The 55,904-nt window shown below is 43.3% G+C and overlaps 2 protein-coding genes across 3 annotated transcripts; one reads left to right on the top strand and one right to left on the bottom strand.

Moving 5' to 3' along the window:
• Positions 1-10,180: 10,180 nt before the first annotated feature.
• LOC119653726 lies at positions 10,181-35,590 on the bottom strand. Its single transcript, XM_038058634.1, has 6 exons — positions 34,769-35,590; positions 34,284-34,403; positions 24,552-24,756; positions 24,291-24,483; positions 23,071-24,220; positions 10,181-12,436 (listed from the first exon to the last, which is right to left on the bottom strand). Exons 2-6 carry the CDS (start codon positions 34,399-34,401, stop codon positions 10,686-10,688), a joined length of 3,417 nt encoding a protein of 1,138 aa, XP_037914562.1. The 5' UTR covers positions 34,402-34,403; positions 34,769-35,590; the 3' UTR covers positions 10,181-10,685.
• A 299-nt stretch (positions 35,591-35,889) lies between these two features.
• On the top strand, positions 35,890-55,641 carry LOC119655780 (vacuolar protein sorting-associated protein 11 homolog). 2 transcript variants are annotated; one of them, XM_038061865.1, is made up of 18 exons: positions 35,890-36,046; positions 36,110-36,178; positions 36,234-36,407; positions 36,469-36,589; positions 36,650-36,807; positions 36,875-37,045; positions 52,446-52,579; positions 52,638-52,933; positions 52,988-53,178; positions 53,236-53,409; positions 53,464-53,702; positions 53,760-53,996; positions 54,056-54,228; positions 54,285-54,412; positions 54,527-54,696; positions 54,752-54,977; positions 55,035-55,137; positions 55,199-55,641. In XM_038061865.1, exons 1-18 carry the CDS (start codon positions 36,032-36,034, stop codon positions 55,564-55,566), a joined length of 3,147 nt encoding a protein of 1,048 aa, XP_037917793.1. In that variant the 5' UTR covers positions 35,890-36,031; the 3' UTR covers positions 55,567-55,641. The 2 variants fall into 2 exon arrangements, with proteins under 2 accessions (XP_037917793.1, XP_037917792.1); XM_038061864.1 differs by having other exon boundaries at positions 52,988-53,409.
• Positions 55,642-55,904: the final 263 nt, after the last annotated feature.

The raw sequence follows: 55,904 nt of genomic DNA, 5'->3' as shown, positions 1-55,904 counted from the left end.
TCAACCAGAAAATGAAACCTGTTGTTATCGGCTTTGAAAATATTAACGAAAGGCTATGCATTCTGCGTTTGCGGGGCATATTTAAAAAGATAAGCCTCATAAACGTTCAGCCTTATAGAGGAGACTACAGAGTCGGAGACCTCCTCCTCCTGCCTCCTACGAGGCAGTTGAGCGGACCCTCGAAGCCTGTCCCAAGTATGATATCAAAATTATACTTGGAGATTTCAACAGTCAAGTAGAGACGGAGCTCGTATTCAGGCGATACGTCGGTTCGAATAGCTTACATAGGGATACCAATGAGAACGGAATGTAGATTATCCAGTTAGCATGGTTGTTGGAAGTGCCTGGTTTACGTGGAAAACGGTCCACAAAAAAACGTGGGTCTCTCTAGACGGGACCACTTTCAACCAAATTGACCACGTGTTGAGTGAACGCCGCCACCTCTCAGTCTTGATGAATGTCAGAAAATACGGTTTAGTTGTTTTGGAGAAAAGTACGTGTGACAGACAGACAGACAGACATTGAATCGATTTTAATAAGGTTTTGTTTTACACAAAACCTTAAAAACTACTGAATGAATCGCAATTATCCTAGTTTGTGGACCGTAGAAATATGTTCTAAATAGGTCGTGAAAATTTCAAAGAATTTCGTTGGATAGATTTTGGGCTATGGTGGCAGCCGATTTTCGACATGAGGTTTCGATAAAAACGCATTTGAAAAGTAGAATGCGATTTTAAGCCATCAAATCTTTACTGACCATTAAGGGAGGGGTAGGGTCAGAAAATCGATTTTTTTTACATTTTCTTGTAGATAAACATTTCAAAAATATTGTGTCAAAAGTCAAGTCAAACGGAGCAAAACTCTTAAAGTTATAGCCGTTTTAGTCCCCTCTACTCTAACAGCGTACCTGCCGTAGCTGAGCGCGCGGAGCAGCTGTCGAACAGGTATACTGTGTATAGCTGTTTCGCACCATTTTACTATTGGGATACGGTTCCTTTGGTATTCGAGAGAAGTAATATTATTCAGCATTTATTTAGACATTAAAATGCCGAGATATTATAAAAATTGACTAAGAAGTATGAAAATAAAGATGAGATAACTGCTTCCGGCGACGGAACTTGGCAAAAACAATGATTTAATTCTTTGTATGGTGTAACTTCACTGATTGGTCACTGGACATCTTTATCAGTAGCCTATTTTGTCAACTGTGTGTAATTTGGAGAAAAAAACTGACGCCAATTGAGTTTGAGGAATGGTTTGGAGAATATGAGAGTAGTGGTCAATGTACAGCCAATCACTCAGGAGCATCCGGTAATATGGAGGTAAATGCAGTTATTGAAATGTTCAAACGTTCAGTTGAAAAACATGACGTCAAGATCGGCAACTATGTAGGCGATGGAGATAGCAAAACTTACGGCAATCTAATCAAAGCCAAGAATGCGTGGGACACGTGCAGAAGAGGATGGGCACACGTCTTCGAGATTTAGTTAAAAGTCATGTTGGGGAGGTTCCCATCAAAACAGGTAAAAATGCTGGAAAAAAAAGAAGAGTTAAAACTCTTGGAGGTAAAGGCAAACTTACAGCAATAACCATCGATAATCTTAGTCGATACTACGGTTCAGCTATTAGAAATAACTGTGACTCAGTTCAAAAGATGAAAGATGCCATTTGGTCTACATTTTTTCACCAGCAATCAACTGACGCTCACCCACAACATGAAAAATGTATGAGCGGCGAAAAGTCATGGTGCCCTTATCAGCGAGCGTTAGCTACAACAGGCGTAGAAAACTTTAAACATGATTATTCTCCGCTGCCACAAGATATAATTGATGCAATCGAACCAATCTACAAAGATTTAACAGATGAAAAACTCCTGGAAAGATGCATTGGTGGCTACACGCGAAATGCAAACAAGTCACTGAATCATATGATTTGGCAAATTGCGCCGAAAAAGTTATCTGGCAGCCTTCCAATCGTTGAATTCGCAGCTAATATTGCAGCTGTTACATTCAATGAGGGTTCAGGAGCTCTATTAAATTGTATGCATGATTTGGGAATCGGTCTTGGACCGAGTGCACACGCCTACGTAAAAGAAGTTGACGCAGAACGAATTGGAAGGGCAGAATTCAATGCAACTACGCAGACAAAAGAGGCGAGAATTCAAGAAAGACTTGACAAAAAAATGAAGGAAGATCAGTATATTGCAGAGGGAACTGTCCTTTATGGTGCTGGAATCGATGACTCGGTGTAAGGTAAAGAAAAAAAAAAAAATTTTCCGTCATTATTGTTTAGTTTTTTGTAGTTCAAAACTTTAAACGCGTTTTTCTCGAAATCATTTTTTTTTTTCGTGTTCAATTGCCTGAAAAAACTACTCGACCGAATCTTTTCAAATTTGGCACACGCTTTCTACATATAAAATTACTTCCCCCAACGATGCTTTTTTATTTTTTTCCCCCCTTTAAGGGTGTTTTCCACCCCCAAAATGGCGAAATTTACCGTGTAAAATCGCAAATTACCGAATATAGTTCAAAAAAAAAAAATTACCGAATATAGTTCAAATGTTACTTTATAACATACAAAAGAGTAAAATAAATTTACGTTAACTATATCTTCTAAAAAAATTTGTAAAAAAAGTGTTTTTTTTTTTGCACGCTTGACCCTACCCCTCCCTTAATCTGCTATACCTAGTACATAAACCTTAGCTTTCTTCAAGAAACACATGTACAGCCTGGGCTCCAATTCTTGTCCTTTTAGCGAAGTCATTCGGACCGATAAATACCAGAGCCTTATTACGGCGATCGACATAAATCTGGCATGTGACTTATCACGTGTTTAACACTATAATTTCCGAACGACTCTGAATATCAAAAAATCACTTTACCCATATATTCTACACTATTGTCAAAAACGAGCAATCGCGACCACAACGATGGGTAGCAGGGAGTCGAGTTCGAGACGCCGACCGATATGGACCACAATAGGTTCCGTGTTTAAAAACGTGAAATAAACAATTCTTGTAAATCAGTTAAAGACTTTGCTTTCTGTCTCGGCCCCTTTGACAGATCAGAAGTGGGATCTTCCTTTTCGGTTTCGGTGAATGCAAAATGCCGCGACAAAAATTCGCAATCGCAGATTTATCGTGCCCGGTATTACGGAAGTTGCTGCGCGACCGGGAGTTGAGATCGGCCGGGCGAAAACCGGATTTAGTGAAGCGGTTGATCGACAGTGAAGGTAGCGATGAAATCGAATTGTCCGACAACGAAATCGAGGACAATGACGACGACCTTCGACAGACAGTTTCCGCTTTGGTGGAAAATGTGGCGTCAATAATGGCGGCCATTAAAAATGGCCAAGTCGGTGTACCACCCGTACCACCTGTTCCACCCGTTCCATCAGCTGTCCTACCCCAGGACGACGATGCTATTGCCGAAGCCCATCATCAACGCACACCATTCAATATTACCGCACCGACTCATTCAACGGCTTTCGGCGATATCGAGCCGACACTACGACGGCGCAACGAGACGATGACGTCAACTCGTCAACCGACCGCGGAATACGTATTTCAACCACGAGATGTTATCGGGATTCTACCAACATTTGACCCGCTCGACGATGTGTTCCCATCAGCCGAACAATTCATCGACCGAATTGAAAAATTGGCTCAGGTATATCACTGGGAGGAATACCTCGTTCTGTTTGCCGCTCAGGCTAAGTTGAAAGGCCCGGCTAAACGATGGATTGACGGATTGCAAACGACGTTTGCAACGTGGGAAGAATTCTCCAAAGCGCTAATTGCAGATTTCCCCAGTCGATTTACGACAGAAGATATGCGACAGCGGCTCGATAGCAGCCGTCGCGCACACAACGAAACAACCGAAGAATATTTTTTCCGCGTCTGCGCAATGGGACAACGATCGTGTATTACATACGACGAGGGCTTTGTATGAAACCATTACAAACTGCCATAGCCACGATGCATTTCAACACGCCGAGCGAAATGCTAGTGGCCATACGACGATTTGTAGCGAACGATCCGGGAACGAACGATAGTTCCAATAGCGTTCGGGGTGAACGAACGAATATACTCCGATCGCCGCCGCTGCTGAATGCTGCAAATCAAAACGCGAGGCTATGTTACAATTGTTTCGAAAGAGGGCATTTGTCGTTGAACTGTCCGAAGCCGCAACGAAGACCACGATGCGTGAAATGTAATAGAACTGGCCATGCGCAGAATGACTGCCCGACAGCCGCGCGAACAGAAGCCAACCGCCGAGAGACAATAAATCGTATAGCACAACACACAGACAACAAATTGCTAACGAAGGCAGTGGAAATAGGCGACGATGAATTTGAGTGTATTGTGGACTCAGCAAGTAGCTGTTCTTTGATCAGACAGTCTGAGGCTCAACGAATTGGACAGATTAAACAATTCGAGCCAGCACAACAACTTAAAGGGTTCGGTGGAGCTGTATACCTTTGCAATAAGAAAATAATTGCAACAATCAGAATTGACGACGTGATACTGGAGGGAGTTTTGTATATCGTGGACGACGAGCAGATGGATAAGCCGATACTCATTGGAACCGATATTCTACTGCAAGAAGGTAGGTGCTGCACAATTCGTGGTCGTGAATTTAAAATGAAATCGGAATTCGAGAACATACGAACCGGACCAATATCATCAATCGATAAAGAACAACTGTTTGAAGTATTGGAAAAATGACATAAGTGTTTTTCTACTAATTTATCAACGATCGGTCGTTCAAATTCCACCGAAATGGAAATCCGTGTTACAACCAGCAAACCAGTCAGTCGACAGCCTTACAAGGTTCCGTTCCCGAAGCGATTGAAAGTGGAAGAAATGATCGACGAGCTACTGAAAGCTGGAATAATTCGACCGAGCGAGTCGGAATATTCATCTCCGGTCATACTGGTCGCGAAATCAGATGGTACAGACCGACTTTGTATCGATTATCGAGCATTAAACGCGATTACAGTGAAGGAACCATTCCCAGTTCCCAGTGTGGAAGAGCAAGTGGCACAATTGGCCGGAAATTCCTTCTTTACTACGCTGGATTTCATTTCAGGATATTACCAAATCCCGATTGCCGAATCATCGAAAAAGTATACGGCTTTCGCCACTCATATAGGCCAATATGAATTCAACGTAGCTCCATTTGGATTGACCAACGCTCCATTCAAATTCCAAAGAGAAATCCGAAAAATCACATCGAGAATGAAACGACGAGTAGTATCTTATGTTGACGAAATCATCATACCGAGCAAAAATATCAAAGAAGGCTTAGAAGCGTTGGATGAGTTCTTAGGAATATTAGCGGAAATCGGTATGACATTAAATATAAAGAAATGTACATTTTTAGCGACCGAAGTATCCTTTTTGGGACATCGAATCACTAAGGAAGGTCTTCTACCCGGTGAAGTGAAAACCGATGCAATCCAGAAATTCCCAACACCTAGTAATCGAACCGAGGTTCGACGGTTTCTTGGACTAACTAGTTTCTTTCGACGATTCGTTCAAGGATATGCTCAGATAGCTTTACCGTTAACTCGATTGCTGAAAACGAAGGATGCGGAACCATTTACATGGACATTTCTTGAACAGGAAGCATTCGATACCTTACGAAGAGCTTTTTATCATCCACCGATTTTAGAGATCTACGACGTCAAGCGACAGCACGAAGTCCACACGGACGCGAGTTCGAATGGAATTGCTGGCGTGTTACTTCAAGAGAGCGACAACGGGTTAAAACCTGTCATGTACTTCAGTCGGAAGTGCTCGGAGACCGAAGCGAAATATCACAGTCATGAGCTAGAGGTTCTAGCCATAGTCGACAGCCTGGAACGGTTCAGAATGTTTTTGATCGGAAAGAGGTTTCGTGTCATTACTGATTGTGCTGCAATAACATCTACGAAAAATAAAACGCCGTTACATCCTCACATTGCTAGATGGTGGCTACGTCTTCAGGAATTCGATTGTGAATACATCCATCGAAGTGACCGCATGCGACATGTAGACGCTCTGAGCAGAGCACCCGTAGAGCCTCCAAACCCAACCAAGACAGTCGCCGACCTCGTCCTTAAGGTGGAACTCGATGAACACGATTTCTTGACGACCATCCAGCTGCAGGGTATGAAGTTAGCAAATATTGTCAAAGTTCTTCAAGGAATGAGCTCTGAACAAGCGACACAGATTCGACGCGAATACGTTTACAAAAATAACCGTTTGTACCGCAAAGTTGACGATCAGTTGAGATTCGTTGTACCGACGGCAATGCGATGGAGAGTAGTGCGTACGTACCACGATGACATGGGACACTTTGCTGCGGAGAAAACTTTAGATCGATTGAGGAAAGATTTTTGGTTCCCGAAAATGAGAAAATATGTCAAATCATATATATCAGCATGCATGGAATGCGTGTACAATAAGACGGTGACAGGGAAGGCCGAAGGGCAGCTATACATCGACACTGTGAAACCTATTCCCTTCATGCGATTGCACCTGGATCATGTAGGACCACTGCCGAAGACGTCACGAGGAAATCAATATATCCTGGGAATCACCGATCCTTTTACTAAATTTACAGTCTTAAAAGCCGTCCGTAGCGTAAACACCCAGCCAGTAATACGAGCGTTGAATGAATTGACTTCGTATTTTGGGCTACCAGCTATTGTCGTCACCGATCGAGGCACGGCTTTCACTTCTCACAACTTTACCGAATACTGTAAACTAAACGGGATCCAACACATTCAAACAGCTGTTCGAACACCTCGAGCCAACGGCTCAATTGAAAGAATTAATCAAACGGTTTGCAAATGTCTTCGAGCCAGCTGTGTAAGCGATTCAGATTGGGACACAGCTATCCGCGACATCCAGTGGACTTTGAACAGCAATACAAATGCAACGACCAAATATAGTCCGAACGATCTCATATTCGATTTTCGATTGCGGGACGTTGTTCATAACCGTCTCGTACAAGCCATCCACGATGAAGCGAACGATTCACAAGAAAGTATCGATATCCGACGGGAAAGGGCAACTAAAGCGATTGAAGCCGAGCAGGCAAAATGGAAGCAGCGATTCGATAGGCAGCGCAAGAAGCCTTCTCAATATCAGGAGGGTGATCTGATCGTGATTACCAACGTTGCTCCTTCGACGGGGTTTTCTCGAAAGCTGGAGCCGCGATATCGAGGGCCGTATGTAATTTCGAAAGTCTTAAGGTTCGACCGATACGTCGTTGAAGATATCGAAGGTCTCCAACGTCGACAAAGGCGCTGTAATTCGGTGTTCCACGCCGAACATCTTAAACCGTGGTGCACAGTTGCACCTTTCCTCGACAACGATACCGATGGGAGCGACAACGAAGAAGACCCGGGGAACGTGCCCAGCGAGGAGTCCGATTTGTCAGGAGTGGCCGAACTGTCAAAAACGAGCAATCGCGACCACAACGATGGGTAGCAGGGAGTCGAGTTCGAGACGCCGACCGATATGGACCACAATATGTTCCGTGTTTAAAAACGTGAAATAAACAATTCTTGTAAATCAGTTAAAGACTTTGTTTTCTGTCTCGGCCCCTTTGACACTATATATAGATACAATTGATGCAAAAAAAAATTCGATTCCGCGGATCTGACACACGGGATGACCCCCTTAAAACCTCTCATCGGCTGTTTTTATATACTCCCAAAATGTGTCCCTTCTACCAACAGAAATGATTTTTACTTCACTTACAATTAAAAACACCAGCGCAAACATTTAATCTGTGCACTTGATTAGTGTTGATAGTTATTGTACATTGTGTACGATTTTATGTGTATGGAGCATGCAAAGATATATAAGATGATATTAATTAACACTAAGTTTCTTAATAATACAAAAACACAGTATTCTAAAAAATAAAATGAGAACAAATCAAAATTTTGTAACAAATATCATTTGATTTGTCCATTTTATAGAGTAACGCATATTCAACTAAATAATAATATGAAATAATTTGAATGGAAATATACGAGGGCGGTCCGATAAGTACTTAGCCTCTCCGCCCGATGGCGCTACTATCGCAAGAAGTATTTACTGTCGTGTAGAACATTCTCGTAGACGGCTACTGTCAAAATTTTAGTCGAATAGGACTTGTAGTTTTGTTTTTAGCGCGTGTAGAAGCGGGCGTGCGGGCGAATTTTAGAAAAATGGAAAAAGAACAATATCGGTCGGTGATTCGATTCTTGTTTTTGGAAGGGAAATCGCGCAGCGAAATCAAAGAACGCTTGGATGCTGTGTACGGTGACGCTTCTCCTTCGATGGCGACCGTCAAAAATTGGTTTAATGAATTTCAACGTGATCGCACGTCAGTTTTTGATGAGCCATGCCCCGGTGCCCCGAAAACGGCTACTGCGGAGAAGAACGTTACAAAAATCCATGACCTTGTATTGGCAGACCGCCGATTGAAGGTACGCGAGATAGCCGAGACAGTAGGCATCTCAAAAGATCGCGTGGGTCATATCCTGCACGAAATTTTGGGCATGAGAAAGCTGTCGGCGAGATGGGTGCCGCGTTTGCTCACTCCGGACAACAAGCGCAACCGTGAAACCACTTCAGAGCAGTGTTTGACGCTGTTTAAGCGCAATTCGAAGGAGTTTCTTCGTCGTTTCGTGACCGTCGACGAAACATGGATCCACTGGTACACTCCAGAGACCAAGGAACAGTCGAAACAGTGGACTTTACCCGGCGAACGTGCTCCCAAGAAGGCAAAGACTGTGCAATCGGCAGGAAAGGTGATGGCCGCCGTTTTCTGGGATTCACAAGGTGTGATCTACATCGACTACCTGGAGAAGGACAAAACGATCACAGGGCTGTACTATGCCGAATTATTGAGCCGATTTGACGCCGAATTGCGGAAAAAACGGCCGCATTTGGTGAAGAAAAAAGTGCTCTTCCACCACGATAACGCACCGGCTCACACTTCCGCCGTCGCCACGGCCAAATTGGTCGAATTGGGCTACGAACTGCTGCCCCATCCACCGTATTCCCCAGATTTGGCCCCGTGCGACTATTATTTATTTCCTAACTTGAAAAAGTCACTCGCCGGGCAGAAATTTGAGTCGAATGAGGAGGTTATAGCCGCCACGGAAGCCCACTTTGCAGACCTCGAGAAAACGTATTTTTCAGACGGGTTAAAGAAGTTGAAGCATCGCTGGGAGAAGTGTATCGAGTTAAAAGGAGACTATGTCGAGAAATAAATCGCCACTTTTCAAAAATTTTCGTTTTTTTTTTGGTAGGCTAAGTACTTATCGGACCGCCCTCGTATATGTAAGAATATAGAAAGGATCAACCAACTGATAAAAAAAAAACAATATATGTATACACAAACTACACTTTCCCACCATCTGGGGACGCAAAATAAGCAATATATCCTTCAAAACTATACATTTTAAAACTTTAGACTATGCTATTTTTATATTAAGACCCTTAAACATTGCGAAAAAACATAAACTCACTCACTGGATTCGCTTTAAAATAGTTTAGGCTGTCAAGACTCCAAGTTACTTTGCATCTACCACTCCTCGTCTAATTCAACGGGATAATTCCAAGGCTTTCCAAGAAAAGATCGTCCTGCGACTAATTTCCATGACTATTATTAAATAATTGATCAAACTAACAACTAGTCTTATAGAATTACTAAAACAGAAAAAACAAAAATAAATAGAAAAAAAGATAATAAATACACATAAATAGTTTATGAAACATCTTCAAGTGCAGTCTCAAATCTAGATAATTTCGAAAACTTTCGATTTTTGAAGATTACTGCCAACGCCAAGTCACTAGAGCAATTATTCAATTAATTTTCATTTTTCGTACAGATCCAATCGGTCTTAACAGTACCACTCTCATTGTCATTCATGTAAACCTAACATTTTCATAAAAAAATAATTTTTGGATAGTTCTGAGTAGCAACTGTACGGATATTACCTTCGTATTGCTAATTGATTACATCCTAATGACTACACATAAAATGTAATTACATTGATACATATGTATATATATAATATAGGAAGGCCATATATGTGTCGTTCACGTCCCATACACATTTATATTTATTTGAACTAGATAGAAAGATGAAAGCTCCAGAAAAAAGACAAATATTATTTGAAAGAGAAATAATCTCTTTCTTTTAGGGGAAAAAAATGAAAATTAAAAAACAAAAAACCAAATAGTTTCTCTCCCGTTTTTTTTTTAACTTCTTCCATCGAGCAATTTTCTTCCTCCCTCCCTCCCTCGCTTAAAAACCAAAGAAAAAATATTATCACAAATCTATAAGTTGTATAGCGTTTTTCATATATATATATATATGGTTTGATTTCGAATTCGATTAATCTTTACAACGATTTTTATTTTGTCTCAATCTTGGTGCAAAGTGATTTAAAATTATCGTACAATTACTATTGGGCAAAATCCGTAAATACAGAAAGAATAAAATGTCACGACACTGAACAACATGTGAAATAATGCACACGCGCTCGGGGGAACTAAACTACTCTCTCTAACGCTTCCAAAAATATATCCTCTAAAAATTATAGAAAGTCCACCAATTCCAAACAAGTGTCCTTTAAAAATTACAATAAAGTGTAAAAATTAAGACTATGCCCAAAGTTCTTTGTGATTTAGTTTAAATTTTCGGTAGCTTTTGAGCTACCACTAAAGGATTTTCGCGTGTTAAAATCTTTTTGCCTTCCGACTTGAAATTATAGGAACAATTATGTGCTTCAGCGTAACGATGCTGTGGGCAAAATACTTTCTCACAATGACATTTCATGACCATTATCAAACCCAACTTTTTATTACACTCGGCACAGCGCAATTTCCCTCCGGGGGTAGATTTTTTCGCGGGTGTCGAATCTGTTATCGATACGAATGTCATTGTTGTTGTAGTTGATAATGTCGTATTTGTTGTTGGTAAGGATTGTGATACTGTTATAGCAGAGATAGGAATTTTCGTCGGTTTAACAATCACTGTAGAAGTGTGATGTGACGATTTTTGGGGCGCCATTGGAGCACTATTTCCTGTTGCAGATATCGGAATCTTCGTGGGTTTAATGATCACTGATGTTGAAGGCTTTTTAACCGCTACTGAATTATTATCAATGTCTAATTCCGATAATATTAATGAACTGCGACTTGCATCTCTACTATTGTTTGCACTTGAATTTGACAACCGGTCACTCATGGACAGCAAGTTGAAATCATCGGTGAAGCGGTCCAGATTCATATTGAATATACTTTCATCGGACGGATACCCAATTGGAAGACATTTATTCAATGACCGGGCACTACTATTATCCATACAGCCTCTAATAAGGTCATCATAGGTCAAATTTGAGAAAGGATAAGGTTCATCACAACTACTCTCCTCTTGTAGTCGTTCTCGCGATAGCTGATTCCGTACAGCTGTGCTCTCGCGTTTCTCATTACCACCCGTATTGTCCCAAAACGGTTTCAAATCTGGAAAACAACTCCCAACCGCATTTCTATGACGTTCATTCTTCATTCTTAGAATTTTTGTTCGATCTAAATTCTCATAGCTACGAACGAAATCTAAAGATCCATTTGTGGTCCGATGTCGGGAAAATGATGACGGTAACTCCTGGCTTGCACTTTTTGATGAATTTTTCTTCCTAACACCATTGAATAGCTCTAGATCAGAAGTGCTACTTGAAAGGCAAGCGTCATTCAAATTCGAGTAGCCACGACGATATTGAATAGGTACCGCGTCCAGTCGTGAAGTATGAGTTACAGGATTATAGTTAGTATTAAGTAAAGTCGGGCTACTTCCAAACATCATCCGAAACTCATTCAATTCTATTGATTTTGATTTTGAATCACTGTGCAACGTACAACAGCTTGAGTTGAAAACATCCTCCTCATCGTCACTAGACGTTAAATCACCATTGATGAAATTCAACGACGTCGCTGACGGTTGTGACTGTCGATCATCTAATTCAGCTGTTGTATTCCAATTACTGTTATTTATATCTAAATTTGATGCAATTTTCAAAAATGGACCACCACTAGTCTGTAAACAATTATCAGTCGTTGTCATCGTTGACGTTCGATCAGTCTCCAAATCTGTAAATTCTTCATTCAAAAAATTTAATTCTAAATTATTTAAACTTAAATCTGAATGATGGCGTGGATTCCATGGGGTTTCTATAATTGAATTGCTTGTTTTCGGTTCCCTATCACATGCTGTCGAATCAACAGCCGAGCCGGTTGTTGTTAATTTTGGATAACTCTCTAACACATTTTTCGGTGACTCGCCACGTATTGTAAGAGTTTCTAGTTGTGGATCAGATGAATGAAATGATTCTACTGGTGAATCTTCACGTATTAGAAGCTTAGGCAATTCATATTTACTTTTCACTGTAATGAAAAGTCATACACAGGAATTAGAGTTGCAATGGGATGTTTTCTATTCACAACGCATGTATTTCTATAGTTTATGAAGTAATCAGTTTATATAGTTCTGCAAGTATGACTTCGCCGTTTGATTAACTTTATTTTGTACGTTAAATACGTATCCTAATTCAATTTTTATGAAAGAAGGAAAAACAATTTTTATATTTTTAATGAGGATGCTGGGAGTCCTGAGTCCACACCCACTTGACGACGGACCGGACCACTTGGGAAGCAATTTACTTCCTCTCTTGTGGACCACGGACTCCTTTTTTTTGTGTTAAACACTCTAGTTATTCAAGAACTGACGGTGTCGTCCAGGGTAGAGGTAACTCATCAGACGCTGCCTTACCTCTGCCCTGGGAGAGGATGTGGACTCAGGACTCCCAGCATCCTCAATAAAAAAATTCACTTCGGCCTGATTTAGCTCTGAACTTACGACGGATTTCATTTCAATATAATTCGCACTCATGTCGTGTTTGCGATTATATATAAATGGAGCGATTACCACCTGTCACTACTTTGTCGAAAAATACCTCCACTCGTTGTAGTTGAAACCCCGGATACTTTCAAATCAATTAAACAATCCATATCCCGCGCACTCCCTCACAACTACCTGATCAAGAAATCAGATTATCACCGGAAGATTACTCAACCACGAATCCTTGTGGAGAACACTAAATTCTTCACATACACCCTCCCGTCTGAGAAGATGACCAACCTCATCCTCCGAGGCCTTGATACGACGTTCTCCCCTCAGAAGATCGTCGAAGGATTGAACGCTCAGGGAGTATCAAGTACCCTGCACGCTAAACCCTTTGCGACAACCTAGGCAAAAACAAGTTACGCGAAGTAAAGGCCATACAACACATGATTGTCCGCTTCGAACATATAACAAGTCGGGAAACCGGAAGCTGGACGCTTCAGGTACGAAAGGTTTTGTGTATTTCTTAGTACGTAGCACGTAATATATATATTATGTGAGAGTATCCACTTTCGGATGATATTGAATTTATAGCCTTTAATTTGCAAAGAAGCGACAACTTTGACGTATTATAACTTTGTTAGTAATAGTGCGATTTGCACCAAACTGGTAACATCATGCTCTATGTTACACCCTATATTGTTGCGAAATTTGGTGGTCCTAGCATGAACTTAAGGGGGGTTTTGCAGCGAATTACTAAAAATTATAGTAATATACTATTATTAACTTTATTTGTGCAGATATCAGTGTGGAAGGTATTTCGGAGCCCAGGCACCATATAGTGGCAGCCTCTCGATTTTTTTCAGATTTTTCGGTTGGGTAGTTTCTGAGAATGGCCCCCGTAAAGGAATGGTCACTTTCAATCCCCCGCACTCCCCACATTTCCAACAAATGTCAAAACTAAGACCGTTTTTGAAAAGTACTGACCGAGACCTTTAATTTGATACCCCACATGACTATATTTGATGAAAAAAAAAATTACACCCCCCTTTTGCATGTATGGGGACCCCCCCTTAAATTCGACGTACGAGGATGTAACTCACTGTATGCGTGAGCGTTCACAGTTCCCACCTTTCTACCAAATTTGGTGTTAATCGCTATAACCGTTTCCGAGAAAAATGCGTGTGACGGACAGACAGACAGACAGACAGACAGACAGACAGACAGACAGACAGACAGACAGACAGACAGACAGACAGACAGACAGACAGACAGACAGACAGACAGACAGACAGACAGACAGACAGACAGACAGACAGACAGACAGACAGACAGACAGACAGACAGACAGACAGACAGACAGACAGACAGACAGACAGACAGACAGACAGACAGACAGACAGACAGACAGACAGACAGACAGACAGACAGACAGACAGACAGACAGACAGACAGACAGACAGACAGACAGACAGACAGACAGACAGACAGACAGACAGACAGACAGACAGACAGACAGACAGACAGACAGACAGACAGACAGACAGACAGACAGACAGACAGACAGACAGACAGACAGACAGACAGACAGACAGACAGACAGACAGACAGACAGACAGACAGACAGACAGACAGACAGACAGACAGACAGACAGACAGACAGACAGACAGACAGACAGACAGACAGACAGACAGACAGACAGACAGACAGACAGACAGACAGACAGACAGACAGACAGACAGACAGACAGACAGACAGACAGACAGACAGACAGACAGACAGACAGACAGACAGACAGACAGACAGACAGACAGACAGACAGACAGACAGACAGACAGACAGACAGACAGACAGACAGACAGACAGACAGACAGACAGACAGACAGACAGACAGACAGACAGACAGACAGACAGACAGACAGACAGACAGACAGACAGACAGACAGACAGACAGACAGACAGACAGACAGACAGACAGACAGACAGACAGACAGACAGACAGACAGACAGACAGACAGACAGACAGACAGACAGACAGACAGACAGACAGACAGACAGACAGACAGACAGACAGACAGACAGACAGACAGACAGACAGACAGACAGACAGACAGACAGACAGACAGACAGACAGACAGACAGACAGACAGACAGACAGACAGACAGACAGACAGACAGACAGACAGACAGACAGACAGAACATTCCAGAGGACGCAGAACATCTCTTTTTTCACTGCCCCAGATTCGAAACCCAAAGGGCTACATTAGAAGCTACAACCGGGGAGCACTTTACACCTGAAAATATCATGGAGCTTATGGTGAAAGCCAAGGGGATATGGACCGAAGTTGAAAAAGTTATTACAGCCATCGGAAAGAAGCTTAGGCAGGAGGAAGTCATCCGAAAGAATGAACGCGAGAGGAACACGAATGTTGACATGAGCGCAGAATAAATTCTGATCCAGCCCCGCGACGTAATACCAAATGGGAGTCCCGCGGGGAGAGTGGAAGGAGAAGGAGGTGGTTTTAGTGGGTAAGAGTCCCACATAACCGTGTGGCAGGAGCCTGCGGTAGCTTTTGAAGCTTTCCACCTTCCATCGGAAAAAAAAAAAAAAAAAAAAAAAAAAAAAAAAAAAAAAAAAAAAAAAAAAAAGACAGACAGACAGACAGACAGACAGACAGACAGACAGACAGACAGACAGACAGACAGACAGACAGACAGACAGACAGACAGACAGACAGACAGACAGACAGACAGACAGACAGACAGACAGACAGACAGACAGACAGACAGACAGACAGACAGACAGACAGACAGACAGACAGACAGACAGACAGACAGACAGACAGACAGACAGACAGACAGACAGACAGACAGACAGACAGACAGACAGACAGACAGACAGACAGACAGACAGACAGACAGACAGACAGACAGACAGACAGACAGACAGACAGACAGACAGACAGACAGACAGACAGACAGACAGACAGACAGACAGACAGACAGACAGACAGACAGACAGACAGACAGACAGACAGACAGACAGACGGTAAACCGATTTTAATAAGGTTTTGTGTTTACACAAAACCTTAAAAAGTAAGCAAGTGCTACAATGCAAAAATTGCCAGCGCATCGGACACGCGGTCACCAACTGTCATCTTTGCGTGCGTTAAATGTAACCATCTACACGACCCTGACGAATGCGCCAAAACGGTCGAGCAGGCACCGAAGTGCGTTAACTGTGGGGGCAACGACCCCACCAACTACAGAAAGTGCCCACGGTTTGTCCAGGTGGTGGCAAGGAGAAACGCATAAAAACCTGCGCCTCTAACCCACCCTCTCTCGCCTCGCTGGTCGCCCTATCACAAATCCAGCCTTCACCCGTCCGTCTGTGTCCTTCGCCGACGCCGCACAAAGCGGAACCTCTTCCCGTGCACACAACCGCGTGAACCAACCCACCACCATCTCCAATCCAGACTTCCTTGAGTTTGCCAGGAAATCGCAAGAATTCTTGCAAATGTTCAACTCAATGGTCGGTATCTTGGTATCCATTAATGGACGTTAAGATAATCGGGTTGAACTTTAACTAACGAGCCCACAGACATGAGTTCGAGCTTTTCCTTGGCGAGCACAAATCCGATAATAATGGGCAAAAAAAATCCGATCGGTTAAGTGCGCCCTACTTAATCTCGCGTAAGTTCGTTATTTTAATTTGAATTGACAAGCAAATGTGAAGTATTTGTCCCGTTAGATTGTAGTTTGTCGCAGTGGTAAATTTTTGAAGTGACTTTTTAAAAAAAATTCCGGCCCAGTGGGTGCACTGCCCGGAAACAAGGTTCTGGAAGACGAGATCGGTTTAAAAGTTCATCGGACATTAAAAAAGAGCTCAAGGATTCCATTGGGAAAAAAGTTGATGCATCAATGGTTCGTCAGAGGCTCAGAGAGGGCGGATTTCATGGTCCCACGTCTCGCAAAGGACACTTTTAAATGGAAGAATGGAGCATCGCTATTTATGGGCAAAGGACCACGAAAATTGGACCCTGAAACAATGGCAAACTGTAATATTCTCCGATGAATTCCAATTTAATATTTTAGGGTCGGATGGGATCCATCGCTTATGGAGAAGATCAGGTGAGCGATTCAGTGTATTCAGATTACAGTACACCAGCGGGTGAGCAGGATGATCTGGGGTTGCTTTTCGTTTTATGGTGTGAAAGGACTTTCATTAATTGATGAAACAGTCAATGGTACAGCCTATACACGAATCTTGGAGGAGCATCTGATACTTTGTATTGAAGAGCGATATCGGTATTTAAGTGGACAATTCTGCGATCTTTCACAGGCCCCGTATTGTAAGTAGTATTTTTTTTATTTTCCCCAGCTGTTTTATAAGAAATATTAAAGGTTTTCCAATTATTTAAACTTTTTTTGCTTTGGAGGTGCGCAAGTTTCTGGTCAGTAGAGCAGCTGACTTGGGCCGGGAACAGCATGGATTTAAACCCCATAGAAAACTTGTGGGCACTAATTTTTTTTTTTTTTTGGAGTAGGGTAGGTGAATGCTTTTACGCACAGAGTGTTGGACTCCCGCAACAGCACGCTGGCCGACTACCACCTAAACACCTCCCTGTCATCAGAGAACTAGCCTGGAACCGTTTGACACCTTACTTCGGGCTAGCCCTCCCGCTCTCCCGGCTTTGGGAGCCTTCAAGTCAGGGAATTCCTTTCACCAATGGGAGGGGAGGGGAGGAAGGGAGTTGTTAGTTCAGGAAACCCTTTACCGTCCGATCCCTCTGCCGGTCGAGTTCAATCTTCTTCGTAGTAGAAGAGCCCGAACATAATGCGCAATACGATTCCAGCTGCCAGCACTCTTCAGCATCTCTCTGACAATGTTGTCCGGAGAGAGCTCCCCTGTGTCTGCATAAAGCCGCTGGCGGAGCCCGTCCCACCTCTCGCAAGAGAAGAAGGTGTGTTCAGCGTCATCCGCCACTCTATTGCAGAACACACAATCAGGAGATCGCGCTTTCCCAACCCTGTGCAGGTAAGACTGAAAACCTCCATGCCCACTTAGAAGTTGGGTAAGGAAGTAATCAATCTCACCGTCCTTTCTGTTCAACCACGGGTCTAATTTGTCGATGAGCCGCGCAGTCCACTTGCCCCTTGGCTCATTTTGCCAAGAAAGTTGCCACTCGTTAAGGGTGCGTTGACGTTCTTCACGGACAACCACTTCTCTTTAAGTTTTCGCTCTTACGGCGATAGATAGCTTTGCGCTCCTTGGCAAGGAGGGCAACGGGGATCACTCCAGCAATCACCATCACAGCCGGTTCGGAGACGGTGCGATAAGCAGACGCCACTCGCAAAGCTCCCCGCCTCTGCACTTGAGCGAGGCGTTTACGATGCACCTCCTTGTCAAGGGCATCAGCCCATACCTCCGAACCATAGAGAAGGACGGACTGCGTTGCTCCCATGAGGAGACGTCTCCTAGTTGATATAGGGCCGCCGACATTCGCCATTAGCCGACTCAAGGCCGCGACTCCTGCTGCAGCCCTGTCCGCTGCTGCTTTGATTTGCTCGAAGAAGCTCATCTTCGAGTCGAGCATTAAGCCAAGGTATTTAATCGCTGGTTTTGACTCTATAGTCAACTCGCCGATCGATATGGGACGCAAGGTCGGGATTCTCCTTCTGGTCAGGATGACTACTTCGGTTTTTTCCAGCGCAAGGTTGAAACCGTGAGCAGTCATCCATCCGCTTACGCGTCGCATCAATATGCCAAGTCTGCTTTGCGCCTGTTCAACAGTACGTCCGGCAACAAGTGCCGCAACGTCATCTGCATAACCGACCAGGCGCGACTCTTCAGGCATATCGAGTCTCAGCAGACTATCGTAGGAAGCGTTCCAGAGGTCCGGCCCTAGGATGGATCCCTGCGCTACTCCCGACGTGATTTCCATCCTCCTCTGACCCTCTAGCGTCTCATAGAACAGGGAGCGGTCTTTCAGATAATCCCTCAATATCCGCAAGAGATAGCTTGGCACGTGAAAGGAGTTCTCTAGTGTGCCTAGCATATCTGTCCATCTTACGGAATAGAAGGCATTTCTGACATCAAGCGTTATGAGGAGCACTATCCGTCGAGATCGGCGGCTGTGTGCCCCGGCTCGATTAAAAGCATCTGCGACCTCCATAATAGCATCCACTGTAGATTTCCCTCTTCTGAACCCGAACTGCCTTGCGGATAAGTCCCCGGCAGCACGGATTGCTTCAGCGAGTCTACCCCTGATGAGTTTCTCGAGCACTTTTCCGGCCGTGTCAAGCATACACAGCGGTCGGTATGCAGACGGGAGCTCCGGGTCTCGTTTACCCTCACTGATCAACGCGAGTCTAGCCACTTTCCAGCGAGAAGAAAAAATGCCCTCCTTCAAGCACGCGTTGAACGCTTCGAGCAGCAATTCTGGCCGTTGGCGGAACACCAGTTTGTAAACTTCTGCCGGGATGCCATCAGGACCTGGCGCCTTCCTGTTTTTCATAGTGAGAACCGCTTCTTCGAGTTCTCCCATTGTGAAAAGGGGGCAATCCACGAAGGTTTCCGCGCTGTTTACATCAACCCGTACAGGGTGTCTGGGAAACAATGCCCGCACAATCCGGTCCATCTGGTCGGTGCTCAATATGCAGGGCTTCCGCAGAACCCCGATTTTCCAAGTGACAAGATTATAGCCAAGTCCCCACGGGTCATCATTCACCTCATTAACAAGATTTTGCCAGCCGCGAGCTTTGCGTTTATTTATAGCGCTGCGGAGTCTTCTTTTTGCTGATCTATATTGTGCCTTTATGGCGCATGCCTCCTCGTTGGCGTACAAACGTTGTGCCAAACGGCGGAGCTTATGACACTCCTTCCGTAGGTCGGCAATTTCCGCCGTCCACCAGTACATAGAAGACTTGTCGCGTCGTTATCAGATTCATCACTGAATTTACGACGGTGTCAGCTGCGACACCACCACCCCCCGGAGTGCCCCCCCCAGCGCGGCCCCACCTGCTCCAAGAGCTTCGACGAACCTTCCGATGTTCACCTTCGCGACATTCCACATGCAGGGGGAACGTCGTGTTGGTGCTCGCCGGCAAGTAGCGTCAAACACTTCGAACGCAATGTACTGATGATCACTTGCCGAGAAGTCTTCTAGGACTCGCCACCCGTCCACCGATGATGCCAGAGATTCCGACGCAAAAGTGATGTCGGGAATGCTTCCTTCACAACCTGGGCGCCGAAACGTTGGCGTGGATCCGGTGTTTAAAATTACGAGCCCGGTTCTCGCCGCCATTTCCAGAATCCGTTTCCCTCTGGAGTCTGATTGAGGCATGTCCCATTCAAGAGCCCTGGCATTAAAATCACCGCCAACCAGGATTCGTCCCTCCGTGCTCGAAACGGCGTCCTCCAGAGCATCAAGCCGGCGCTGAAAGTCCGGAATCGACTCATTCGGCGTCAGGTAAACGCTAAAAAACGTTATCCCTAAACACCGGATCCAGACAAATCCGTCCCCCCGGCCTTCGGCAAGAACACGAAGTCGAACGTCGTCCCGAACCCAGATGGCAGCAAATATTAAAGGTTTTCCAATTATTTAACCTTTTTTTGCTTTGGAGGTGCGCAAGTTTCTGGTCAGCTGCTCAGAAGACGAAAAGCCAACATGAGCTTGATTTAATCCTCTTAAGGATGTGGAATGATGAATTTGACCGACATATTCTGCAAAATCTTATTTCATCAATACCAGCGAGGATTAGAGCCGTAATGAAGAAAAAAGGTGGTGCAACGAAATACTAATTCAACATTTATCAGTTTGTTTAGTTATTAAGTAAACAAAAAAATTATTGTGATACGACGAGTTTTGTGATTGATATGAAACATAAACCAAATTTATCTATTTTTCGTAGACTAGTAGACTAATTTTAAATAAAAGTCCCTCCTGAAAAATTTTACATAGTTTTTTTGCAAAATATCAATACACAAAAACCCTCATATTTACTTTTTTTACCAGCTCGATATTTTTTTCTTAAAAATCAGATTTTCTTAATGATCGGATTTTTTTGCCCAGTACTGTAGTTCTATGTGAAACTAGGTTGAACTATATATATAATCCTTCCTTTCCCAACTTCAACCTCTTCCGGACTAGAGCGGCTAATCACGCAAATCAACCCACTTCCCAATATTTTCAAATCAATCCAAACCACACTAATTTCCTTCGAATCCCAATCAACCTTGGCCTTCTTCGCCTCTGTTTACTGTCCCAACGAATTCCTCGACAATGACGACTTTCTTCTCATCAATTCCCTCTGGGCTTCTCAACGCTGCCCTCCCGGTAAACAATGGTCCCTGATTATCGGTGGAGACCTCAATGCCGGACACCCGTCCTGGTTCGATGCACGGTCGAACCAGAACGGGGACCAGCTCCACCTTTTCCTTGCAACCTCAAATCCCACAATCAACCTAGCCCATTTCAGCCCAGTCCTTCCAACCTACAACAGATCGCACTACCATACCTACCCAGACCACTTCCTGATTAGCAATATCCTGGCTGTTATTCTCAACCCCAACACCTTTCCCTTCCTCGAAACCGTCCCCGGCGACCATGATGCCATAATCCTTCGCATCAAACTCCCGGACAGAGTCGTTCCCGACTTCCAGCACGCAAACTGGAAACACATCAACCTGGCCCTCAAAACCAAACTTCAACCTCTCTTACTCCTATCCAACTGTACAGTTCCCAACGACTCCATTGACCTAACGGTCGATCAATACACCGAAGCAACTGATCCCAACCTCTCCCTTAAACTACCGCCATCTAATCACCCTGCCCGACGACATCCTAACCTAAATAGATACTCTCCGCAATCCTCTCACCTCCTCTCCGAAATCCGCGAACTGAACAGGTCCCCCCGCGAAAGAATCCTCACCCTACACACGCAATATCTCCACAACCGCCTCTCCAACACCGTACTGAACCCTGGTACATACAAGGAACGCAAGGAAACCAGCCCGCGTTTGGGAAAATCAGTCCAACAAAACGCTATCCTACCCCAAAACATCCCACCCACAGAAAAACGTCCTCGTTCACCACTTCCTCAATTACGTTAGCTGCGTTGCTTTGTAAGCTCCCGCATTTTCATAGTTTAAAAAAATCTACCCTCCGTGATGAACGAAAAAAATAGGATTGGAGGGTTTTATTTAAACTATTTATCACCTTTGTACTCGATAATGCCTTGTTTGATAATGTTCAGACGCAACAACAGATTGTTGATCAGCTAAACGTGACTTGATATTAAATGGGCAAGATACAAAAAGAAAGAATATGGGTGTCATATGAACTAGAAGACCCATAGTTACACGGTTGGACAACCGCTAGCCATATTAACCGCGTCTGGCGGTTAGCCGCGCCGAGCAACCGCCTAAACGGCTGGCCGCAAGTGCGTACGTCCTTACAATCAAGTTTCACTAAGGGCCTGCTTTTTTATGGCAATATGCAACTGCGCATACTAGTACGTACTAGACCGCAACAAAATTTCAATCGCGGCGGTTGAATGAAGACCAACGCCAGCCACCAAACTGACTATACGCACCGTGGCAGTTGTACTCCTCGATCAACGGCCAGAGAGTACATGTGGACTTGACAGGCATGAATTTCGACACGGAAAAATTTATACTGGAAATTCAACAGCGGAAAGTAATTTAGAATTGTGCGGTGCAAGCATATAAGGGCTCATACGCCCTAGCGGACAGCCGTCTATTCGGTACGTCAGACATGGTCGAATGTCGCGGCTAGTCGTAAAACACGGCTGAGGTGACTAGCGGTTATCCAACCGCGTGGAGCAGCCGAACTGTCGAACAATAAGGGTAACGTCTGATGAGTTGCCTCTGCCCTGGATGAAACCGTAGCCGTCGTCATTTACTTTTTTGATTGTTTGGGTGCTCAGCTCAACAAGAGGGAGCCGTAAAAGTGGGAACAAGCTGCTCCCCATTTGGTCGGTTCCGACAGTGAATGCGAACTTAGAAATTTTACTTAAATAAAGTTTATAATGGAAATGAATTCTTTACCCCTAAAAACGGTGGCCTCATACTTGCATAACTAATACGATATTGTCCAACAACAAATGAAAATTATGTCCATGAAATTCAATCTAAGGAAACATTAACATACCTTCTGCAGACATTTTATACAATCTAAATGATCCATCCAAGGCACTATTTGTCGTTGAGCCACCATTTTCCAATTTGAAATCGGACGCACAGCCAGAGGAGTCAACAGAATTCAGTCCAATTGTTTGTTGCCTATCTATGAAAAGTTTATTCTCAAATCCATTCGATACCGGTGATGCGTTCAAACAATTAGCACGTTTCGGTAAGCGCATTTCACGTTCATGTTCGATACCAACAGCTTTCGACGACAAATCAGCACCAACAACCTTTGGAGGCGTTCCCGTGTCATTTTGTTGTTGATAACTGGCAAATTTCTCTACCAGATCTTGAACCGACTTCGAAGTGCTTCTTTTCTCCCCACCACCACCACAATTGTATGAACTCGCAAACAAATGGTCCAGAATTGATGTTATCGAATTGTTTGTGGTCAGTGGGCGATTAATTAATTCATCGCTATTTGAATTGTTTGTGTTAATTGTTTTGAATGAACGATTTCGTCGTATATTCTCACGCAATTTCGATCGTACTTCTTCGTAACAATTATTTGTGGACTTACGCTTGGGTCGATTTATTGCCAAATTACCAGCGCTGCTTTTCACCAAGTTCGTGGAGTGTGCAGGCAATTTCCCATGGGTATCGTTACTATCGGAGGTTTTACCAAGCAAATTATATGATAAAAGAGGAGGTGATAAAGCGTGCATTTGGAATAATTTCTCGTAATTTGATTTTGTTTGTGGTAGGGGTGGTGGCAGTCTATGAGCAATTGGATTGATTGTTTTGTTCAAACCGAACTTGTTTACTGCACCACATGACTTTTTCTCTTCTTCAATGAAATTATCACATAAATTCCCTATTCGATCAGACTGCATCAATTGCGAGATTATTGCTGTCTGATATTCTGCCGAGGTGGTTTCACGCACACTACAATCGATTTTTTTAGCCGGTTTTGGTTTAACAACTGGTCCGTGAGGATTCACTTCTGTTTGTTGGTCAATACTCGATAATTGCACTTCCCTGTTTCGATCTATATTTTCCTGTTGTGACATTGTGCCTGGTACCGATGACACTGAATTTGAATTTTTCTTCGGTTTTGAATTGTTACCTTTCAGCTTCTTCTTTAAATCCAGTTTTGAACGCAGCTGATGCATTTTCTGTAATACACGCAATATTAGTATCAATTAGTGAACCTCATTTTCTCCAACAAGGTGCACAGCTGCTTACCTCAAGTGTCTGTAAGTTATCCTTTACCCACTGGTCATCTTGAGTATCCGATGTGGAATTGGGGGTTTCGTTCGTCTTTGTTGTTCCGTAGTTTTTACGATCTGATCGAAATTTCATAATACGGTGAAAGCTCTTTTTATCTTTACAAAGCAAGAATTTAAATCCTGGTGTCGATATCGTCAGAGGATCATGCCTAGTATGAGAAAACAGCATAGTTAGTAATTCAAGCGACCACTTCATGTTAGTTATTATTCAAGTTACCTTGTTGTGTTCAGAACATCACTAATGTCAAACCAATTATCGCAATCCGGTAAATTAATCACTCGCCGAGCTGATACCGGACCGCCTTTCATATCAAGGACTAATTTTAGACGCGATCCATTCCCCAGTGGAATATCTTTCATTTCGGTTGCATCATTCAGTTCTTTGTGATTGTAAAGAAGATGCTGCTGACCGATAGGAATTCCTGTAAATAATCAAGAAAATATGTAGTGACATTTACTAGGCGAACCAAGTAGAAACGGATTCGATTAATTTTTTCTACATCCAAACAGAATGAAATTTGGTAAGCGGCAACTCCTGCAAACACTAGGACAAACGGATTAGGTAAGGATAGCAAGACTTTATGAACAGTGAAAAGACTTTGGACTAAACTAACATCTACAATGTAGAATTGATCAATAAAATTAAGCCTCTGTCCCGTTCAGAAGTGAGGCCGGTGCAGCCCAATATATTATCCGAGGTTGGTACCTTTCTGTCTCGGACTCTACAATTGTTTTTTTTAAGTTAGCAAAACCTTTGTTAAGAAGGAGGACATCAAGAAAATGTTGGATCAATTTTTTGCCAACAAAGATCAGAAGTTCTATGAGCGCGAAATAATGATTATGCCAGAAAGATGGCAGCAAGCATAGAGAATTTGTAAATCATCCTCTGAGGTCCTCAAAGAATGGTTTACCTAGTTTCCAAAGCCTGGCTATAGCTAGAGTTGCACAATCGCAAAGAAAGTGCCTTAGGATTTCTTTCTTCTAAGCAACTAAGGCAATGTGAATTGTAAGGTATGCCGAGTCTGGCGACATGGTCTCTTATAGACCAGTGCCCCGTGTAGATCGCCATATTCTTAAATGCATTTGCACCCGTCTCGCACAAGAGCTCTCGCGATCAAATCTTGGCATAGGCGAGCCAAATTGACTTGGCGCAGGTGGCGAGCCTTCACTATCTAAGGTGCGCTGCTACTAAGTAGTGCAAGTAAATTCCAACCTTAACAATTGCTAGCGGGGCACAGATTGTACCCATCGCCGGACTCCTAACAGCGGGGCCCCGGTAGTCCGCCACGAGGTGCAGTGAGGAAAACCCTGTCGGCCAAACCAAAACCGATTGGCCAAGAACCTCCATGTGGTGACACCAGGAAATGCTGTACTTACTATGGCCGTAATGTAGTAAGCGAATGCTCCAAGGCTTAATCAGGACAATGAAACCCCAGTCTGCACGGGTGAAGTGTTTTTAGGTCACGAAACCTTACCAAGGGTATACTGGTACCATTTGAACCACCACATGTTTCAGGAGAATTCCTCTCTCATATGCGTTCGGCTCGTTTATAGTGATTGGTCTCCTAGTGGGTGTTTCATGGGGTTAAGGTTACGTCTAAGCGGAAAGAGACGCGCTGTTGCGTTTCAACACAGGTATCAAAAGCGAGGAATAAACGAGCTCAAGAAACTGTGGCCGCTCAAAAGCCTCTTCTGCCTATCAATTTACATCCCATGAAGAACACACCTCTTGGACACAAGGTAAAAGCAAAACTGAAGTTTGCTATAAGGGTAAAACGTCCAAAACGGCGACCTAGTTGTATCGTTCCTATCATTCACGAAGTGGTTCGAAAAGAGCATTTCAGCAAATAAATACGAAATATGTGATTTGTCCTAACCCAGACGAACGCAATGTGCGGCAATTCCGTAGACTTCCACATTTTGGTAGAACATAAATTGGAAATTAGAAGCAGCCATTAAGATAACGAACTTCCGAACAGCAGCTGCACATACACCGCTAATTTCTGATGTTTATGCTAATGTTTTGAATGTTACGTCATCTTTGAGAAAATCAACAATGCTTGCAATTTCGGGTCGAATAAAGCACAAAGAATAATGCTTCTTTCATTGCGACCCGGATCTGTTGTCAATAGCACACCTGACAAGTGTTGCTTACTCGTGTTTTTGGTCTTTATATCCTTTTTCTGGTGCGGCAAAGCATGGTGACACCTGCTACATTCTAGACAACGGGTTTCGCTGGTGCACTTCCTCCTCGAAAGAAGGATTCTTATGGAGTGGAACCAACATACTGAAATATTATTCAAGTTTTCGAAACTCGTTAGTGTGTTAATATATCTCACACGATTCTGTTCGTGGATTTCTGCAACTTCCACCGCCGTGTCAGTGTTGTCATATTGTTCGGGAACAGAGCCTGCCATACGTTCAGTTGTATTTCAATTGACTGACGCAGTAGATTTAGGAGTTGTATCCTGGATGTGCATAACAAGAGAGGCGCTGACATCGGCCTTGAAGGGGATCACCATCTGAAGGTCGCTTAAGTGTTGCGTCCGTCACTTCCTGTTGGGGGGGTTAGAGAGCTGCGATGCGTTAAGTTCAACATGGAACGCTTGCATGGCCCAGCTGTCACTCGGCAGTGAGAGAGCTATCTTGCTCATCGGACGGCAGGTATACTGAGTAACCCACCTGGGAAAATCGATGAGCATTGAGCCGCCATCAAAAGTGCTCTTTTCTCGGATACTACACAGTTTGTCGGCTACGTCCCGAAGGGAGTGCGGAATCGTGGAAGTGAATCAATGAACGGAAGGGGTTGAAGGCTCTACTGACGTAACGACTGAGCGTAACGCGCTCGAACTCCAATACCGAGCGAAATCCCGAAAAGTTTAGCGTAGTATGCACCGTGACAAAAGAATTTGCTGTTGCCCTGGTCAGGGAGGCGGAAGATACCGAAGATCGCAATGATTTCAGGAATATATACCGCATCACAAAAAAGCTTGTATGTTGTCGCAAATCTTTCCATGGTCCTGAGCAGGACGTCAACGGTCGACTTCTCATCCACGATGATGAACAGAATGAAGAGGTAAAAAGAACACTTCACCACGGTTCTTAACCGTATGAGATTCGATGAAGTTTCTCCTCTTGTGGATGAAATGGTTAGTCACCCTAAAATGCGGATACAGACTGTTCCTCCAAGCAGAAGAGAAAAGATTTCAATCATCAATGCCCTCAAACGGAGTAAAGGTGCTGGGCTTGGCGGTCTTCTCGCAGAGAATTCGAGACCTTTCCCAGAGAATGGAAGAAGGGGACGATCGTCAAGATCGCATTAAAGAACATCTCGGAAGCTTGATCGGCTCCTGCATTGACTACCTCCAACCTTCTCCCTCCCACCTTTGTGATTTGTTCTCACATTAAAGGTTAGTCAATGTACACTTTCACTTAAAAAGTTTGGATGCATAAACAAGCTCGATATTTGAATTCCTTATGAACTTGAAGATCACTTAAGACGGGGCAACAATCGCATTGTGGGCCACGCTATACAGTGAAATCCACTCTCCCAAGATGGCCGATGAATGGGGCCACCCCAAAGGTATTTGGCGCAGAACAGTAGAGGAGTGCTGCGAGCATCTTGAAGAATTATGGAGAGAGCTGAAGCGCATTTCAATCGCAAAAAATGTTGGTGGCTAGTCGGTTTCGATCGCAGGGTGGAGGTGATCTCCTCAGACGTTGCCTCGTGCCTCCACCCTGAGGAGCACCGTGACGGAAACCGACTACAGGTGACATTTCGCTCTACTTTGCTTAATTCGAAGCTCGACAAGGACATCAATTATTTTTCGAAAGCGCCAGGTTTGCACCTAGACTGATGGATTGGTCATGAACCTGACATCTACTGAAGTAGAGCAAGCTGCTGCATAAATTAGTGCGGTTGCCATTCACTAGATGGCGTGTGACTTGAGATCATGTAGCGAGATAGTAATGACATGACAGCACCAACATGGCAACGCCTTTCAACAGCTGATATGCTCAACAAAGTAACGTCACTATGTGGATCGGCAAGGATATAAATTCGACGCCATCCGACTCTTTTAACACTCTTTCTCTCGACCTTCTCGGTGTTTGTTGAATAAATGGGTAGAACCTTAAAAACATACTTTTTCATGTTTCTACATTGGTGACCTCGACGACTAGAGTTAAAATAAAAAGTGCAGTGATCTTAAATTTCCATACGTTTAATCGACACCAAGCGCGAGTTTCAAAATGGCCACTGAATCCAAATCGCCAGAGACGCCGAAAACATCCCTTCAGAGTGATTTCCTGCCGCCGATAGCTAATCGACCAGCAGGCGTATTCGTGGAAGCGGCACGCATACAAAAATTTCCGTCATTTTATCGACCCGACCCGGCATTTTGGTTTGAGCAGGTAGAGGCTGCGTTCCACACTAATCACATCACGTCGGACGAAACCAGATTTAAGTACGTGATACAATTTGCCGAGCCGGAAATCCTTCCGCATGTGATCTCGATAGCACGCAATCCTCCGACAACAAATAAGTACGAAGCCGTGAAGGAGAGGACATTGGCAGCATTTGCAGAGTCCGCCGAATCCAAGCTACGACGACTTTTCCAAGGAAAGAATTTGGAAGGAAAGAGATCATCGCATTACCTGCAGGACTTGCGAAACACTGGCGGAGAGCAGGTAACTGACGCCATGCTAAGATCGTTGCTACTTGAGCAATTGCCCGAAAATATTCGAATGGTGTTAGCGATTTCTAACGAAGCAGACGTCGATAAATTGGCGAAAATGGCGGATTTAATGATCGAGATGCAACAACTGCCTTGCATTTCCACTGTTCAGAAGGCGTCCACGGAAAATGATGTCTTGGAGCAAATGTTGAGCCGAATTGACCGACTGGAAATCACGACACGCAACCGGTCCCGATCCAAACAACGGAGCACCAGAAGGCAAAGATCAGGTTCACGGAATCGAGGGTTTTGCTTCTTTCATCAACGATTTGGGAATCAAGCGCGTAATTGCCGACCGCCATGTAAGTGGCAAAATAATTCCACGACTTCGGAAAACTAAATTCGTCGTCCCGAATTTCGGCGGTCGAGGACGACTCCTCTCACAGTAAACCCAGCCGATTATTAGTACTCGATCGGAAAAGCGGCATGCATTTACTGGTGGATACCGGTGCTGATATTTCAGTTTTGCCTAAAAACAAAAATCAGCACACGCCAATGCAATTTCAGCTTTATGCCGCCAACAATACGCCGATCAAAACATATGGACATCGCATCATAACGCTCGACCTCGGCTTACGACGACCGTTTACCTGGAGGTTCGTTTTAGCGAATGTTCGACAACCAATAATCGGTGTCGATTTGCTGCACCATTATGGCTTATTAGTCGACCTACGCAGGAGGAAGATAATCGACGAAAAGGCCAACTTATCCTGCATCGCAAAGCTCACCGACACCATAACTTGTGGTATGACAACACTGAAGTCTAGCGAAAGTTATCATGACATTCTGAGAGATTTTGTCGACATCACAATTCCATCTGACGGAGCGAAGGTGATGGCTCATGATATCTACCACCATATCCTGACTAAAGGACCGCCTGTTTCTGACCGACCCAGACGATTAACGCCCGAAAAACTGCGCGAAGCAAAGGCCGAATTTGACTACATGCTACAACAGGGAGTTTGCCAACCATCGAGTAGCCCATGGGCGAGCCCGTTACACTTGGTACGGAAGAAAAACGGACAATGGAGATCATGTGGAGATTATCGGCGTTTGAACGCTATCACCGTCCCAGATAAGTATCCCATCGCTCACCTTAGTGATTTTGCGCACAAACTGACACTTATTGACGATATTTAATCGACTCCGTGAATACGGATTATCCATCAATGTCGATAAATGCAGCTTTGGAACATCTTCTGCCGAATATTTAGGATATTTGGTGAGCGAAAATGGTATCAAGCCCCTTCCAGGACGAGTGGAAACCATTTTGAATTCGGAAAACCATCAACAATTGCCGATTTGCGATGATTTCTAGGAGCTGTTAATTTCTATAGAAAATCGTTGCAGAATGCAGCCGAAATTCAAGCACCTCTCCACGAGTATCTCATTGGTGCAAGGAAACGGGATAAACACAAAATCGAATGGAATCCACGAGCAGATGTCTCATTTGAAAAGTGCAAACAGCAAATTGCCAACGCTGCGTTACTACGACATCCCATTGAGAATGCACCATTGGCCATCAAATCAGACGCATCGGACACGGCTATGGGAGCAGTTCTCGAACAGTGGAACAACGATGTTTGGGAACCGCTCGGTTTCTTTTCGAAGAAGTTCTCCGATACACAACGTAGGTACAGCACTTACGATCGAGAACTCCAAGCAATCTACAGTGCAGTCAAGTTTTTTCGCTACATGGTCGAAGGTCGGTTTTGATTAATAACGGACGTTATTAATCAAAACCGATCATAAGCCGATAACGTTTGCCTTCCAACAGAAAGCCGATAAAGCTAGTCCACGGCAATTAAGGCAACTGGACTATATCGGCCAATTCTCGACCAATATCATATACGTCACTGGCGAGGAAAACGTTACAGCAGACGCCTTGTCCCGAATTAGTGCTGTTACATTGCCGGTTGCCATAACGCCCGAAGAATTAGCTACAGCGCAACGAAACAATGAGGAACTCCAACATCTATTGCGTTCTGAAACGACCTTGGATTTGAAAAAGTTGTGAGTTGACGACAAGGATACAATGTTGTACTGCGACGTGTCAACTTCCCAAATACGGCCGTATATCCCAATACTTCTCAGGAGGAGAATATTTGAGATTACTCACCGACTATCTCATCCAAGCGGACGCGTCACGAAGAAGCTAATTTGCCGAAAATATGTCTGACCTAGTATGTCCAAGGACATTCTCGAGTGGGCACGAACATGTCTAGCGTGTCAACGAAGTAAGATTGGACGACATGCAAAACCATCGCATGGCCAAATCGATATGCCGGACACGAGATTCAGTCACGTACATATCGATATTGTCGGACCGCAAACCAATCACAAGGTCACTCGTATGTATTGACTATGATCGATAGATTTACGAAATGGCCTGAAGCGGTTCCGATACGATCAATTACGGCAGATGTTATCGCAGACGCACCTACTATATTAACATCGGACCAAGGATCCCAGTTCGAATCCTTGATCTTCCAGTCGCTGACGCACTTAGTGGGTTGCAAAAAGATTCGAACCACTGCATAACATCCTGCTTCTAACGGATTGATTGAGCGATGGCACCGATCGATGAAAGCAGCTATTATGTGCCACAACAACCGTGAATGGGTCGAAGTGTTGCCAACGGTTTTGCTCGGTCTTCGTACAAGCGTTAAGGAGGATATTGGCGCAACAGCTGCTGACCTAGTCTATGGGACAACGATTCGCATTCCTGGAGAGTTCTTTCTTGACGAGGAAATGCCTCCCGATCCGAAATTCTTCGTTGAGAAATTTCGTCACCATATGACGCAAGTTCGTGCAACGCCAATCTCTCAACATAATAGAAGGAAGGTGTTCGCCCACAAGGATCTTTCTACATGCTCACACGTGTCCGTGCGGATTGATCGAGTGAAGATGCCGCTAGAGCATCCGTACGAAGGACTATATAAGGTGTTAGAAAGACTTTCCGACAACGTTTTTAAAATGGAAATTCAGGGCAAAGCAACAAATATCAGCGTCGAGCGACTAAAACCTGCCTATTTCGAAGTAACATCTGATCCAACGGAAACGTATGCAGGACCAAGAGCGAAACCAGCGAGTGAGAGGCGAGTAATATTCGATACGTAGTTTTCCAGCCGTTAACCGTCAAAACTACTCAGGAGGGAGCAGTGTAACGACATGGTAATGACATGACAGCACCAACATGGCAACGCCTTTCAACAGCTGATATGCTCAACAAAATAACGTCACTATGTGGATCGGCAAGGATATAAATTCGACGCCATCCGACTCTTTTAACACTCTTTCTCTCGACCTTCTCGGTGTTTGTTGAATAAATGGGTAGAACCTTAAAAACATACTTTTTCATGTTTCTACAATCAGTTCATGATGATGACGTCACAAATGCTAAACTACAATAAATTCAGAAAAATTTAACCTTCTATAATTATGATAGTAATAGTTGAATTGCATTCAAACTTTCCAGAATTGTGCCTTTAGTTATCATACTGGTGCCGAATTTCGTACTACTTCATTAACCAAGCACAGTATCCTCCAGATATGAGTGTGATTTTTCCTGTTTCTCAGACTCAAGTTGACATTAAGAGGAACGAGATTTGTGACGACTGAAGTCATAAGGGAAAATTTGCTGCGAGAGCTGAAAACCATACTTAAACAGGCCTATGAAAAGTGTATGGACAATTGGATTTTGCGTTGGCATCAATGTATAGCCTAACAAGGTGAGTACTTTGTAGCGGATAATAAAGATATTCGTCAAAATTTAAAATTATACGTTTTTTTTACAAATCTCGCTGGTGGCAGTGGAATTTGTATCGTGATTGGACGTCGGATACCAGTCGACTCAGCTGTGAATGAGTACCTGAGTCAAATCAGGGTAATAATCTCGGGCGAGCGCAATGCTGACCACATTGCCTCCTAGTGTACCGTTACGATCTTGAATGAAGTGCTTTAACACACTTCAAGGCCCTGATCCAACATGGATTGTTGCGCCAACGATTATTATTATTATTGATGCAGTTCAGATAAAGGAATATCAGGAGACAAAATTCAATTCAGACGTTTGCGTTTCCATCGCTACTCCTGCAGCCACGTTTCGATGGAAAATTGACAAAACATAGTGAACTGCACACTTAGTGCATTGAGGATTAGGAAAGGCTGCTAGTAACTACTCAGTAAGAGCGCCTTTTATCAAACAAACAAACAAGATGACAAAGGAGGCAGAAGGGCGAACATTTGTTGAAGGCAACAAACCCTTTTAGTGCATTGAACAATATGGTTAGAAGGGAACTAAATCAACTAAAGCCTTTCAGGTTATTTCAACCAATTTAATTTGCGATTTGATTTTCCATTGCTTGTCTCGAAAGCGCAGATAGAACTTTGAGCTCCGAGGTTATCTTTGTTCGATGCTCCAACGAACACACCAAACAATTGAATGTCGAACTAACTCTCCGCGAGCATTTACAAAGAATACTTGACACAGCAGCTCATTCATTACTAAAATGCATTTGATATTACTCTAGAACGGGATTGAATATTAGAGACAACAAAGGCATCAGTTATCGACTTACGGACAAGGCGGACAGAACTTGACAACATTGCACGCAATGTGTCACCGAAATTGCCGCATCTCACACGCCCTTGCCATCACAATTTTAGCTGGTTTGGCTGCTTCTTCCTAATCGCCATTCGTCTCACAGGTTAAATTTAGGTTTCTCATCTTTGCTTTTTATCAACCGTGGCTTCGCTCTCGTACGGCCGCCGCAGTCTCTGCCGTAGACACTTTTTACCAAATTAAGAATTTAAACGACGTAATAACATGACAAGAATGCAAGGCCTCATTCGGAGCGTGCGAGCGAAATTAATCAAGCCAGAAAGTGTGATTTGTTGCTGAATGGAGAAGCACAACTTCGACATTACTCACACTTATTGGTTTGGTGATTAGGCGATGTTGGGAAGATTTATCACGAAAATATTAGGTGAAACTGAAGAGATCCGGGTGTTTATTTGAAGGAGATCGAGGCTTTTGGAGCAAATTGGAGTGGATAGTGAGGGGGTTGAATGGAGACCACTTGCAGCTACCTAGTGGAAACTTGTCAGAGCCGTAGATGCCAAAACAAAACCAAATGCGAAAGTCAGTAACGCTCTCCGCAACATCATACGAATTGCGCCAGACGTGCAAGACCCCACAGTTGACAACATACCTTCATATTTCTGTATCCGAGATTTTATGTAGCCGATTGTGTCCTTGTCTGTCACCGTCACCTCGAACTCAGATCCCGTTAGCGTCTCGACGATTATATCATACTGCGGAGTCCACATATCTGCCGGAAAACCGAAATAAAAATAAATGAATTGTGCCACACAAAAATGAACGACGAGTCGTGATTCTGTCGTGACTGACGCGATTCCAGTTTCAGAAAAATTAAATTTTTTCGCTCGCAACGTACGCCGACGCCCCGCAACGCATCCACACCATCTCCCCGGTCCGAAAGCGGCGGACTCCACCAACTAAACACGTCAGCCCCCAAGGCCGCACGTCGCAGAGGCGCGGGCCAGATACGCAGCCACTTGGGGCCCCAAAATAGAGCTGCCAAGCCACCGTGCAAAATTGAACTTTCCAATCACGCAGCCTCGCCAGAATGTTCACGAGCCCCATCACAGCCACCAGGCCCGAACCGCACGTTACCTTCCACACGAACAATTTCCTTCAAAGTGACAACGAAAGCTCCGACAACCGCACGTACGAAATTCCTAAAATCCCTGACTACTGCAATGTGATAGCACTGCGCCCCGGCGACGGCAGCGACCGGAATTCGTCCCACTTGCTCACCGTCTGCTCTCGGCCCGATCGCTCGACCACCGATTTCAAAGTCCTTTTCGCGTCTTTTATAGTTTTTTGCCCACGTTCGGTTTCCGCCAGACACACAACCGCGGACAATGTTAATCTCGCGGAAATAATTGGAACGGGGACAAATTGAAACGCAATTTTCACGAGACGTTTTCTTCTCGAACGAGGCAAATCGTTTTCGCTTTCCGTCAACTTCGCCACTCGCCGTGCCGTGTACCGAACCGACCGATTTCAGCGACGACACAGCACTCCTACATGTACAACAGCCACCCGACAGTATACGTGTATGTGTGTCCCGTGCGCTGCAAGGGGCGCACTACTCGCGCACTGCTTTACCCGCACATCATACAACTGCACTTTATGTCAATATGCTACTCGGCGATTGCCAACCATGCGACGTCAAAAGCCTATCAGCGCGGTGCGATCCCGTGGATCGGTCTTTACTCGCGTATGCCAAACGCCCGAAACCATTGGAGGTTGAGAAATCCCGCGCAAGATGCACTTTCGAGAGGGATGTTTTCTTGCCTTGAATTCATGCGTTGCCTAAACCAGCTCAACCGAGAGCAATGCATGCACCGCGCGAATAACGTGCTAGCAAGCAGTAATCCTCCACACTAAAATGCAAATCGCATCAATTGGTTGCCACGAAAACTCCCTCTGACATTCCTCTCCCAGTAACGTCAAATACAGACTAGTTCAGTATATGTTGCAGCAACTTTCAGTTGGTAGAGGCGGGATCGCATTTTTTTAAATTCCAAATAAGAAATGTCATGGTTAGCTGAAACCCAACCAGACGACAACTTTCTTATTAGCGTTATTCCAATCATCTCATCAGAAAATTGTCCACTAATTCTTATTTGACCGGCTTCTATTCGTTTGTGGACCAATGCACCACCAATTAATCCAATAATGCATATGTTGCCTTGCAACAACCATCCAAAGATAAACATTAATACTCTGTCCCAATTCAACTGTCAGAAGAAAAACAGAGTCGAGGGGAGGGTTATCAGCCGCCTGACAGAACCCAATTGTCTATTTGCTATGAGAAGGATTTTCATAGCAAGTAAACAGAAACTCCTACGTTTTATATTGTGATAAACAATGGCTATATTCGAGGTGAGCTTCATAGAAAATTTTCCCGATATTCATCAAGTTTTCAACAATGTATGATTGTTCTAGTGGCGCAAGTTCAATTTTTTCGATCTCAGCCAAGGGGCAGACAATGGAAGACTTCAGGAAGCTATAAAGGTTTGAATCACTTTTTCCCAATGATACACAGGCAACTAGTCACGTATATTTTCAGGATGCCGAAATTACGTGCGCAACTAATGGTAAAAATCAAATTATCATTTGTGATTCATATGGGTGGATCCATGTAGTGTACAGGAACTGGGATTTCACATCGTTCAAGGGACATGATTCACCCATCGCGCTCTGCACCTTATCCATTCAAAACAATCTACTCGTGACGATTTCGGTTTGTAGCTTTATCCAGAGTAAATCCTTGCATTTTCAAATCACTTGAATCACTTTTAAAGAGCGACGACAATGGCGACGTGCCTGTCTACAAGGTCTGGAACCTCATGAAAATTACAAAGACAAACGGTGCTCCTTGTTTAAGGACTGTAAAGGCCGCGTTGCAAAAACCCACTTCAATTGGTAAAATACATTTTGTTTTTCACGAATAACAGCCAATTAATCCTCTCTGATTGATTCCAGCCGTCACGGAAAATGGACAATTTTTAGCGATTGGATTCGACCGAGGAGGGATATCGTTGTATAGAGGAGATATAGGACGCGATCGATCGAAAACACTAAAAACCTTATCGAGTGGCACAAGCGCTATTACTGGAATTGCATTCAAACAACTCTCCAAAGTAAATTTTCGCTTCTTATTTTTAGAAGTTATTTTATAAACGGTCCTCGCTGTTTCTTACTTTTCAGGTGGTGAATATGTTCGTTTGCTCTGACTCTGGAGTGTTGGTCTACTGTCTCCAGAGCAAAGATAGAGAGACCAAAATTGTTTTAGACAAAACCTATGCTCCTGCTCGTTGCTGTGCTTTGCAGAGTATTCAGGGTGGAAATGAGTCGAACTTCATGGTCGGAAGGGATGATGTAAGTATAAAGTATTTTTGAATGAAAAAAGTGCTCCTACTTCATTCATTGGTACAGCCAAGAAAAAACGGTTAACTGAAGTAAAATGTATGGAATCGACAGTGCATCCAGTGGACAAAAATGAAAAATCGAAATATAGTTTGACGAGTTCGAGTCGATGTCTGTCTGTCCGTCTTTTTCTGTAAGCGGGTGTAAATCTTCAAAAGGCCCTTCCCTGGACACGTCAGCGTGTGATTCTCACTCACTAAAACCACCCCCGACTCCCGCCAAGCTCCGTGGAACCACCATAAGGTATTACATTACGGGGCAGAGTCAGCTCATTTTATCTTGGTCCCCTAACTGCGCTTTTCTCGTCTCCTCTGCCTTTCGCAGTTTGCTCGGGATAGATGCGATCATGGAGTTGATCGCATCCCAGTCTTACTGACATGCTAGCATTCTTCGCACCACATTTTCTGATATGTGCACCTCTCCTAGAGTCTCCTCTAGGTTCTTCTTTCCTTCTGCAAATCTGGGACAGTGGAAGAATACGTGCCCTGGGTCCTCTGGGACTCCATTGCAGTTTGGACAATCGGGTGAGGTATCTAGTCCAAATTTAAACAGGTACTGGCAATATCCTCCATGCCCCGAAACAGCTTCGACATCTGAACTTTATAAGCCAGTTCATGGCCGACATACAGAACCTGTCTGGGAAGAAGAATATAGTTGCTGACGCTTTGTCACGTGTCTCCGAGGTAAACATCTCCGCCTCAGTCGATTTCTTGGCTATCGCCAAGGCCCAGGAGGATGACGCAGTGCTTCAGAGCCTCAAATCCAACCCCAAATACAAATTTCGGGAGTTGTCCATCTTCGGCTCGAACCTCTCTCTCTGCTGCGAGTACTCGGAAAAGGGACCCCAGCCATACATTCCGGCCACCTTTCACAAGGAAGTGTTTCGCGAAGTTCACGACTTAGCGCATCCAGGCATCAGGACGACAAATCGGCTAGTCACCGAAAAATACTTCTGGCCCTCCTCCTGGATCAGAGAGTGCATCGCATGCCAGAAGTGTAAGGTCACCAGGCATGTAACAAAAGAAGTGGGCTCATTTCCGCGCACACACCACCACAATACACCTCGACATCGTAGGTTCTTTGCGAGACTCGCACGGTTTCAAGTATTGCCTCACAATCATCGACAGGTTTACGCGGTGGCCTGAAGCAATACCTCTGAAGGACATTACAGCGCAATCTTGTGCCGAAGCCGTCTGTCGAGAGTGGATCCCTCGCTTTGGTGTCCCTGAAGTGATTATCACTGACAAGGGAATGCAATTTGAGCCCACCCTTTTTTTGGAGTTAGGCAAACTCCTGGGATTCAAACGCCAGCGGACTACTGCATACCACCCGCAATCCAATGGGATGCTAGAGCGTTGGCACCGGACGCTGAAATCCGCCATTACGACCCGCGACGATCCGTCCTGGACTTAAGTCTTGCCTCTCGTCCTACTTGGCCTCCGAGCAACCCGAATTTGCTGCCGGCCCCGCGGAGCTGGTATACGGGGAGAACCCAAGGCTCCCAAGTGACCCAGTCTTCGATAATAGATCGGGTCTCACAGACTCTGGATTGCTGCGTCTACAGAGAGACAACCATCACCGCCTTAAGCCCACACCTCCCACCCGTCACACATTCGCACCTGCCTGCGCTCCCAGGGGACTGGACACGTGCACGCACGTCTCGGGGGGGGGGGGGGGGGCATTTCTTCCAGCTCGAGATCAGGAGACACAGGAAGACTGTCTCCTTGTCCAGGCTGAAACCCGTTGGCGCCCCAAATCAACGTCGTGTTCGCTTCGCCGAATAATAGGAAACGCAGTTCCGGGTTCAGTCACTGAAATCCCTAGGTTTCATCTGGAGGCGGAGTGATGTGGTGCAGCAGGGTTAGCAACATTCGAAATTTATTTAATTCGACTGACACATGCCACCACCGGCGTTCTCCGTGGCGTAGTAGGCCTAGCCAACCAATTTAGATTGAAATAATTAAAACTTGTTGTTTCTTTTTCGTTGTTGTGAATTTTTATTCTTGCAAATACCGATATTTCGGGAACCACTTGTTCCCTTCATCAGTGCTAACAAGTTTTCTATGACTAGTCAGTTAAAGTTCACAGCATGAATGTCGACCTGGGCTGTACACCGATGGTTTGGAGGCAGGTAAAGGCAGTCTATCTAGGAATACCCAACAGCCTCAACCAGGAAAATCCTATGAGACGGCATTACATCAGTTTACAAATCAAGAAAATCTTGCGAAACGGCTGATGCAAAAAACCTCTTCTGCCTATGGATTATACATCCAATGAAGAACACACCCCTTGGATTCAAGGTAAAAGCTGAAGTTTACAGCGCGCAGGCTCGTGTGGCTATGGACGTAGCAGAATCATCAACGCAACTATAAACCTAATCCAAGAAATAAGTAGTCCCCAATACTATCGCCCGCTCCCAACCTCGCTAAAGTTGCAAATCCTATAAGGGTAAAACGTCCAAAACGGTGATCTAGTCGTATCGTTCCTATCGTTCGGGAAGTTGTTCGAAAGAAACATTTCAGGAAATAAATAGGAAATATGATTTAAGGCCGCCACAATTTGATTTGCCCTAAATCAGACGGACGCAATGTGCGACAATGCAGCAAAAAACAACTCAATGTGATATCTTGATTAGACATTTCAATTTCAAACCCCGAATTGAATCAACGCCAATTCATGTTAAATGCAGAACTGACTAGTCATAGAAAACTTGTTAGCACTGATGAAGGGAACAAGTGGTTCCCGAAATATCGGAATTTGCAAAAATAAAAATTCACACCAACGAAAAAGAAGCAACAAGTTTTAATTATTTCAATTAATTAATCGTTGGAAACACTGCATAATTTCACTCAGACAATTTAGATTGTCTGAGATGATTATTAAGTTGCCAACCGCTAAGTCGGCCACCTTCATTTTACGTTTCAGTTTTAGAGTTGACTTATAACCAACCTTTTCATCTTAAGTTAATTCAGAAATAATTTTAATTATTGAAGTAATTTTTATTTCAAATATATATTATAAAATGTAAGCTTGAAGTCGAGCCAGCTAAACCCTCTTGCTCCTTATAGGCGAGCTCTTTTTGCCTTGGTCGATTCTGCCTACCGGTCTTTGAGCCGGTCTTCTGGCTCGGTGACAGACTGATCGAAGGCTGGCCAGTTCAGTATTCTACCAGTAGTTTGGTCTTCTATTGGGGAATGAGCACCTCGTAGGCGTGAACGCATCACATGATTTGGTAATGCATTGGACCACATGGACCTCTCTCTTCGTAGACGAGCTCATCCAGAACTTTAGCAGACAATCCTGACACCTTTCTTGGTTTCGGGCATGATGGTTTTCTGCCCGGTGATTCCACCCACAGCCCAAAGAAGATTGCCTTGTGTAGTCCTTGCTGATACACCAGGACATACTACGTGCCAGTGCAGGGCTGTCAAAGGGCAGGCAGACCCCCCTTTTTGAAAAGTTTTTACATAACCTTCATTGGCCAGAATTATATTCAACTATGCAAAAGCGTCTCATAGACTGTGACCCCTTGCATTTGTCTCGCTGCTATCCCACTCCAGGGCCCAAGCATTTAAGTCACCAGCAATCACCCTTAGCCCACAGTAGATCTACTATAGGCAGTACCCTTACAAAAATGACCCCACTTGCAAATGTGCTTGCAGAAGCTTAACTGTACACATCAGAGACGCTAAACAAGGAAAAGGCATAATCTTCGTCAAATCGTATTGGTAAGAGAGAGATCGGTGAGCTTTTGCTATTCTGGTACTACGGCGTGCTCACCCATATAGCAAAAAGTTGTTTCACGTATTCACTTATACATAAGCAAAAACTTGCCAATCTCACCAATACATTGGCAAGTCCGGGCGGTATGTCAAACACAGCTGATCGGGTTTTCGGTACGTCTCGCTCATGCTCAAGGGCAAAACAATTTGAAATCGTGTGTACTCGCACTGATTTCCCCCCTTGAGGGGCAAGGGGGAGTGAGGTAGCTGTCTAGTATCTAACTGTGCCTTAGCCTACGACCTCTTGCGTCGAAAAGAAGACTGTCAAATCCGACCCATACAGTGAATGACATAAATTTATGTGCAGTTTAAAGGGGGGCTCTCCATACATGTAAAGGGTGGATGTAACAAATTTTTTCACCGCATATAGCTATGTGGGGTATCAAATGAAAGGCCTCGATTAGTACTCTCTGAATCTGATAGTTTAGACGTGAATTGTAGAGTGCACGAATAAGAAGCCAAAATTTACGCTCTTAAAGTGGGACAGACTCAATTTCGGAAACTATCCAACCCAAAAATCCGTCACACGCATTTTTCTCGGAGACGGTTATAGCGATTGACACCAAATTTGGTGGAAAGATGGGAACTGCGAACACTCACGCATACTGTGAGTTACATCTTTTTATGTCGAATTTAAGGGGGGGGGGGGTCACTATACATGCAAAAGGGGTGTGTAATTTTTTTCACCAAATATAGTCATGTGGGGTATAAAATGAAAGATCTTGGTTAGTATTTTCCGAAACTAGTCTTAGTTTTGACATTTGTTTGAAAGGTGTGAAGTACGGAGAGTCAAAAGTGATCGTTTATTTAACGGGCCCATTCTCAGAAACTGCCCAAAATCTGAAAAAAAAAACAAGAGTCTGTCACTATATGGTGCCTAGGTTCCGAAATACCTTCCATACCGATATCCCTTCAAATAAAGTTAGTAACAGTATATAACTATAATTTTCAGTAATTGGCCACAAAACCCCCTTAAGTTCATCCTAGTACCATGCAGTGCAGTAATATAGGCTATAACATAGAGCAACAAAGTTATAATAATTCAAAGTTGTTGCTTCTTTGCAAATTCAAGACTGAATGTGGATATTCTCACATAATATTACCTTGATCAGTCGATGGTAAAAGACCAAAAGGCAGACCTAAGCAACGGTGGCTTGATACGCTGGATGGGGATTTGAAAGCCTCGAGATTGCACCCAGATCAGGCATCCGATAGAGCCAAATGGCGAAGCCGATCACGACGAGCCGACCCCGCTTGTGAACGGGACAAAGGCTGAAGAAAAAGAAGAATATTACCTTGATCAAAAAGTTCCCGGAATTCATTAAAAAAAAACAAACAATACCTGTTTATTGTTGAAAATCGATATTGTCCTCTTCAAAGTAGTCTCCATCGACTGCAACGCACTTATGCCAATGCTTAATCCAGGCCTAGAAACATTTTTAAAACGCCATATTAGGTATTTCCATTAGGACCATCTTCGATTTTTCCATTATCCCCTCTCGGCCACTGAAACGCGTTCATCTCAGTGGTTTTTTGATTCGATTGAAGAGAAAGAAATCGTTTGGGGCCAAATCAGGTGAATTCGGTGGTTGTTTTTAACCAAAAACTCGCGGATAATGATAACATTGTGCGACGGTACTTTATCGTCGTGCAAGATCCACGAGTTGTTCACCAACCAATGCTTGCGTTTTTGACGGACTGATTCACGCAAAAGTTTCAAAACACCCAGACAATATTCCTTGTTGGCATTCTAACCTTTTGGTAAGAATTAACTATGCACCACACCGTGGTAATCGATGAAAAGCGTGAGCATCGCCTTCTTCTTTAACTGGAAACGACGCGGTTTCCTTGGTCTCAGCTCATCCGACGCGCGCCATTACTCGCCTGATGTGTAGACTGCGCGTCGTACTCATAAACACACGTCTCGTATCCAGTAATAATGCATTTGATGAATACTGGCCCAAAATCAGTAATGAAAATCATGTCTTTGGCGATGTGCCCACAGCCCTTCTTTTGCATGAAATTCTCGAAAATCGTGAACACGCTCAGAGACACATGTACTCAACCCGACGTAACTTTCAAACGCCAAACTTTGACGGTAATATCAATGACAGTTGAGCAACATACACACACGACGATCATTCCAAGAACTTTTTGATTAAGATAGTATATGCATATATTAGGTGCTACGTACTAATGGGGCCAATGCACACTCAAATGGTTTTATATAAGAAATACACAAAACTTTTCATACCTGAAGTGTCCAGCTTCCGGTTTCCCAACTTGTTTGGATCTGTTGTAGGTTGTATTCTTCACATTTGGTAATAATACTGGGCTTCTTGTGTGAATCGTATGAGTTTGACTGCTATCAATATAATGCTTTGCAGATCAAACTATTTGTTTAAATGGCTTTTTAAAAAATAGAGAGCAATTGGATTTTTAACTATGGACACAGGGAACTGTCATGTGCTCATCATTCCTCATATAGGGAAACTCAAATCCTTTTATACCTGAAGCGTCTAGCTTCCGGTTTTCCGACTTGTTCTGTTTATTTAGTAGCTATCCATGGACTATAAGCGTCGCAAGTATACATTCAGCTGGATTTTTAGACAAAGTATATTAAAAGCGATTGTCAAACATATCCCAGCAGGACGAATCTCAAGGTCTGGCTTCGCTAAATTGGTAGACGAAAGAAGACGCAACAACACACAACATAATGATGCCACCGAACCTTTCAACTGATCACCCAAATTTTTGTAAATCCAAAAGATGTCAAACCAGCCTTTTTCGCTTTTTCTATGTGATTTGATAATTTATCCTAGAGTTGAGGACGGAAAAAGTTGAACCTGCACTGAACATTATAAAAATTTATATAAAACTTTTTGCAATGAATTAATTTAGTGAAATATAACTTTTCTAGGCAATATACTGCTACACAGTGGATGAAAGAGGGCCTTGTTACGCTTTGGATGGTCAAAAATTCATTATTCAATGGTTCATTTGCTAACAATAACAAAATCGACGAAAAACATTTTGCCTTCCGGTCAAATTCGAAATTTTCCAAACTAATTTCAGAACTTTTCAAATAACTTCAGAATTTTCTAAATCCATTCTAGAATTTTCCATTTAAAATTCAAACTTTCCCATTTCCAATCCAGAATTGTTCCAACATAAAGTTTTATAGCAACAAATCTGCTGGTGGAAGGCGAATCCACCTCAAGACCTTCAGATTTAGCAAATCTCGTCCCAAACAACTATCGGCTCGCCTGACTCAAGGTAACACTTTGGCATCAATCCACGCCCAAAACAACTTAAATCAGCCAGAATAGGTGTACTTTTGCCTCCGCGTTCTACACAAAGTATCGCTCCAACAGCTCCCATTTTGGCCATCTTGCATCCTGCACAGCTACAGCTCCCCGAACTAAACTCGTCGATGAAATGACTTGGACTATTTAAATCTTCCGTAACCATGCAGCAGACATTCTTCCACCCACAAACCATAGTTCCAGAAATTCCACCGCTCTCTTTCAATATTTTCCATATTATATCATATATCATTCTCAGCAAGTGTGGTTGTTAGATGGGACCCACTATAGATGGTCATACCAAACCATACGAGCACAAATTCGACCGCAACTTGCCCACAGACGCGCAATCTCGCTGCAACCAAAAACTTGCTTTGAAGGTATGTGGCTAGTGTAACGCATTTGCAAATCATGGCGAGGTTTGATACGTAAAATCAAGGGAAAAGCGAAGATTTGGAGTTAGCGGCAAACGGATAGAGCCAGCGTAAAAATCCGACCCATTTGGAAGGCATGTGTCGACTAACAACACAATGACAACTGCACTACACTTAGCCTAATTGCCAGATTTTATTTGAAAATTTAAATATCCATCAATCCATCAGTCATTGCAATAGACGATCAGTTTGCCATCAGGTTAGGCGGCATCTAATGAGCTGCCTCTGCCCTGGACGAAATCGTTAGACATTTTTCTTTTTGTATGCTTGGGTAATATGCCCCAAACACGTGGGAGTAAGTTGCTCTCCATTTAGACCCGTCCAACATCAAGTGGATATGGACTTAGGACCCCTCATATCTCAAGCAAAAAAATCTTTCTTCCTCCGAGAATACAAAACATTGCCCCCTTTTTACTGTACTGATATCTGCTCCCGTGTCGATTTTGTATCGCGCCGCTTGAATTTTTTATCTGTCTATCATTCCCTATTATTTGATCCCCGATTACGACTTGGTTATAGGGTTTACTCACAGTGAATCCATTTATTTGTGCCATGTTTTGACATTCGGTGTTCGGTGAGTATCAAATCCGGAATGTTGACGGGACCATTCTTAGAAATTAACCAGTCGAAAAATTTGAAAAAATAACGAAGTTGCGTCTATATATTACCCCATCCCGAAAATACCCTCCACATCAGTCTGCACAAATAAAGTTAATAACAGTATTTTATCATTATAGCATATTACTATATTTTTGGGAAATTGAGTGAAAACCCCCCTTAAAGTAACCCTAGGTCCGGCGTTAGCTTTTTGCGGGAAACAATCAGTGACAATGCCGTACAACAGCGAAAGATAAGTGATCGATGTCCTGAACACAATATCCGTAAATATTTTATCATCAGACTTTTCGGATTCCTATTTTTAATATATCTTCCTCCTCGAATGTATTTCTCTGATGTTGTTTCGAAAATAATCGTTTGGCGGTCGCTGTGTGTATAATCCTCACAAGCACCTTATGATGGATAAACTGCGCTCGGTGATTCAGTATGTTGCTTATGCGGATGGTTTGCTCATCCTTGTTGGTGAAACATGGGAATTGAGCTTGAAAGGAATGGTACAGAATTACTCAAATCATTAACAATATCGAGCCGCACTGGTCTAATGAAAACAATAATGATAGAAGACTACAACTTTGTGCAAGACTGATCTTGCCAGTCCTCATATACGAAGACGTGGGTTCTTAGCAAGAAAAATTGTGAACTCTTGACCGTGTTCGAAAGAAAAATCTTCTGGAGATGAACGATTCCATAGCGTACATAACGACGAAATCTATGAGCGATTCCAGGTTGTGGGTAAAATCCGGCTCAATAGGTTGTGGTGGGCGGGTCCCTGAATCCGTATGGATGAGGATGATCCAGCCGGAAAAGTCTATAAGGGCAATATCTATGGTAGAAAAAGAAGACGAGGCAGACCCTGCTTGAGATGGAACGATGGCGTAGGCCACGGCGCCCGGTAGCTTGTAGCTTGACCTCGTCGCAAAACCGGAATGTCTGGAGTTGCTTATTAAGGCAGGCCTAGAACGGATACCGGTTGTTGCGTCGTTGATGATGAAAGTCGGATGAATGTTGGCGAAAAAATGTCCTTTCACTCGCGACGTTGCCAAAAAGTTCTCCTCTCATTCCTTGTATGAGTGCTCCTGAACGGCCTTCAGACCAATTTCATGGGATACGAACCCAGAGACTTACAGCCCTCTACAGTGCCACGACAGTGCTAAATATACATATATGTATATTGCGGGCTACATACACCTGGGATAGTTCTGATAATAATGTTGAACTCTTAGTGTGAAGCGAATGGAATTAGCTGTAAGCGATAAAGTACTTTTCAGAACAAATTATTTGTGTAAATAGCTGCTGGTAGTTGAATCTTATATTATTATGGAAGCACAACTACCACGAACTCAAAGTTCCTCACATAGGAAAGCACAAAACATTTTATACCTGAAGCGTCCAGCTTCCGGTTTCCCGAGTTGTTTTATATCATCAAATTTGAATTTTCAATCCCACCCTGTAAGGGGAGAGAAAGGGGAATTAAAGAGCCATAAATTTGTAAGCACTGACGACCGTCGCAACATGGTTTGAGAGAGAAAACCTCCCCTTCTCCTTTAATACATCCCTGCGGGGTTGGAGTTCGAAATTAAACGCTATCATTTAGAAATAAAAGTAGCCTCACTTTGAGGCACTATGGCTTTTTAAGAAAGGATAACGGACCCAATTATTTTACGGGATTAGAAAGAGGGACCTTCTATTTTCATGTACATATTAACCCCATCCTCTCTCCTTAATTCAACTTTACCCTGATGACATAAAAACAAGTCGGAATACCGGAAACTGAACCAGTCCCCTGGAATACTTACAATCCAAAAATTATATTATATTATAATATTAGCTGCTTTTGCTGTAATACTTGTATACATACAATACAAAGGGATCAAGTTTTCGCTATCAGTTTACAAGGCCCCAATAAAGCTCTGGAAGAGGAGGTTTGTTAAATTATTCAATTGATTTGCTGGCATTTATTTCCCGGTCATTTCGATCGCGCCAGATGTCTAATACTAACACTAAGTACTCAAACAATCCTACGAGATTCATTTTTCAGTGCCCGCAGTGGCCATAATGTTTAATTCATTTTTCTGTTAGATTATAAGATTGCATTTCGTTCGTTTTCTCAATCTACGTATTAATAATAATAATCGTTGGAGCAACAATCCATATTGGATCAGGGCCTTGAAGTGTGTTAGAGCACTTCATTCAAGACCGTATTATTATTATTCTGTTAAGGGAAAGTCGCACCGCGTCCCCGAAGAACCATTGTGCCCCTTTTACTGGTTATAGTGTACCTGTTGATCATAGTATCTCAAGCAGGCCTGTAACCGTTAGGAACTTTAGTATGTTCCCTACTTCCAGATTTTTCAGCTTCGCATCTGGTATTAAGTGTTTCCCAGATGCCTCGACCTACTTTGCACAAGTGCCGAACACTGTCCCAGGACGTGTATAGAGGTTTCGTTCTCCTCCTCACAAAACCCGCAGGCAGTGTCCGTAGATATCCCTAGCTTCCCTAGGTGATAGTTCAGCCGACAATGACCAGTGAGAATTCCCACTATGATTCGAAGGTTCTTTTTGGTGAGGTTTAAGCAATCCTTTGTGCGCATGGGTTCGTATCCCCCAATAAGCACCCTGGACTGCTCCATTCCTGGTAGGCCCGCCCAATATAGTTCCCTCAACCGTTTCTCTTCGTTTCTTAGATTCATAGCCATGAAACCGTTTCCGATTCCACAGAAGGGTTCTGGCCCGTGTAAAGGCATCCCTGCTCCCTTCTTGGCTAGTTCATCCGCTGCCTCATTGCCTTCCAACCCAGCATGGCCTGGGACCCAAAGTATCCAGACCTTGTTGGACGAGCCGAGTGTATTCAGTCTCTCAAGGCATTCCCATACCAGTTTAGAGTTCACCTGGTTGGACCTAAATGCCTTGATTGCTGCTTGGCTCTCGGTGAGAATAGCTATGTTCTGCCCCCTGTAGTTCCTTTGCTTCAAGACCGTAACGGTACACTATAGGATTACAGTACCCTATAGGAGGCGATGTGGTCAGTATTGCGCTCGCCCGAGATTATTACCCTGATTTGACTCAGATACTCATTTACAGCTGAGTCGACTGGTACCCGACGTCAAATCACGATACAAATTCCATTGCCACTAGTGAGATTTGAACCGCGACTTTCCGTACGACAGCCTTGTGCTCTAACCACTCAGCTATTCGGACACGTATTACTGTTCATTATTTGTTGTCAATCAAATAAATAAAAATAAAAAATAAACACATTTCTGAGCCTGACTAGCAAGAAGTTTGCAAGTACTTGTCCACGGAACACAGTAGAGTTTAGGATAGTTCAGCCCTGGTGATTGATCTTGATCAACCTGGATAGTCCTTTGGCTATCGCTCAATTCCACTAGTCATTACACGTTCTATGCAGATGATATTTTCTCTGCATCTCACAACAAAGCTGATCTTAAGCGATTTGTCCAAAAGTTGAATGATCGTGATCGGCTGCACATGAATAAGCTTTTAACAACCCACCCCAATAAAATAGGCACTATCACTGTCAGTGGCAGCGTCCTGGCGAGAGCAAAATAAGTTAAGTATCTCGAATCAATTGCGGGAGTAGAATAAGAAGGCAACCTATTCTCACATTTTCTTTCGATCATTTCTCAATCACGACCAAGACTGGACAATATAAAGCTTGCACACCTTGATTATAATCTATAATAAAGCTGACTGGAACAGCTTTAAAAACCAAATCGTTTTTGAAAAGCATTTTTGTTGTTGTGTTTTTAGTTAGGGTAGGGTGAAAAACAACATGATTAGATTGGTATTTGTATGCTCAGAGGGTCTATGAGGAGATGGATTTGCAGTGTGGATTATGTTGCTAGTCACTAGTAAGATGTGTGATGGTGTATAGTAATGTAAACCTTTGAACATTTCAAAGCACCTGGCATGGATGGCATCTATCCGGCAATGCTAAAGGAGGGTATGGAGCATTTAGAGCGACCTCTAAGAAATATTTTTCGAGGATGTCTTGCTCTGGGCTACGTGCCTTCTTCTTGGCAACAGGTTAAGGTAGTTTTCATACCGAAACCTGGGAAAGATGACTATTCTAATCCAAAGAACTTCAGACAGATCAGCTTGACTTCATTCTTGCTGAAAGGTTTGGAGAGACTGGTGGAGCGTCACATTCGTGGAAACGCACTTAGGTCACACCCACTTAGTGAAAACCAACATGCTTACCAACGTGGAAAGTCCTGTGAGTCTGCTCTTCATTCTTTGGTCACAAAGATAGAGGATGCAACTTTGAATGGTGAGTACGCGCTGGGGGTGTTCGTGGACATTGAAGGGGCTTTTGACTGTCCGCCTTTTCAAAAACTTTGTGATGCCGCCAGAGCGCATGGTGTTGATGATGCTTTAATTAAGTGGATCCATGCTATGCTAACGCAAAGATTGTTGTGTGTTGAGGTAGGGGTCGATCGCTACCTGACTACAGAAGCGACGAAGGGCTGCCCCCAAGATCGACTCACTGCTATGCGAACTGCAAAATTTGCCAATACACGCTCAAGCTTATGCCGATGACGTGGCTGTACTTGCTGTTGATCGGGATCTTGGAACGGTGTGTAGGAATATACAGCGTGCCGTTGATTTGATAGACAGCTGGTGCCTTAGACATGGTTTGTCAGTTAATCCAAATAAAACCACAATGGTTTTATTCACAAAAAGGAGAAAACTGGATGGACTTTGTCTCCCTGAGATGAGGGGTACTACCCTTAACTCTCCGAAGAAGTGAAATATCTGGGGGTCACTCTAGATGAAAAACTTCTTTGGAACAAACATGTAGAGGTAAAGATGAAACGAGCTCTCACAGCTTATGGGCTGTGCAGACGGACCTTTGCCTCGACATGGGGACTCAGGCCTCATGTGGTAAAGTGGATATACGTTGCCATCATTAGGCCGATGTTCGTATACGCATCCGTAGTGTGGTGGATTAAGGTGAGACAAAAAGGTTTTCACCGCAAACTAGACGCATTGCAAAGAACTGTTTGTCTGGGTATCACTGGTGCCATGAGCACGACATCCGGCGCAGCTCTGAATGCACTACTCAATTTGCAGCCCCTGGATATATTTATTCAAAGCACTGCAATGAGAGCAGCTCATAGGCTAATTCGATTAGATCTATGGGAAAACAACGGATGTGGGGGGCACAGAGCATTGGAAGAGTTACTAGGAGGACTAAATCCAGTTCTTACAATGCCTTCCGATTCTCGTGTCCCCATACATCTGTTTGGTAGAAGATATGTAGTTACCCTGAAGCGTAGAGAGGACTGGGAAGACCCAGAGGAATGCGTGGCGGGATATACGGAAGTCTTCTACACCGATGGCTCAAAAACAGAAGAGGGTTCTGGAGCCGGAGTCTACCTCTCGAATAAAAACGAGAAGTGGGCTTTTTCTTTGGGACAATATGCAACGGTTTTTCAAGCCGAAGTTTATGCGATCCTAAGGGTGGCAAACTGGGTGATTGACGAACGGTTGAAGGGTAGGCGCATCGCAATCTGCAGTGACAGTCAAGCTGCACTGAGGGCATTGAGCAGTCCTTTGATCACCTCGAAAATCGTTCAGGAATGCAGAAACCGTTTGAACTCTATATCTAGATTCAATACGGTGGAACTACTCTGGGTACCTGGTCACTGTGGCATAGAGGGAAATGAAATCTCGGACGCTTTAGCGAAAGAGGGGTCAATCTCCCCTATGCCGGGACCGGAGCCAGCAATTGGGGTATCAGTAGCATTGGCTAAGTCTGTTTTCAAAAACTGGGAACAAGTTTCCCATAACGACAGGTGGCAGAGCTTAAATGCTGCTCGACACACCAAACTTTTCCTGCCAGAACCCAACATACGTACCGCAAAGTTTATCCTGTCGAAAAGCAGGAAGACTTGCAGGTGTATTGTGGGCATTCTGACAGGCCATAATTCACTAGCTGGGCATATGTTCAGAATAGGAATTACCGAAGATGATACGTGTCCCTCGTGTAATGAGGAAGCGGAATCCACGGAGCATTTCCTATGTGAATGCCCCGCCTATGGACGCATCAGGCATCAGATCTTTGGTGCCGATGTCCTCCAATTGCGACGGGTAGCATCACATCCACTAACGGAAATCTTGCGATACGTTAACGAATCCGGAATATTCCGTTAGACGGGGGAGGCGAGTACAATGGGCCAACACGGCCTGAGTGCTCAGAAGCTGTAGCTTCTCCCCCACCATACACACACACACACACACACACAATGTAAACCTTAAAGCAGTGAGAATATATACAACTGTTTTTACAGTTTGACACTTGATTTCTTAATAAAGTCTTATTAGCTCCTCAATGTAGTTCTTGCTCCCATTTCTAAGTAACATATTCACAGAGTTGAAAGCTTTGCTCCAACTACAATTCTTCCTAACAGCAGCAACGATCTGACATGAGAAGGATATGTGATCAACTGTCTCTGGAACTCCGCAGATGTAACATAAGTCATTCCTTAGTTTATCAATTCTAAAGTGGAAAGACTTGGAATATACATGACCCCAATAGAGTCTGTTGAGGGTCTTGATTGTGGAATTGTTTGCGAATCAATGAATTCTGGTAGATTCACAGGCAGTGTGGGGTAGAAGCTAGCAAAAACCCTACCTTTTCGTCTCGAGATTTCTTGGTACTCAAACTGCCAGTCCTAGTTGATCCTGTTTTGGACGTGCCATATTATATCATTCTCAGCAAGTGTGGTTGTTAGATTGGACCCACTATAGATGGTCATACCAAACCATACGAGGACAAATTCGCAAGATCCCTCTCCAGCCAAATTTTCTTACCTCAGCCACTAAAGTGACAGATAGAAGAGGGCGGGCCGTAAAATAGAAAGGTACAACGAAAACTCTCAACTGGTCACTGAAATTGATTGATGATTTACAATCCGAAAGAGGTCATATCCGTCTTTCTTAAGTCTAGTAAATTGTTTTGTATATTGTCTGCAAACTTCAATTTAGTACTTGTTGCCACTTTTGGTCAATCCAGTCCTTCTTTTCGCCTTTTCTATGTGATTTGATTATTTATCCTAGAGACCTAGAAACATCTCAATTTGGGAACTGTTGAGGACGAAGGAAGTAGAGCTCGCACTGAAAACTATAAAATATTGTGTGGAAATGGATGTTTGAATTGAATTAATTTCGTGAAATATAATTCTTCTAGGCTATATACTGCTACACAGTGGATGGAAGAGGGCCTTGTTACGCTCTGGATGGACAAAAATGCATCATTCAATGGTTTCGAACACATTTGCTAACAATAACGAAATCGACGAAAAACATTTTGCCTTCACAAAAGTATGTTCTCAAGAATATTAGTAAATTTTTCTGTTTCATTATCGCTATCGATCTTCAGAGAATTCACCCTCACCGTTATCGACATTCAAAATAAATTCATTGTTTATACGACTACCATTGATGCGGTTGCTGCGATTCTGATTGAGTTCGGAACTTGCTACATAGTCACGAAAACCAAAGAAGTCTACCATTTAGATGAAAAGGATTTGCAAAGTAAATTGAATCTTTTATTCAAGAAAAATTTATACGACATTGCGATCCGCATTGCAAAAAATCAACAGTACGATGCGGAAGGTTTGGCAGGAATTTTCAAACAATATGGGGATCATTTATATGGAAAGGGCAACTATCAAGGTGAATTATTGACTCCTGAATTTTCCAGATCATTCATTGATGATATACTTGCAGGTGCTGTTGAACAATATATTAAAACGATTGGGTATCTGGAACCGTCGTATATAATTCGGAGGTTTTTAGATTCAAGACATATTAGTTACCTAACTGATTATCTAGAAGCTTTGCATAAGCAGGGTCAAGCGACTGCTGATCACACCACTTTATTGTTGAATTGTTTCACTCGGCTGGATTTTACAGATAAGGTAATTGGTACTTATCACCGTCTGTTCAACTATTATAAACTAAAAATTGGTTTTCAGCTTAAGGATTTCCTATCGAACGATGGGAACCCCGATATAATCTTCGATTTAGACGTTGCAATTAAAGTTTGTCGTAATGCTTCAATTGATCTGGCACTCTCCCTAGCAAAACGCAATCAGAAGCATGACCATAGTATCAGCATTCTTTTAGAAGAAATGCATGCCTACGAAGAGGTTAGTTTACATGAAAGGCATTACTCAATGACGCATAATGTTTACTTTATTCAGGCTTTGGAATATATTTCGAATCTTCCTCTTAATTGTGCGGAGAAAAGTTTAAGAAAATATGGTAGTATCCTTATGGAGCATAGTCCAGATCACACGACAGAGCTGCTAAAGAAGCTGTGCACAAATTATAGGCCAAAAGGGAGTCCAACAATGATGATAATGGAGTCAGTACCCTATGATAAATTAGAACGTGCTAATGCGGAGGATTTTATACAGCTTTTCGTTAAACATTCCGACAAGTGAGGAAAATACGGAAATTTTTGGAATTGAATTATTAAAATTCCTTCTTTAAATAGGTTAATAGAGTTCCTTGAACATTTGGTAGCAAATGTGACGACCTGTAGTGGAGCAATTTATAATACACTCATTGAATTATATTTGAAACAATGGCAAGAAGACAAAAGTGTGGAGGACAGATTGCTAGATATTCTGAAAACATATGATGACGTCTACGATAGGGACCATATTTTAGTTTTATGCAGGATGGTAAATTTCTTGCCTGGGATCTTATGGCTCTACGAGGAACAGAAATTGTATGTTAAAATTTAATGGCTTCAAGTGTTGGTTACAGTTTTATTGTTTATTACAACAGATACCATCTGGTGGTTCGTTATCACTTAAAGAATCGAGATTATAATGGACTGATAAGCACATGCAAACGTCTGGGATCAAATCAGCCATCATTGTGGCTGCAAGCTCTTACAGGATTACGGGATGATGATAAGGCTCCACCAACGTTACTTTTACAAGTTCTAAATGTGATTGGTGAGATTGGCTGAATCTCTTATTGTTAAATTTTATAAGATTGTGTCTGCATTTAGCTTCTGAAAAGCTTCAATCGCCTCTTCAAGTATTAAATTGTTTGGCAGTGGAGAATGGACCCAATCTTCTACACGTGCGAGATTATTTCTTACAGGTTTTTAAGAAAGAGGAGGAGAAAACGAGACAGGTATCGAAATTATTCAACTAAATTTTAGTCTCTTAGTTGCCTTCAAATTTTATATGAAGCAATATTTCCCCCATTGTTACACGAACTTATATATTGAATTGACATATTTCACAGGACGAGAAGGATGTAGAGGCACTTAAGGCGGATTTAAATACATTGAAGAACCATATTGATAACATGCGTTACAACCCAATTGAATTTCGGAGCACCATTTGCAATGCTTGTCAGCAACCTCTATCTATGCCAGCGGTTTATTTCATTTGCCAGCACTCATTCCATCAAGAGTAATTATTTGTAATCCAATGGCATCTATAAACAATTAAACATTTCTCCCATCAGCTGCATTCGAACCTATTCGGAGAGTGAAAAAGATTGCAGTGTGTGTCATGCACGGAATTCACAATTGTCCGAAGCCCTTTGTGCTCAGAATGAAGCTCGCAATCAGCATGATACTTTCCACAATATTTTAGACCGATCACATGATCCTTTCTCGGTAGTAGCAGAGTATTTTGGTCGAGAGCTCTTTAATAATATTCTAATTGTGGATGAGCCAGATAATAATGAGGTGAGCCACTCTCTAGGCCACTTTGTAATCACATTGAAAAATCCTGAAATATTTCAGATAAACCAGAACACGATTCAGCCGGTAAAGCCTACAATACCCACCAAGGAATATGGTGCTGGTGCAGAAGCGAAATTGCGCCTACAAGAAGGAAATAAATCTGGTAGCATACACATAATTGTTTTACCCTATCTGTAGCATTTTCAACTTATCGAACTTTTCAGGAAAACCAAACATAATAAACATTCCCGGAGAGGGACGTTTACGCTTAGAGGAGTCACAAAAATACTCATCGTCGTTTATTGAGCCATCTCAAATTACCATTCCCATTGAAATGAATAGAAAATTAAATGAAAGTCCACGAATCACTCCACGGGCTAGTCCAAAGTTGCAAGAACCAATACGCGATAAACAACTAAAGCAATATACAGTTCAACGAAATGATCCTGCTAAAGTCAATATTACTAATCCGTTCGAATATGATGATACGAAAAATCCTTTTGCCGAAGAAGACAGTGAGGATGATGCCTTGAAGGGTGCTGCAAGAGGACCAGTCAAGGAATATGATAGTAATCTTAATCCCTTTGAATAGGTACCCATATGTGATTAGACAATAAATAATACGTATTAATTATATATCGCTTGAATAAAAGGAAATATAATAAAATATATTGGCGTTGTTACCTTCTTTTTCTTTAGTCTTTGTCTCGTTCAGAAGCGAGATCGGCCGGTCTTAATAGATTTCCTGATCTGAATGGAGCCGAAAGACTGTCAAATCATGATTCTGCATATGAAGTCGTCGTTAGTAATAATCGTTGGCGCAATAATCCATGTTGGATCAGGGCCTTGAAGTGTGTTAGAGCACTTCATTCAAGACCGTAACGGTACACCACAGTAGACTGTAGGAGGCAATGTGGTCAGCATTGCGCT

This window comes from Hermetia illucens, chromosome 4 (assembly GCF_905115235.1).
Source record: "Hermetia illucens chromosome 4, iHerIll2.2.curated.20191125, whole genome shotgun sequence".
Classification (NCBI taxonomy): domain Eukaryota; kingdom Metazoa; phylum Arthropoda; class Insecta; order Diptera; family Stratiomyidae; genus Hermetia; species Hermetia illucens.
The sequence above is the reverse complement of the archived record's forward strand: the minus strand, read 5'-3'. Positions and strand labels throughout refer to the sequence as shown.

Coding starts and splice junctions, on each gene's coding strand:
- LOC119653726 (XM_038058634.1), bottom strand. CDS start 34,401: ATGTGGACTCCGCAGTATGATATAATCGTCGAGACGCTAACGGGATCT. Junction 24,757..34,283: donor TCGGATACAGAAATATGAAG/GTATGTTGTCAA, acceptor GATTATTTACAG/GAATTCCTATCGGTCAGCAG. Junction 24,221..24,290: donor ATAACTTACAGACACTTGAG/GTAAGCAGCTGT, acceptor CGTGTATTACAG/AAAATGCATCAGCTGCGTTC.
- LOC119655780 (XM_038061864.1), top strand. Junction 36,590..36,649: donor GCAAAAACCCACTTCAATTG/GTAAAATACATT, acceptor GATTGATTCCAG/CCGTCACGGAAAATGGACAA. Junction 36,808..36,874: donor CATTCAAACAACTCTCCAAA/GTAAATTTTCGC, acceptor CTTACTTTTCAG/GTGGTGAATATGTTCGTTTG.